The sequence below is a fragment of the Indicator indicator genome, chromosome 3 (assembly GCF_027791375.1).
Source record: "Indicator indicator isolate 239-I01 chromosome 3, UM_Iind_1.1, whole genome shotgun sequence".
In the NCBI taxonomy this organism is placed as follows: Eukaryota; Metazoa; Chordata; class Aves; order Piciformes; family Indicatoridae; genus Indicator; species Indicator indicator.
Genome location: NC_072012.1, coordinates 25144041 through 25216129, shown reverse-complemented (window position 1 = coordinate 25216129; position 72089 = coordinate 25144041). Strand labels below are relative to the sequence as shown.

The following is a 72089-nucleotide window of genomic DNA, read 5'->3' as shown; positions in this document are numbered from 1 at the left end:
AGCGGGAGAGGAGCTGATCACTCTCCTCTGTCCTGTCCTCTGAGACACAGTCTCTTCTCCCTCACCCAAGTTACAGAAGCATATGCTTCTAGCTTTACCCTGGTGTCTATCCTTTTTAAGATGGTGACTTTTCCCAAAGTCCTAATCTTCTTTTCTTGAGAATGAGTAAGGTGAATCTTCATAGCTTTCTGAAAACAAATATCAGTTATAGTATTATCATGGCATTTGAAGAATTTTAAATTTAGAGGTCACTCTAATTTAATAATCAAGTGAGACTGGGATGTCTCTGATTTAATTTGCTCTCCTTTTGCTGCACATTTTAATGGAGGAAGTGTTTTCCCTTCAGAGGAAAATCATGCTTCTGCCTCTGCCAAAATTCAGCCTGGAGCAGAGCTGAATCACTGCACCCTTCTCAGCTCCAGAGGAATGAGAACTTGCACAAAGCCCTTGTTGAGGACCCAGGAACATAACACCTGGGAAAGCCCAGGACGGGTTTGGGGCTCCCACGACTCCACTGTGTCCTCAGGCACAGCCCATTGAAAACCAGCATCCGGGACCAGAAGATCCCAAACACCATATTGGGCACAGCAGTTCAGGTCCTTCGGGCTCCACAGCATCCTCCATTACATCTGAATGTCCAAATATGGTCACATGGTCAATAGCAAGTACCTAAAGCACTAGCCAGTCGTCTCAAGCTGCAGGTTAATTTTACTGCCAAATTTCAACTGTAATTTAAATTTCCTTCGCTATTTAAGTTGAGGAATATGCACTTCAGCTCTCTTGAGCATTAATAAAACACTTATGAGAAGTTTCAGATAAAAGGTTAAGCTTATAAAAATGTACAACTTGTTTATAAAAATAACTCCATCAGGTTTTTTGCAGTCTCTAAAGACAAACATGTTAATTTCTGCAGTTGTAATAACCATAGGAATGCCAGAGATAGCAGTCACAGGAGTAGCCCCTCCTTGGGAATCATCTGCCTCAAACTTTTAAAAATATGGTGGTAGCCCATGGGCTTCACAGCACAGTGTCAATGTGGCATTTTCTCCTTCATAGCCACAGAAGCAGCTTGGAAGGCCAAGAAACATCATTGGCAACCTCAGAGTGGCTTTTTTGGAAATCACTCTCTCCTACAAGGCTTGACACATGACCCTTTCCCCCAGAATGACCACAGACCCTAAATCTCCCAGCAGGGTTGTCCCTCTTAGCAGGATGGACCATTTCAAAGAAGATACTTTCTCAAAGCATCTCAAAGACGCTTTTTTTGCAGGATCACAGACATAATCACCCCATTTTATCTGACCTTGGCAGCGCCACTTGCTTCAGGAAATGCTTCAGGGCATGTCAGATATTTAAAGTACTCACAATAGCTTCTGTTGTGTGGAATGAGTCAGTTAATTTTACCTGTGACCATGACAATCACAGGGGCTAGCTCAGATGCAGCCGCTTGGCATTGTCGACATTCAGAGTATTGTAGGAGGAACATCTTCAAGTTTCTCCTCAAGGCTGCCAGTGTTACAGGGTGAATCTAATTGAACATGGTTAAAATATTCCACAGTCATTTATATTAAGATTTGGGGGTTTTATTAGCAGCTTCTGCTTGGGTTGGGATCACCAAAAATCTGAAGTGTTAGCTTCCCAGCAGATAAAGAAAACCAGTAGGATCTGGAGACATAAACACCATTAAAAACACAGACCTTTTTCTGTTCCTGTAAAATACTATGAAAAATGTTTATGTAGTCCCTCAGAAGCTCAGAAATTATTTTAAAATAAATCAGCTTAAAATAAACCAAATAATTCCTTGTTATATGTGATACCATATTCATCCTCATATAAGCAGCTTTCCTCACTAAGCATTAGCTTGTATTTGCCTATCAATTTTAGAAAGCCAGCTTTCCCCTCCATCTACAGCCTTTAAAGTCTTTTCCTCTGCAGCATTTGCTGCATAGTCAGGTAAGCACAAGACAAGCATCCTCCTGGCTCACTACCACTGCTTACCTGTCTCTGGCCTGGTTTTCAGCCCTGCATTTTCTTCATGCCTGGCCTTTTCTGGGACCTACCATAATTTCTCACGGCAGCACAGCAGTTTAAAAAATGCTTGTTTTCAGAGGGCAAAATCATGCAGAGACAGTACAAGACAGCCCCTGAGCTGGCCTCAAACGTGCAGTCCAGGATCTTTATTTTAAAAAGTAAAATATAATAAATCTAAATAAAACAAATCTATGTTGCTATGGGCAGTGACAATCAGCATTGGGGGTTTCTTGCCTCTTTGATTTCTCAGTCCAGTACTAAAACAGCTTCTCAAGGTGGGTGGTCTGAAGAACTGTTTCTCTGCCTCCTGTTGGTAAAAAAGGGAGCAGTCAATAAACACCAGGTTAATAAAACAGACCTCTGGGTTTGTTTGCTTTTTTGAATACATGAAAAGGACCTGAATACAAGGTGGGGGGGAAATAACTATCACTTGTTTCTATGAGAGGAGCAGAGGATGCTCTCAGAGCCCTTCTTCATTAGTCACTTCAGAAATCACCTACACCTGTGGGGTGTGTAAAGACTGCCAGAAGGGGAGCGGTCCTGCTGCTCTGAGTTTTGTACCTGCCTGTGGGTCTTTCACGTGGACCTGGAACCTCCTGCAAGGTGAGATTCCTTAAAGGTGTTTTGATACAGTTAAAGGCTGGAGGGTCCAACTGTTGCCGATGTTTAAAAGCATTTTAAGCTGAGCTGAGGTACTGAATGGGCAACCAGGAGGAAGCCAAGGAAGATGCATGAAGGTGACTTGGCAGGTGGTTTCAGCTACTTCTAGATGAGGGCACTCTCTTCTCAGACAAAGGTCTTTTAAGCTGTCTCAGGACTGGGCAACCTCATAAATGTGTATTGTGCATCTGCAGAAAACCCTTGGTGTATCAGTGTGGAGGTGTAATCAGCTTTGCAACAGCCTACAAATGAATGCATGGGGCGTGGTTAACCAGTGAAGCACATACATGTGATGTCTGGGATGGAGAGGTGGAAGAAGCCACTAAGGGTTTCTGAATCAGCAGGAAGCTGAGGTGACTGCTAAAACTGTCACAAGAAATTCAGCCTTGTGGGAGGCAAGATGCAGCCCCTGCTCCCTGACAAGGGAAAATGGGCTCTCTGCTTCACTGGAGGGATGACTAGGGAAAGGACCCTCTGCTGCAAGCATCCTCCAGCTTCACATCTCTGCCTGCCACCCAGGACAGAGATCCCTAAGCCCAGCGCTCCACCAAGGCACCATGACCAGTCTGCCACCAGCACCAGAAAAGGATAGTCTTTTATCTATTTGCAAAGAGATGAGGACCTTGTGAATGTCATTTAGGACCAGAAGCGGAGAGAGCAGAAGGGTATACTAGCAACAGACTCCAGGGTGCTGTATGTACATATTATGAGTAAAGAAACTTCAACCCTGAGATTTTTTGGGGCTCAGTGTCCTTTGATCCTCTCAGAGCAGTATATCTGAAACTCATCCCACCTTTCCTGACCACTCAGATCACAGGAGCTTTCCCAAGCCACTGCCTCCTGCTCTCCAGGATCCTCCAGCTGCACAGATCTGTCCCTGTCTCAACTGTCTAATTGCAGATGAAAGATGTCTCACTGTTAATTGTGTGATGGAAGGACAAATACTTTTCTTTCACTGCTCTTAAGACTCCACAGAAAATGAAGAATTCTACATATTTCTAATTAGACAAATGGCCCACCAAAGGCAATCTTCATTAAAATTCCATATACATAAGTATCATTAAAACACAGAGCTGACTTGTCCACACACACAAATTTCCTGCTGTTGAACCATGGCAATTTAAACCTTAATGCTGTTAGAAACAAAAAGATTTAGTACGGCAACAAACCATCAGACAAGTACTGTAGACCTGAAATTCATTGTAAAACTACTGTTTTGTTGCTGGGATATTTTTTTTTCACTCTACCCACAGTGTCTGGAAATTGCAGAGCGAAAATTTTTTATTGTTTTTGTAAGTAAACAGCGTGTGGGAGAGAACAGAAAAGAACAAGAGGTGATATTTGGCATGAGATTTTTGGGAAGGATCAATCTAGACAAGCAGGTCAAGCCAGCAAGAAAAATGAGGCTGTGGGGGGCCCCCTCTCTTCATGGAGTTTAGCCTTTGCCATCTCAGCAGTCAGGAAGTATGACCTTCATAAATTGATCTAGATCCAACTTATAGTTATTTATACAAATACATGTCCTCAGCTAGGACAGTATTCCCTGATTTTACTCTTCTAATAGGATCATAGGATGTTAGGGGTTGGAAGGGACCTTCAAAGGAGACTCCACAACCTCTCTGGGGAGCCGGTTCCAGTGCTCTGTGACCCTCACAGTGAAGAAGTTCCTCCTCATGTTGAGGTGGATCCTCCTGTGCTGTAGTTTATATCCATTGCCTCTTCTCATGGTTGAGATCTTTCTGGTAATTTCTACCCATGTTTGTTCAAGACCAATTTATACCCATAACTAAGTTGTCTTTCAAATTAAATGTCCCTGAGCACCTTTGCCTGAATATAGTATTAACAGTGAGCATATCCCCTCTTAGCCCATGTTTTACCAAGCTAAATACAGACTCTTTGCTGCCTTCTTGAATGACAGCTCCTCCTTTCCACAGACAGTTGTAATAACAACTGCAGTTTGCAGGCACCAGGTGTAGGTGATCAGACCTGCACATTTGCAGTCCATAGGGTGGGTATGGATTTGAAGGTGGTCTAGAAGGTCAATGCTGTCACTGTAAAAGCAGATTTACTGCCTTGTGGGATTTTGATGATTGAGGTAGACAATGATTTACTATCCCGTTTTCTCTGGCAAAAATTTCATGGTGACATTTTCTAAATGTAGCCAAGGGAATGCTTAAATAGGACAACCATCTTTGTGGGCATGGAACAGGGTGGGCTAAAAGCACAAGCCCCATCACACAGCTCTCTACCACTGTCCACAGCTCTTCCATTTCACATCTCCCGGGCTGTTTGCCTTCATGTGAGCTAAGTTTAGATGCATACTTACATCCTATCTCAGTGAAGATTTAGATTCATCATCAAACTAGTTTCAGAGCAAGTGACAGGGGGATTAAAATACAAGCAGAGCATAAACGTACAAGGTTAACATCATCAGAATGAAATTACTTTCTCCTTATTGTTCTTTATAGACTGCATATTGACCATGAAAGTGAACTGTTTTCTGTAACATGTTCAATTGACTTCAGGAAACTTCCTTAAATCAAATTGGAAATGTTTCGAGATTTCTCAGGAGAATAAATGAGAAATAAATAGAAAAGTAGCATTTCACTGAAGTGTCTAGTCACCAGTCATCATTAGATCTGACAGACAGAACAAGATGTTTAGAAAACTTATTGAATATTGTCTGTTATCTAGCTATGTACCAAGGCTTTTATCTGATATATCTCTGAGGTTTTTTTAATAAAAAAACAATAACTGTTGTATTTGGGGAAAAAAATCTGTTTATCATAAGGACCTTGTTGTCTACAGTACATTGTTTCTGAGCAATATACCATTTATTCTATGGCAATATAGTTCTCTTTGTTTAAACACTGCTGTGAAAAATCAGGAACATTGCAGTTTGTCTGGTGAAGGGCAGACAAAAATCTGCTCTTATTTATGCTTGAATAAATCTAAAACAACTGTTGACTTAAGTTGATCATTTAGATGCTCACTGCTGTACCAGAAGAGAAACTCACACACAGAATGATCATTTCTTTCTGTTGCAGCTGTTCCTGCATCACTGAGCTCAGGATTCTGATGGATAATGTGCATTGTCCTCCATCCTAGATCTTCAACCTTGTTCTGACCCTAGCTCCAGTCTTTCTCTGCTGTATTACAGAGACTCAGAAACTTCAGAAGCCTTTTCCATAGCTAAGGACTTACAGGCTATGACCAAGGCACTTAAGCTTCTTCTAGATAAATTATATTGAGCTCTTGGCATTCTCTATGCTTCTCCAGACTTCAAATAATTCGTGCAGTACTTTTCTGAATCCCTTCTAATTTATCAACATACTCTTTAAACCAGGGATCCAAGAAGTGGTCAGTTTTCCAGTAAGGTTCTTGGTAATACCTCACAGAGAGATAAATTCTCTTCCCACCTCTCATCAGTATTTTCTTTCCACACAGTCAAGGATTGCTTTAGCACTTTAGCCACTTGGCAAGACTGGAAGCCCATCAGCAGTTAGCTATCCACCGTGAAACCGTTTCTTGATCATTGCTTCTGAAATACAGTCTTGAGTCCCATTACCCACATGAAAATATTTCAGCAACGTAGTCTGTCTCTTGCAATTCAACTCAGTATTAAAAGGCACTTTATCCAAGTATGCCCAGATCCTCTGCCACCAGATAGCTCTGAAGGACTGCCCTTTACCACCTGCTCACTGTCCCTATTTTTCAGCCAGGGCCAGTGGGGTGTATTAGCACCCAAGTTGTGAAGGCTGCTATGGGAACAGGACGGTAAGTGGGCACTTTTTTGAAATCTTGGAGAGCACACTCTACTGGGAGATTGGTTTCTCACATATAATTGCTTTCTGAATCTGTCCATTAGCCAGTTTCTGAGCTTTTTTGATAGGGGTTGGTATTGTCTTGTGTACAGAAATGGGTTTTTCTTTGTAACAGAATGTCATGAGTTATCAAATGAAATACCTTACAGTGTCACGTTCACCAGTGCTGCTACTTTTATCAGTCAAACTGCATTTCAAAGAAAAAAGCAATATCAAAAGAAATACTGTTCTGTCCTCATTTGCCTATGCATTAAAAGAAAGAAAAAGGGCAATCAATCTGCAAAACCTCAGCAAATAAGAAAATATATTCAGTTATTTAAATTTTCAAAGAAAAATCTTTAGTTCATCCTCTTTGCAATATTCCTGAAAACAGAAAGGTTTTTACTCCTTCCTGATATTCAGCAACTCCCACAACATCTGAGACAGCTAATTTCACTCTCAAGCCATTTACAGCAGATGGATTGTAGTCATGCACAAAACTCTAATGAATAAGTAAAACTACAGTTACTTATTATATTATATAATAGCCATTTGTAAAGAACTGATCATTGAAGCAATTGGAGTTTTCCGTTTCTCTCTGCCTTAACTGCCTTTGTCTGCCACCGTGTGCATTTACTGCCATCCAGTGCTCCTGTGAGATATGACATCCACCAGTAAGAGCTAACCCAAAGCAGTAACATTTGGCTCTTAAGGAATTCACTGCATTTGCACATTTGCAGAATAATGCTGCAGGTATTTTACAGCAATAAGTCAGCACATCGCTCCGCTGTGGGAGCGTTTTGAAATGCTGCGGTATTCAACTGTGCTGACAGCTTCCTAGTGACGGGACTCGGATTTTTCAGCCCTGGGCATAGGGCTCTGTCTGCCCAGGTTTGGAGGGGTCAGATTTGAGCTGCTGTTTTGCAGGTCTCAAAGAGAAGAGGTGTAATGAAAAGTACTCTAATTAATGGCTTGTTTTGTTATTGAGATGTTAATCTTTTGCTTGTTTTATTTTAAATCCGCTGCATACAATTGGATTTTGATTTTGCAGCCTGCAAGTATTCAGAGAGTGTATTGCTTCTGCTTCACTGAAAGATAAAACTCTGTACACTTGAAAAACATCTATCTTACTGGGGTGATTTCTTTTTTCTTTTTCTTTTTTTTCCCCCAAAATTTTTGGGAAAAAAATATCAAGCTTCATAAGATCTGCACACATTTGTACAAAGTCCAAGAAAGTTAAACTAGCAAAGACTGAGGGAAAAAAGGAAAAGAAAAAAAAAAAAAGGTACATCCACATTATACTAAGTTTAGGGCTGTGAGCTGCAGAATCAGGCTCAATCCTAATCCTGACCAAATCATTCACACAACATTTTTTGAAGATCTGTACATACACCTTAGTCTGGGTGGGTGTGAGATACCTAAATAGCTTTATGCACCTATCAATCTTCCTTTGTACTTTCGAGGTTTAGCAGCTAGTAGTGTTTTCCATGTCACAATGAGCTAATACATTGTGGTTAAAATTTACTTAAGAAGAAATGTATATTTGTGTGTATTAACTGGTGCCTATTTTGCCACTGTATGGTTATGGAAGAAGCTGTAATATAGGGCACTCAATTACTTTTTCTGTGTGTGTGAGAGAGAGAGATCAAACAATGGAACAGGCTACCCAGAGAGGTTGTAGGATCTCAGTCCTTAGAGATATTCAAAATATGACTGAACATGGTCCAGAGCAACCTGCTGTGACTGACCCTGCCCTGAGGAGAGGATGGACTAGACAGTACTAATTATGCTCATGAGCTAACTACTTTTTACTTTCTATTATGATAATGAACATCTAACAACTCAGCAACTCAGCAGCATTCAGAAATACCACATAATTTAACTTCCAGAATACTGAAATAGCCAACTATATGCTTAAGTATCAGAACAAGCCTACTGTGATGGTTATTCACATTAGGATAAGCACATGCCAGAGGAATACGTAAACTTTACCTCTTTTAACAAAAGCACTGCTCTGGTATCTGTGATAGAGACCACAAAGTATGTTAAAAAGTGGCAAAATGAAAGCTATATGGATACTACAAGATGCTGTGTGTCCTGGGGAGATAGAAGTGAAAACACCTTTTGGTACATCCATATATTCCCCAAGTAATTCTTCACATGCACGCAGTTCAGCTGCTCCACATGTCCAACGTAAGTTTGGCCTCAAACTGGAAATACAGGGGATTTTCACTTCTACATCTCTGTTTAACCAAGTAGGCTGGCATAAATGAATCCTCTCAGTTATTCTGATCCAGTTTTCCTGACTGTCTGGTCCTTGTCCAGCAGCACCTCAGAGGTCCCCACCATTCCCAGAAGCACACATCCTGGCAGGCAGAGTGCTCCATGAGCACCAAAGTCTTCATCTCCACCCCCACACCTACACTTATACCTACCACAGCCATCCCTTTCTCTTTGAGAAGAAAATAAAAAGCCTCCATAGGTCTCACTTGTGTGATAGGACAAGGGAAAAACTAAAGGAGGGTCGACTCAGACTAGCTACAAGGAAGACTAGGAGGAACTACTGAATGCAATGTTTCAGTGTTAGATTTTGTACTACAGTGTTATATTTTACTTTCAAAATCATGTTCATTAAAAATTTCTGCCTAGCTTAGAGAATTTCAACTGAACCCTTAAAAAACATTTTTTACTTTATTTCTATTCTTTTTTTCTTTTAGAATGGTAAGTCAAAGAGGTTCAATCTGATTCACACTTTGTTTTTCAATTGAGTCTAAATCCAGATGGTTTCACCTCCTTCAGATGCCTCAAACACTGATGACAGAAATGCAGATCCATTCTAATAACGAAAAGCCTGTCCTGAAGACTTCCACCTTCACATAAAGGAAAACACCAAAAACATGTAAAAAAAATCTCTGGTAGGACTTTGCTGAGAACCTATACAGAAGACCCTGGAGAGCAAACAGAAAGCAAGGTAATTTATTACTGGGTTTCTTTTTTAAATTACCTTTCTTTACAGCTTAGGAAATATCACAGGTGCATAAAAGAAATGGGTTGAGGTTTGCAGTTTGTGGGAGTAGGGGGGAGGATGCTTGTTGGTATCACTTTTTGAAAGAAAATATAGAGAATGATCCTATAGCTGGAGTCACCAGTAGCTTTTCCATGCTTTTCATGTATGTCTAAATGATACTCTTAACTCTAGGCTGGCCACAGATTGTCTTGAACTAAGTACTAAGATCCAAATGAACTTTGATACTCTCTCGCTTTGATATGCTCTGCTCACAGCTCAAAATGGAAAACTGGTTATTTAAGCCCATTTAAAAATACTAAAAGGAATATGTAACACAGGGAATGCAGCTGAAGCACAGAAAATGTTTGCTTTTGAAGCAAAAAAAGAAGAGTGGGTTTGTCTTTTTCCACAGATGTCTGTACAAATAGGTAAAGAGAAAGCCCCTTGCATTTTCAGTGAGATCTTTATAGAACCATTTGAAATGACATTTCTTCTGAACTTTTATCTAACCTGTTCTCAGATGTCTGCATTATCTGTGTCTCAGCTTTCTGTTTCATCATGGCTTAATCTGTTAATCATACTGTTAGGTTTGTCACAGTGTGTAACCTACCTGGTTCCATGCTTAGTTTGTCCTCCTAGAGGATCTGAAGAACTCTAGATCTTATACATCACTGACATGGAAAGTATTTACAGGCTATGAGGCTATTCCATCAGCATCACATAAGATTTCTTCAGGAGCTCCTTCGTGTTACCCAGATAAAAAATTATTTTGTTTGTGCTTTTCCCATGCTTTTAGAAAATTTGTGCATCGTGTTAATTTCCCTCTGCATTTTTATTTTTGTTTCTGGATCTGAAACGAGCATTGGCAGCTGAACACCTAGTGGGCATTCCATAGCCTTGGCAGACCTGGGCATTAAAACAAGTAAAGGAAAGGAAAAGAAACCTTGCCTTAACTTTAGCCATGAAGAACGTTTACTTGATTCCTGTGTGGTTATACCCAGGAATTTCTTTAGTCATTCATGGTGTCAGATTAGATATTAATCCCACCAAACCTAAAAATATTCATTGGGCCTTATCTAATGAGAATGGAATCCGAGAGTCAACACAACTCCTGAAAGTAACATAGCACAGGTAAATTCATCATACAGAAATGTGATGGCTTGCATAAATCCTTCTTTTTCAAGTTTGGAGCTGGGTACCATTACCAAAAAAATTGTGAAGCTCACCAGAAGATTTCTATCAAAACCGATTTTTTTTTAAATTATTATTTAGCATGACTATAGGTAAACAATGGGAGACGTAGTCCCACCAAAGAGAGGACCCTTGGGCCCTCATCTTTCATATATTCTCAGGAGGTTGACAAAGACCAACAGAGGTAAATTAGAGAAAGCAAAGTGGGTTGCTGCTTAATCAACATTCCTTCCCCAGGATTTCTTGACTATGAGGTAAAAAATCCTGAAGACTGATATCACAGGGGAAAATGGGAGCAAAAATGACATAAACTCCTAACTCCATGGGTTGCATCTTCAGGAAAAGATACATGCTATAGACTGCAGCTTGAAGCAAAAGCATCTAGATGTTTCCAAATTAGATGGTATTTTTTGACAGTTTGTTCAAATTTTTATGTGTGCTCATGTGAATATTCTGTCTTGCATCAGGAAAAAACAACAAATGTTGAAAAAATAAGTTTTCCCCTGGGATGAAAAACCTAATTTCTACTTGGCTATAGAAAGTAAACAATCTGCAGTAGCTTAGAGGCTTAATTAAAAGCAGACTATACCTGTGGTAAGAACTGGCAAACATTGATATTTTAATGGCTTCTGTGAGCAATAAAAAAAAGCACAAACCGAAACAGAATCAAAAATCCACTTGACTTTGCAGTGTAAGGAGAAAAGTAATTCTGAAGATCAGCAAGGCTTTGGGACTCCAACCTTTGCTGTTGATACCCTTGGAGATAAACAAGACTAAGGCAAGCACTTAAGTGATGCACTGGATAGAAAATACTACCTTAATGAGATATATTTTGTAGAGTTGTGTGATTTTACTACCAGGCCATGATTAAGACCTAATGAAAAACAGAAACAGAAGTGCTTTTGAGATGGGGAAAACAAAGTTTATTACCACCACTGACCAAACAGCAAAGGGGTCCAAGCTGCTTAAACAAGATTTGCTGTGCAAAATGGAGCTGCTGTGAAGCAATGCAGATGGCCACCTTGTGGAAAATGCAGTAACACACAGTTGAGATTACATGGACAAGATCTTAAAGAAAATACACTAACTCCTGCAGAGTTTAGTTTTATTTTAAAGCAATGAACCTCATAAGAAAGGCCCTCACTTGCTTTAAGAGCTGGCTCACAACAGAAAGACATCATTGCAGAGATAAATAGGATTCACATTCCAGTAAGAAGGAATAATTAATAGCCTTTAACAGGAGAGCAGGAATTTCAACAGAAATATGTTTCATGTTGCATGAACAGCAAACATTTCCTATCAAACTCTCATCCTTGCTACTGCTCTAAAACACACTCCAAGACTCATCCTATTAATGTGAATAGTTTCTAAATGGCCCATTTGTTTAGAAGTTCCTTTATGCTCTGCTTAATCTTCCTCCTCGAATGAGAGCTACATTTCACATTAACAGTAGTGCCACAGCTCGTGGACCCTCTGCAAGCGTAGCTCTCCTTGCTGCTGCCTTCCCTTCACCAGCTTGTTACGAAGTTCATTCCACACTGATTCATTATTAGGGAGAAGATGCAATAGCAAATTCTTTCTGTCTTAATGACTTACTCATCTGTTAGTAAAACAAACAGAAGGGGAAGCTGGTTAATCTGGTAACAGGAAAGCTTTCCTCACTGAAACTTCACAAGAAATAAACAACTGTTCTGTGGGCATTCATTTGTTCTTTTGATTATTTTAATCCACTAACAAAGAGAATTCATCTGGGGTTATGTTTAAATGAAACTAGCTAACTAAATAACTAAATAACTAACTAACTAAATAAATATTCATAGTGATTTGCACCCGAGTCATACAGGAGAAACCTAAGATGTTTGTCAAGAAAGATTATAATGGAAAAACAAAACACACACAAATTATAACCAACTCTAATACTTTCTCTCCTCTATTTTAGACAAGCTCATTCCAGGAGAACTGATTTTCTGCAGTAGCTGCCTTCACTCACAGGGCTCTGATGAACAATCAGCACTGTGCACTGAAGCATGTACTTTCAATGTGCACAGAAATTCACAGTTCAACAAATTCCCCAGATCAACCTGGAGATGGAATAACAATGGAACCAGATGTGTTATTACAGATAGTGACCCAACACCTTCATTCTTCATCTTTCATTTACCTTTCCCTTTGCCTGCATCCAAAATGACAAGCTGAGTCTGTCCTCACTCATTCTCTTCAGTGGTGCAGTGTTTGATGACATTTCTGCAAGCCAAGAATATTATTACTCTCCTTTTAATTTAGATGTTTTTCTTCCATTGCTTTTCTCCTAGAAGCTACATATGGATAGAAGTGATAAACAAAAAAAAATCACATTGTACAGACTTTGAATTAAAATAAAGTTCTTGCCTCCCATTTTTTCATATAGGAAAACACAAAAAATAGCCTGCATTTCTTCAGCTTTTTCAAGAGGAATCACTGGGTGGTTTTGGGTTTGGCAGTGAAAGCAGCAACAATTTCAGAACGCAACAGATGGGATAATTTTAGTATCTCTTGTCTACAAAGCAAACTTCTCATCCTAACAAACTTGTGATCCTCATGATCCTGCCACCGCGTCTTTGGTCATCATGCTCTCCAAACAGCAGCTTCACCTCCTCTGTGCTGTACAAGTCACAGTGATGGAAATCTCTGTGACACCAGAAAGAGTGAACCAAAACACTGGTGTCTCTGGGCTGACCCAGCACCTGCAGCCAGCACAGAACACAGCATGCTGGTTTCTGTCAGGGTGGTCAGCAGTCTGCTGGGATAGGAAGATATTCAGATTAAATTACAGGGATTTATTAAGTCCAGCACTTTTAGTGTATCTTCCCTTCTTCAAACTACTCTGCAAGGCATTAACGTTTTTCTGAGGCACTGAGGCAAGGGACATCAATGCTCTTCTGGTTGTGGAAAGTGAACCTGAAATCCACAGAAGCCTATTCATTTAATATATATTTAATCTATTCATTTAATATATGGCAAAGTATGTTACACACAAATATATTCTGAGGCAAAGTAAGGAAAATGTAGCAGTCTCAGTTTGGATTTACTGAAAGCACTTGAAGCATCTTTCCTGCTGAAGATGAACCTGGCAGCAAGTCTTGGGTTAGTAAGGCATTACTGGGCTGTGACAACACTGGAGGGGTTTTCAGGAACATGCTACCTGACACCCAGCTTTTTGAAGTCTGTTTTCTGGTGCGGGACATCCCAATATGCTGCCGTACAGCCTGTCAGCACTATGTGTTCATGAGCAACTAACCACAGGTGAAGGGAGGAAGGTCAATATCTAGCTGCCTTTTTTTTTTTTTTTTTCCCACACACCATTTTTTATAGCCAAAACTAGTGCCAGGCAGAACCTAAAGTCAGGTGCTGGGACAAGAGTATTTTCAGTTGTGCCTCCTGCCATGCAAAGGTTGTTGCAGCAGTAAGCAGCAGCCTCCATAATTATAATTTCCTCACTTGTTGGGTAATCCAGGATGTCACAAGATCCTCATTTCAGAAATAAAAAATAACTTGTCCTTGAATAGCAGGTGATATTTTCATATTCTAGTTCAAACATTTTTCTTAGCAGGCAAATGAGAGGGGCTTTTAGATTTCAGATGCCTCATAAAAATACTCATAGTAACTTTATTGTGATAAACTCCATTTATCACACCTAGGACTTCCAGCTACTCTGACTTCATTCAGGTCTTAAGACAAAGTATTATCAGCCACACCAGAATTTGTCTGCATGGTGCCATCAGCCCCGTGGAGCTCACCAGGCACTGTACACGATGGTATTAGCGATGCCCTTCATTCATTTAAAGTCCTCTAGCAACAGCATATGCCCTAGCACACAACAAATTGTCCTATGGTGAGTGCCAGGGTTGTCTCCATGTCTATTTCTCTTTTGAGCCCTGCAGTTAAGGTCTCCTTCAGCCTCCCTTCAGGTCTTCAATTAGTTTGCCAATTCAAAGCTACTGTCCCACAAGTACAACATTATCTCTGCAGTTCTTCAACTGAAGTTCCAAGGGTGGTGAAACACAGAGTCCCATCACTCAGCTTTATGGCTGTGAGGACATGAGGGACCTAAAGGTTTGGGGAACCAGGTTAACATCTTTAGAGACTTCCCTTCCCTAATACTACCACAGTGGGGACAGATTCCTCACAGAGCACATTTGATTGTGAGCCAGTGACAGAGGATGTCCCTGAGGGTACTTTAATTAGTTCAAGCTGGCTTATTCTACCACAGGAGAGCACAAAGGTCTCATAGATTTATTGTCACAGAGCTCTGAGCTGATGCACCTGACAGTAGCCTGCAACAGATCTGTTTGCCATTAAATCATCAGCAGGCCACAAAAATTGAAAATAAAACCAGCTACTATTCACCAGACTTTGTCCATTTCATAATCTCATGAAACACAAAAATAGCTATGCTAATGATATTGTTATGAATCCAGTTTTATTGCTAGTCATTACCATTTTAAAGTGTCTTAAATGGACTAGTAATCACCATAGCAACAAAGCAGCAGTCAGGAGGAATACTATCAAGAGAAGTCGATGTCTTTAAAGGCAATATGGCTTTTTACATATTTTCAGTGAAATCTGGGTTTCTTCTGATTTTGAGCCTCATAACAGACCAGAAAATATGAACATTCCCATGAAAGCACTGCATATCCCCAGCAGACACCTCATATTTATTGATGCAATGTTTTAGGGGCATAAGTAGAGAGGTAAGTAGGAATTAGTATATCGGGAAGGATCTAAGTATGCATTAGGGTAAAAAACACATTCCAGGAACAAAAAGGAAATCTTGCACCTGGGAAAGCAAATAACTGAAATCTGGAAGAAGACTTCAGTGTCTTGCTGTACCTCAGGCTTCTAGAGGTTTTTTTATAATGACTTTTCCCACTTCTGCGTTCTCCTTCCATAGGTAAACGCTCACACAGCCTTAAAATGACCTGTCATGTTATACACCACAGTCTAAGGTCATTATTTCAGTCGTTCCTCACACATTGGCATCCACAGCTAAATATAGTAATGATGAGATAGAAACATTTTCAAAAATCTGTGCCACTGCCTAGTTTTAAAAGTTTAGATCTGTCTAATATAAATAATGACACTGAAATAGCTATCATCTCTTTCCTAGCTTTTCCTGTTTCTGGAAAACTTGATAGTTCTCATGAAGAAGCAAACTGAGTCAAAGAGACATAACGAAGAGGTTTAATTACCTTTTTTATTAAATTGCCTTTTTTTTTTTAACATACTGTCTCATATCTGCACATATCCCTGAAAAACTCCCAGGATAAAAACTCCTCCTGTGAAATTCATAAAAATCCAAGTTCTTTCCTTGTTATTTTTAAGAGAATGGATTGGCCTGCAGATGACAAAGTTTCTGCTTCTTCAGCATGGGTGCACCTCCCATACCTGCCTCCAGCTTCCAAGGAGGTCCAGCTTGACTCAGTGCAGTGCTTTCCCTGTGCATGGGGTTGGCAGCAGACCTGCAATCCCTGAAGCAGAGTGCTTAAATGTAAGGCCCAGGGCCTTCCCTGGTCGTGCTTCCTACAATGGCTCAAAAATCTAGATGAGCAACTAGCACACTCTCCTCAGCTTCTTTCTGTCAGGTCTGGTTGAAGCTTTGAGAGGAGGGGAGAAAAAGTCAGCACTTGAAGGAGCTGTATGTAGCAGGGCAAGCACAGCTCGAACAGCTCGAACAGCAGCGTACCAGCTCTCTAAACGTTTGTGTAGTGGGATTTTGTGCAGTTAACTTGTACAGACAGACATTTCTTTTCATTTTCTTTAATGCTATAAACTCAGGACTAGCCTTTAATGTTTATTCAATTTCTATTAAAAAATTACCTCTAAAGTTGATAGGCATTCCAAAACTGGAAAAGGGAACATGGAAGCAACTGTATGTATCAGCTGCATTATGGGCACCAAAAATATGCCTGCATATGCCTGCCAGCTGTGGATGCAAGAGGAGCTAAGCCAGCATGTAACAGTTTGCTGTTTGAGAAAGGAAGATGTATATTGCTCTTCTCATTGCCCTCAGCAACTCTTCTGGCCTCCTGCCTTGCCATTGCAGGAGGCAGGGAGCTCTTAGTTTGGTGCAAAACTAGTCAGCTTAAAAAGTTTGAGCAGATGACAGAGTTCAGGCTTTTCAAGGAGGGGTTTACCCAGTTGGACCTGGAGACTGGCACACCTGTAGAAGCAGGCATTAAAAGGCTCCTGTCATCTGTAAGTAAGGGGAAAGCTGTATGGTGCACAGCAAGTCTACATTAAGCAGCCCAGCTTGTCAGCAATATAAAACAATAAACCTACTGAAATAGTAGGAATAAATTTTCAGTATGCTTTAGCAGAGCATTTTTGGTGAGACCATATATGATTTTTTATTTCCCTCAAAGGTCACCAAACACAACTGATACTCACCACACAGTGACATCAAATGAGGCCCACAGTGCTCATATTTCAAAATGGCTGTTAGGACAATATAATAAATCCACATTCTCCCCATAAAAATTCCATATACATTTCTTGGTATCTGAAGATACCATCTCCCCTCCTTTTCCAAAAACCCTTCTGAACCCTGTTTCAGGCACAGATGGTGGAAGAAGCACTAACAGCCATCACCATTCCAATTTTGGACTTGAAGCGGCTTGCCCCCGACATCCCATCTGTCCTCCCTTCCTGCAGACTCCACTTCATTCTTGCACCACTCAGACAAAGTCCAGGATTTAATTCCTCTCTGCTGTGCTCTGCTTTCCTTGGGAAGTGCCCAGAGCCACTCATCTTGCAGAAGGACTTGAGACAGACACAGCTGCCATCACTCCCTGAGCTATGCAGTCAGGGTTACTTATTTTGGGAAGTTTTAGGGGTCAACACACCATGAGAAACAATGTGAAGCTCCACCTGTTAGCAGAAGGTGGCTTTCTGTGGCATCTCCCCTGCCAGGTGAGCACTGTGAGCAATAATGGTGAGCTGTGCAGCTTTGGAAACTTTCCTAGAGCATATCCACTAACCCACAGCAGTCATATGTTTCCTGCAGACATTCAAAACACAGGGTGTTTGCAAAAAAAACCCCTATCTTAATACTGGAAAGCTCTGCATTGATATACTAAGCCCTTCCCGGAGTAAAGGTAAAGGCTACTATTATACATATATTTCAACAAAATGTACTCAACCTTTTTTTGCAAACAGCTTTTGTTCCCAAACGCTTCTCAGACCATATCTCTGCAAATTTATAGACTTGCATGATATTTTTAGGAATCATTTTGTTTAGAAACAGCTCATGTGCATCTTATTCCTTGTTCCTGTTGTGTGACTGATTAGTATCAGTATTAATATCAATACCAACATTAATATTTGTGTCTAATGATGTTTCCAGTCAGACCAGACCATTTTTCAAAAAGCAAAAATAACATTGTATATAGTTGTTTGATTTACAGATTTTATACTAGGAGAAACCCCTCTCAAGTACTTCTCTGACCTAAAAAACTCGAGAGAGGATTTTCAGAAGTTCTTATTGTGAGAGGTTAAAACCTCAACCCTGTGCTCAGGAGTAGCATGGAGATACCTAAGCAAAAACTGGCTAAGGTTCAGTTCTTCTCAAATACCATTTTGCAGTAGGCAGCTATTTCTATGTTTATTCCTCTGCAAACATGTTTTGCTCGACATAGGCTTTCAACAGTAAGAAAACTGGCTTTGTCAAGAAAAGATGGACTGCTTTTTAGTGCTTACTTAATGTTTTCAAGAAGCATCCTCTCCTTTTAGTTGTGCAACTCATCTGGGGCAGACACACAGGAATACTGTGATGAGCAGGACCAGGGAAGTGATTGCCCCCTGTACTCACCACTGGTGAGGCTGCACCTCAAATATTGTGTTCAGTTTTGGGGCCTTCATTACAAGAAAGACATTGAGCTACTGGAGTGGGCCTGGAGATGAAGCTGGTTAAGGGTCTTATGAGGAGCAACTGAGGGAACTGGGGTTGTTTAGTCTGGAGAAAAAGAGGCTGAGGGGACACCTTACCACTCTCTCTGACTACCTGAAAGGACATTGCAGAGAGGTGGGTGTTGGTCTCTTCACCCTAGTAACAAGTGGTAGAACAAGAGGAAAGAGCCTCAAGTTGCACCAGGGGAGGTTTAGATTGGATATTAGAAGCAGCTTCTTCACTGAAACGGTTATCAAATACTGGAAAAAGCTCCCCAGGGAGGTGGTTGAATCACCGTCCCTGGAGGTGTTTAAAATACATACAGATGTGGTGCTGAGGGACATGGGTTAGCACCAGACTTGGTAGAGTTGGATAAATGGTTAGACTATGATCTTAAAGGTCTTTTCCAATCTAAACAATTCTAAAATTCTATAAATTAAAGTCTATAAGAAGCATTAGCACAAAGCATTTTTAGTTTTATTTAAATAAAAATTATAATTTATACAAGACTTTCTAAACAAACAAGATTTTCTTAAAAAATTTACAGGGCAAATTATTTCATTATTTCAATTCTTCATACTGTATAAGTCTTTTGTCAAACAAAAGTTACACTGATAATGAATTATTTACAACTTCAAAATAGAGACTCAAACTTCAGACAAAAATTTTAACATCCATTATACTTCAGTGATTAGTAGAAATTAAACATCTGCGAAAATGTACAGAATTCAATAAAAACTACCAGTCTTTTAATACAAGTTAAAGTAACCAAAAAAAAAAAAAGTACATCCTTTGCATCTTCAGGATTGGGTAAAATCTCTTTTCTCTTTATCTGCAGAAACAGGGGTAGGGATTTGCTGCTGGCATCCAGTGTGATGCTGCTACTAATTAGTAGCTTATTTCATTCAATCTTGCCTCACAAAAGCTACAGAGCATGGGGAGGCATGATCTCATATTTCAGCTTTTTTTTTCTGTTTGAATTTAAATGGTCACCAATAAAGAATTAAAGCAGTCAGTTTTCATCTCCCTTTTTTGTTTTGTGTTTTTAAAAGGGACTCAAACTAACCAAAGTACTTCTTTAGAAGTTAAATCAAATTATGCATGAATGATCCAGGAATGAACCACAGGCATTAAGAGAATTGCAAATATAAACAGCAAACAGACAGACAGAATGACAAGAACGTCACCTGCTCCTATTAGAAAGTAGCACTTCACATTAAGTGGCATGACCCTGCCTGTTCCTAAAGCACGGCAGGTGATACAGCAAAACTAGGTAGGAATATTGGAATTTAAGGTGAGAGCTTCAGTGTAATTCTAAAAGTCAAGTATGTATTTACTCACTGTCCATCCCCTACTGCCCTCCAAACTTGGGAGGGTGCAGCAGTAGGAAAAGCATGAGCAGCTACACCAAGGTTACTGTCTGTGTGTCTAAAGTCATTATGCCACAGGAGCAGTTACTTATCAGGAGGCTGCACAAGCCCACGTAAAGTGAACTTTGCAAGATATGTACATAGATGTTTGTCAGTTATATTACAACTTGTGTGTGTTTGTTTTAATCCAGTCTGTTTTCTACATATTAGAATGGAACAATGCTGCATTGCAGTTTGCACTAGGTTTACTGCTTTAAGAATTGCTAACTATCAAGTCCACATTGTTAAAGTGTGGAGTAATTTCAAACAAACTCATTAGGTTTTGTAAGAAGTTTGCAATTTCTTTGCCTCAGGAAAAAAAGAAAAAAAAACACTTTAGGAACATGTTGTATGCATGAGGCATTTCAGTCTGGTAGAAGGATGACGTTTTCTCTTCTCCTTCTCAGAAGCTTAGGTACAGTTAGTTTTCCTGGCACTATCAGCACAGGACCTATAGCTCCTCCAGGAACTAGAATCTAGGACAGCCTTATGTACTAGTGTCAGTCAGTGAAGGGTGGGAGAAAGCAAAAAGTGCAAGTCAACTGATTTCCTACTTAAACTGCTGTCACAATTAGAGTGAAGGTATAAATTACACTTGAAAAATGATACAAAAATAAGAAAAAGAGCATGCTCTCTGTAAAAAATATAGTTTTCTGTCTCTTCAAAAAAAAAAAAAAAAGGATAACCTTAAACACATCCAAGGGATTTTTTTCTTAAGACAAAACAAATGAATCTGATTAAGATTTGTGTAACATTAAGCAATTTTTAATGCCTATTTGTCAGTCATACTTACTGTTCAGGGAAGCTTCTAGAAAGGAAAGCCAAATGATAATACACAGCAATTACAAAAAGAGATTAATTAAAGTAGGTTTGAAAAAAAAATATTCAAGATCCAGGATTTTTATTTGAACATAAAATCTGCATGTGTAAAGTGAAGAAACCATAAACTGCCAAGCTAGTAGATGGTAGCTGGTTCCCCACCAGCTTCACTTGTATTTTATGTTTTCAGGCCCTTAGTTCTACCATACCCAAGGAAGTTTTAGAAAAACACCCCCTTTTCAGGTCATGTAAAGACACATTCATGTGCTACTCCAAAGGGAGAACTCAAAAATAGGATTTTAGCCATTATGATGGATTTTCCCACATTCTTGTTCACATTCCCATCCAGGACACAGTTTCACCCCATCAGTGTTTCACTATACCATCCCCAAGCAAATCACAGTATTTCCTTATATAACATTCATATTAAGTTCTTCATATTATACCTCTTCATGGCCAGACTGAAATAAGGTTTGTACAGTTTAACTGCCACCTTCTTCATTACTTCTGCATTTGTTGAGAGGCTTTAATTAAAAGCTGTGTTAAGAGTTAAACATCCTTTTGTGTTTGTCTCCCTTCTCCTTTCTTTCATTTTATCCCTTTCACTATAAAGAAAAAAAACTGCTGTTGTAAAGAAAAAAAGAAAGAAAGATCCATCAAGTCCCCTAAGAATTTGCATCTCCATTACTTTCTGGGGAAGACATTCATATAGGTTCTGGAGACATCCATAATATTCAACTCAAAAGATTGCAAAGGACAAGGCATACTGGAAGGCTTGGTGTAACTCCTACTGTGCTTTCATGAAAATGTAAATAAAATTCTAAACCTCTCAGTTGGGTGCTATTATATGAAGTATAAAACCTATCTAATATTAAAGACAAAGGTCAGTATGTGCTTGGCTGCTAAAAAGGCCTGAGAGAGTTTAGAGAAGGAGCACAGCCCTCCTGTATTACCTGGTTGCTTGGTTTAATTGTTACTAACGTTTAATTTTGCAAATGGAAAAAGAGCAACATATTAATGTCTCTCAAATTAAGATTTGAAAATGAAGTTATGCTTTCAGCTGCTACATTTTGATATTTTATTATAAGGTAGCTCAAAAGAAAAGCCACATTAAAAAAAAAAAAGATAAAAAGTCATGTCTCAGTTTCATTATTCCCACCTCCCCTAACACAAAAGGCCTGCAAATTTTTAATGCATTAACATACAAACACATTGTACATATAACATGTACAACAGTTGAGCCCTTCTATGTCAAGTATCTTCAGAAATACAAATATATGATACCTAATATTTTAGGAACAACATTTTGGTGCCTTCTTTTATAAAAAGTATCCACTTGCCTTCCTTCCTCTCACTTTGGTTAATTAAGAAAGGAAGATATAGTTATAAACTTTCTCTTCCAATTCACTGTACAAGAAATTTAAACAGCTATGCAGAAAAAAACTGAACCTAACCAAATGGGGAAAACATCCTTCTGCAATGCAAGAATTAGAAAGGAGTTATTTTAAGTGTGGTTATAAATATGGAAATACTAGGATGATAATACTTCCCTGGTGTTGCTATCAGCTTTAATAAAGAACCTAAGCAGAAACTGAGCCGAAAATAGAGAATTCAAGCTGCTGCAGTCATCATTCTCACATCTTGGGGAAAAGTAACTGATAAATGGTCAAATGTATCCCTAGTGATATGAGTAGAGTTAAAGGGATGAATCCATTTCACTTTAGTTAGTTCTTTAAGTGTCTCCCCACCTTTTAATGTCAGTAAATAAACATTAAAAGTGCTTAATGTGCAAGGCTAATCGTGATGATAGCACTTTCACTGCTTTGTTTCATTTTATTGATTTTGGTTAGGGGTTTTTGTTTTTTCTTGGTTTTTTTTTTTCTTTTAAAATTTTTTTACAAAACCCTTAAAAACAAACATGAAGGCATATATAAAATACACTTGATTTATGTAAGATAGAATATAAACCACCAGACAAGAAAAATTATTGCAAAATAGATGAAGATGTTCATTTTCTTCACTACCAAGTTCTAAAATAAGAAAGTTTCCTTTAGGTCTTCTAGAATAAGATACTAGCTCTCATTACTTGATGATGCAGAGGTTATTTTTACGTATTGGTTGAATATGGTCTCAAAAGCTTCATCTCTGTGTACCATGGCACCAAACACCAAAGGCTAAATGAGAGGAGAAAAAAAAAAAAACAAAAAAAAAGTCAGTCTGGAAATGAAAAATCTTCCTCTAGGTATAGTTTTGAACAGATTAATAGGAACAGGAACAGTACTCAAAGTGCAATAATAAAGACATAAAAATATTTTTTTCCCCACTAAACTAGTTTCTAAGGTTTGGGGTTTTTTTTACTGCTTCTTAAAACAACCACGGCATAAAATGTATCTGCACAGAGTACTAGCAATGGAGAATATTTCACCTCTCTTTCCATACACTCAGTGAATAGCTTTTACCTGATTGACTGCTGCCTCCATTAAAGGTATCTAAAAATCTGTATCAGTGCATCTTTGTTTCAGCTCACAGAATATTTATTTAGGTAGATGAACATTTTCAACTCATAATTAAGTACTTTTCAGTATCAAACAATGATCAGAAAGCCTGGAACAATGGTTGTGTGTCTTGGAGAAAAGCTATTTATAGGTGATGTTGTTGCTGTGCCACTCTCCATCGTTTTCCAAAGATCATGGAGAACCGGAGAAGTGCCTGAGGACTAGAGGAAAAGCAATGTCACTCCAGTCTTCAAAAAGGGCAAGGAGGAGTTACCCAGGAAACTACAGTCCAGTCAGCCTCACCTCCATACCTAGAAAGGTGATGAAGCAGCTCGTTCTGCAGGTCATCACATGGAAGAAACTAAAGTTATCAGGTCTAGTCAGCATGGATTCACCAGAGAAAATCATGCTTGACCAATCTGACGCTCTGGGGTCAGCACTAGCATCAGTGCTGTTCAATATACTCATGAATGACCTGGATGAGGGCACCAAGTGCACTGTCAGCAAGCCATTCTGTGACTCTGTGATTAGTTTAAAACCAGGTTCAGTCACATCTTAAGAAAAGCTTTGTTCACTCAAAGGGTAATTGAGGCTTAAAGAAACTTAAATCTTTAGCACCATAACACTGAAACATAAAAATTGCATCTGATGATCACACCCTTCCATCCCAAAGCCTCCTCACCCAGAAATGCTCTCAAGTCATCAGCTTTTCATTCCAGAGCAGCCCTCATGCTACTGATGAATAGATGCTGGGGAATGGTCAACGAGGGTAGCAAAACAACAAAATCTTTCTGAAGTGTTAAAGAGTTGAGATGTAGCAGAAGAAGCTAAATGTTGAAATTAAAGTTCTGAAGCCAAACACACAGAAAAACAGACAATTTAACTAAGAACAAACAAAACAACCACTGACGAAAGGGGGAAAAAAAAAAAGGAGTCTTTTTCGTTGGTGCTAGCCAGAGAAGACAAAAAGGGCTTGTAGTCTAGCACAGCAAGACAGATATAGAGCCAGCTACTTACTTTTTGTGTAGATGGCGTTGATACAGCAATACCCATCCCTGATCCCGGGAGAACAGAGAGCACTTTATACTAAAAAATAGAGAAACAAAACAAAACAAAAAACAGAACCATAAAACACAGATGAAAGCTATCTTAATATACTGAACAATTGCAGAAGGTGCTGAGAAGGTTACACAACTTGTCACTGGTGTATCCTCCCAGCCATAACTAACAGACTCCTATATACAAACAAGAAGCAGCCAGACACCATCCTTTGGGCATGGAGTCACTGGGCACAGCATCACCTCTACAGTGAGATGCCCAGGGACCATGCCAGCAGCTGGTTGGTGCAGGCAGGTGGTACACCCCAGCCACATGTGCCAGTGAAAAGTATGTGAGAGTGTGCCTGTGAACACCACCTAAATGTTTCCCTTGAAGTAACGTTCATTCACTGGAGCAGTGAGCAGACCAGAAAAAGTTTCTTCTTCAAAGTTACAAAGACAAACAGGGTGTGTATAGGTTTGGTAGTTTCATTTTGTTTGCTTGGGAGTTTTGTTTGGTTTGAGGTTTTTTAGTTGGTGTTTGTTTTTTTCTATTTGTTGTGTTGTGGTTTTTTGGGGGGGGTGGGAGGGTATATCTGTCTTGTTTGTTTGGGTCTGTTGGGTTTTGTTGTTTGTTTCTTTTAAAGAAAGACTGTAATAATAAGGAGGGATACAGTTGGCTGAATTGGAGAATATCCCAAAGAGGAAAAAGACTCCACACATCTGGTCTGTGTTTCCCACCCTCAAATAAAACCAGGTACAATACATTTTTATGCTTGGCTACATGATCCCTATTTTATCATCACTAAAAACCTACACAGCTGAAAAGGACCTTCATGCCACTAAAGGCCTACTAAGCAACAAGCCAGCATTACTTCAAGTATGATGTTTTAAAATCCATAAATAGTGAATTCCAATGGGAATGTTCAAGTTATGCATGTCGATCACTTTAAAAACACATGATATAAATAGAAGGAACTAATTTGAAAATCTAGAGGTACTTTAGTAGGCATTGGGCTGAGGTGTCTCTCTATACAGCATAATTTAACCTGTGACACTCATGGATACAGGATGTAGAAAGCAGCAGTGTCTGTATTTTAGAACAGGACAAGCTCAGAGAAGGTAACAAAATGTGACATTAAACACCACAGAGAGTGATGCAATACCTCAGTAAAGCCATTAGTGACTTCAGGCTGATAAAACTCAACTGGACATTGTAGTTGTCATACTTCCAGTCACCAATTTCTTGCCTCTTGTTAGTGACAAGAATCTCAACTAGATGAAACTCCAGCCTGATCCAGTCCTACCATTCTAATGATTTACTTTTCTCCACTGAAAATAATCTCTCATCCCTCTAAGGCATCTACTTTGAAAACGGTGCATCAACAGCCAAACAAGTTACATTACACAATTCCTGCTAATAATAAATCTTCTTAATGCCTAAACAGCTCTAGTCAATGCAGGAGTTAAGACACAACACAACTTTAATTTAAAAGTAGTACAGGGGTGTAAGAGTTTACTAAACGACTTCATTTTTACGCTTATAGTGAGTTTGCTTGCACTGAGTCCAAATGGCTAAACAAACAGTTCTGGGAAATATTCTTAATCAAAGGATTACATTTTACTTACAAAATAACATAAGCAGAAAAGCAAAACATGACAAACTGAATAGAAAACCAGCTTTCTCCCCTACCTGCAACACAAAACAGACATACCTTTTGAATATCTGTTATATCCGTTAGCTTTATAACTTTATTTCTTTTAGATGAGCCGGATTTGGAGCTTTCAAAACACAAATAACTGGAATCAAGGAAAGAAAATATTCATTTTTATACAGTAATCTTAAAGTTCACAAAGTTCTGTCACTTCAGAGCAAACACTCATAAATTCTAGCAATTGGCTAACCTGCTAGGAAGCCAGAATCGCACAGAGTGAAAAACCCAAACTTGTATTTCTATTACTGCAATGAACGGTTAAACCTGACAAGCATTTTGAAGACACTCAAGCACATATATCCTTAAACAGTTGCAAATCCAAAAAAGAAGATTAATGGAAAACACATTATTGTGATACAGACAAAAGCTCAGATTTCTAAATGCTAGAGTGTTCTCCATCACTAGGTGACATTGCATACAGATGAGTTTTACTTCCATTCATTCACTCCAGGAATTTCAGTGGAAGACCCAAACAGCAGTGATAACAGTGATCCAGCCCTGGGAGGCTGGTGGGTAAGGATTAACAAAAATAAAAATCAAGTACTAGCTTTGAAACCAAGGCTTGATTTTCTATTTTCTTTTGTTTGCACATTGTTTCAAGGAAGCTACGTTCAATTTGGTTTAAAAAAAGAAAATAAGAGTATATGCCAAATAACCACTAATCACAACTCTTCAAATATACTTAGATTTTAGGTTTCTTTTTTAGTATACATATACTTAGCATGTGAACATCAAGAACTACAGCTACTAACAACTACTACTCTTCATTGCTATACAAACCCTTCCACAGCAAGATCACATTTGTTGAATGTTACCACACCCCAGATTCAGCTCTCCCTCTCTTATGGTGATTTTTTTTTTTTTATTTTAAAGGACATGAAAAAATATTTTTGTTTCAAACCATTGTTAAAGGATTACTTCTAGATTCAAACTTTTTAGTGTCTTAGGTATTCCCTCCTAAGAAATGTGTGGAGTGCAACAACTCACTTTTCTGTGACATAAAGAACTCCATTCCTGATGTAGTCTGTAGGCATCTTCCTATCTCTATTTATCAAGCAACAACGCCAGCCATTTTCACACACTGAAAAAGTCGTAAGAAATGTTACTTTAAGAAACAGACAGACGTTACCCCCCAACAGCTTCCTTATAAAACAGCCACAAACATGAAAATTAAACCAGATACCTGAAGATAGAAATGTTTACAAAGGAAACTGTAAATAAGGTGAGTTTAGACATCACAACATGTTTTAACAATGATCTTTAAAAAAACCCAAACAACCAAAACACCACCCACAGAATTATTCCCTTTGCATTACCACAAAAGGCACACCAGGCTGTGCATTCTTTCAAAGAACTAGAAGGACATGGAATGAAAGACACTGTCTCCATTCATCCTAATTTAAAGCAAGTCTTTTCAATCAACAGCTTATAGCTCTACATTGCACAGAATGGGAATTCAACTTTAAACCTCAGAAAATGCTCTACTACTACAGCCTTTCATTGCATAATACCTGCCAAAGGACGCTCATTTTCTGACAGGTTAAAAACTTCATGAAAATTGCCCCTCTTAGTGGTATGGAAACGACTCGTGTCTTCATCTTTGCTTATTCCAGTTGGGGCACTTGAGCCCACGTAACTTCTGGATGCTGCTGTTTGAAGCTGCAGAAAAACAATAAACACAATTCCAAAATTCGAACAGCAACATTAAACCTGTGGTCTTAAAAATAACTTGGCTAACTACTCTTCCTAAAAAAAAAAAAAAAAAAAAATCTGTAATGCAACAGTTTCACTTAATTATTTCAACAAAGTTAGCTTTCAAATATTACTTTAAACCATTGCTACAGCACACAAAATTCTGATGTGCTACCTGAACATAACCTTTCAAATTGTCAGTCTTTGGTGGACACTGTCTGCAGGGGTGAAAGCACATGGTGCTAAATGCACCTATCTTAAAATACAACTTTCTACAGTAAAGGGTATATACGGTTGTAGCTAAGTCACTGCACAAAGCTCCAGTTATGGTAACAGGAAAATAAGTAACAGTTAATACATTATCATTATTGGTCCATCTTCAAGAGACAGACAAAGCACAAAATATTACTGCACAAAGTAAGTGTAGAAAGAAAGAAGAGCAAAGAAAAAGCCACACAAAACTGCATAAGCTCATTATGAACACAAATACTGAAATTGAAAGGAAATGTTCCACACTAAGATCCATACCTTTTCATGCCCTGACAGCTAGCAGGAAAAGAAACAAACAACAGAAATGTGACAGTGACAAAAATAAAAGAAAATAGTCTATTTAACAGTATAATGTATAGAATAAAACATGAACTGAGTGACACTGCCAGAACTTGCTCACAAAACCAGAGACTACACACAACAAAGGCAATTAAAAAAAGAAGAGTTATCAGTGGTTAGAGCACACCAGTTTATTCAGGTTGCATTAGAGCTATTGATCTTTGTTTTGACATTGTACTGAATTTTGGGTGTTGACTTGTGAAATAAAATCAGAATGGTTGTCAGCATCCTTGAGAGGGGGGAAAAAAAGTAGCATGGAGTTCTCAAAAATGAACTACCTGAGTAAAATCTACTTTTAAACAGAGCTTCTGAAACACTGGATACTGCCCTAGCAAACAAGCCTTGCTTGTCAAAGAACAGAAGGCAGTTTCTTTTGGAAAGCTTGCTTCCATTTGCCTTTTCATCTTGGGAGGGGCACCATACGATTCCAAAGGCTGGCTTTTGTCACTGAAGCATTAACAGTTCTGTTCTCAGCCCTACTGTACACATACAGTTAAACAACTGGCAAACTGACAACATGCAGGCTCAGAACTAAGCCCTTCTTCTGAAAAGGCCGGATGCTGTCGGAAGCCAATCAGGCTTTGCTGCATTTTTTTTTTTTTTTTCCACCTAAGTTGGCAGCATTCAACACTTTGCAGGATTTAGCGCTAACAAAAGAAATACAAAGCAAATGAAAAAATGTGCACTGCAATTGCTGACTAGAAACCAGACTGACAACAGGCACAGCAGAGGGTATTCACCATCCAGCTTTTAGGGCAACTGTAATACAATGATGCTTCAGAGTAAAAGAATAAAGAAAATTGACATGGAAAGCAAATAGTTGATGATAACTGTGCTATTGCTTCCGTTACTGCCCTTCTGTGGTGTCATTAGCATCACTGAGCCCCTGGAACCAAGGAAAGTAACAGCTTCTACAACCATTTGTGTGCACGTAAAAATCAGATGAATTTTCTGAAGGCTTTCTTGGGCAGCTTATTTAGCACAGTATGTATGTAACCAGATGAAGCTCCACGGCCTAAAACATAAAAAAAGATCAGGGCAAGAAATCCAATGTTTTTTTGTATTGGAATGTGAAGTATTCCTGCTTTCTGCTACAATGCTTCCTACCTACTCATTTTATAAATCACAGAATGTTAGGGGTTGGAAGGGACCTCAAAAGATCATCTAGTCCAACCTATACCAGATCACACAGGAACGCATCCAGGGAGATTATAAAGAGATGTTTAAGACTTCAGTACCACAAGCATCCAATGGGTGTAGATGTGAGAAAGTTCTGCTCTTTCAGTTCTGGCCCTTCCTAACACAGGTAAATGTTTCCTCTACCTTTAAAAGCAGCAGCTAATTTATCCATAACCACCCAGGCTTAAGACGGTCTATGGTCATTATGGGGGGAGGGGAAAAAGCATTGCATTTGATTTTGATAAGGCTTAATTCGTAGCTGGGAGTGATTTGATTTGTAATGCTGGAAGAGCCCTGACTCTCTAAAATGTCACCAACAACCTGGGCAGAGGAATACCTGGAGGTATTGCTTTCCACTTGAACTGACATCAGCTTTTGATATACTTCCTTTACCCATCAGATACTGTAGTCAGGATGATCCTCCAAGGACATGGGGTCAGAGTGGTGGTACAAGCAATGAATATTCCATTGTGTCTACGTTTATGGCATCCCATACATGTTGTTTCATGATAAGAAGCGAAAGCAAATGCACATATGCTGACACTCATGTCTTTGGGCTCTTCCTTTTCTATGGGAAAAAAAAAAATCCACCAACCAAAAAAGAAAAACCCTAGTAAAAAACCTTATTAGTTTCTAAATTTTTGTACAAAAACCTATTTTTTTTATACTATGAGGGTTCCAGAAATATCTTATGGGGTAAAAAAGTTTGTTACCGAGACACGGTTGTTTCAAAGACTTTTGGACGCAGATAACGCAGTCCTGCAAATACTTTGCAGGCAGATAATTGAAACCTGTCAACTGTGACACAGCAGTACCAAAATTTGTTCTACTTGTAAAAACTTAAGCTGTAAGGGATAATCATTCTGTAAGTTTATGGATTCAAGTTCAGCAATTCAAAGCCTTTCTAATTCTATGGCAGATCAGAGACCCTGCAAGAGGCTGCCATAACTACTACAGTATGTGAATGATAACCTGCAAATTTGAGAGGAAGAGGAACTTTTAAGCCCATCTGAGCAAGAAAAATATGGGCTATGGACAGCTCCATCCAAGTGTCCATTCACCTCTCTTATCCCTTGGAAAACAGGAGCGAGATACTCATTTTCTATTAGAGACTGTCTTTCCCTACCACTTTCTTCCGAAATACCTACATTTTGCAGCAGTTATTTTACCCTTAACTACTCCATCACCTCCAGAACCTCATATTCCTCCTTCACAGGTTAACACTCGAAGGTTCATGTGTCAATCTCTTTTGGTTTCCAGTTGTGTACTCAGGCTGAATTATTGCTATATGCTGCACATTTTAGTCAGGGAACTTATTACAGTACTCAGATACTAAATGAATGCAATTGGACATTATGATAAAAGGCATTAAGCTAATAAACACTGTATTATTAAACTAACACAAATTCAGGAACATGGAAAAGAATAAACTGCTTTTCAGCTATTATGTCAGGCCCAGATAAATTTATAAACACATACAAAACAACAGTTGAAGATTTAACTATGAGATTTTAACAAAACAAAAATTTATTGTTTGAGTACCAACATGATGACAAAGTAATCTATCATTACCTCTGTTAAAAGGTCATCCAATAAAAATAAACAAAACACATACTGTCTAAAATCTGTAAGCTACTCCATGACTTCTGTTAACACTTATCCCATTAGCAGTTTTGTGTTACAGAAATTGATTATGAATATTCAGAGTGTTATTTTAGTGCACGCTTCACACAATTTCCAGTATAATTTATACACACATTTTGATAATAGATTCCTTTCTTCTGAGAAACAATATCCATATAAAAACTGTGGATCATGAAAAAATAAATATAAAAAAAGAACAGAAGTAACATTGACTGTTAGGATTTAATTAACCTTCCCTTTAATGTGCTCTAGTCACTGGGGGAAAGGGAGAAAGGGATCTAATTTTCAGATGTTAGGAATGGAGGGATGAAAAGATTTATTACCCTTACCCGTCTTGACACTGTAGCATTAGATCTATCTTTGAGCTGAGGATCTGTTGGGAGACTTGTCCAGATGATATAAGGAGTATCATACTTAGCTCTTAGTCTGGGGCATCGTTTGAAGATAAAATCAATAAGGAAAAACTTGATTCCAGCATAGAGTCCTGAATAAAAAGCAATCACTTCAGTACACATGTCAAAGGGAAATTAATAACATCACTATTTTGATCATGTTTTAACAAGTTTATGAATGAAACCAAATTTGGTATCTTCTATCATAGCGCTAAACCATTCTCTCAGGTTTAACATCTTCATTCCTCTTCCAAAGGCAGGAAATTATTTCTTTTCCTCCAATGCCCAGAGTCCTTCCACCCCACCCCAAGTTCTTCTAAACCACCTAATGTAGCTTCGTTTTATACAGAACAACGTTAAAACAGTTCAGACATATATGCCTTATTACCAGAAGCATTCCGAAAACTTTCAACTCCACAGCTCCTTGCAAGAATTTAAATGGCAACAGAGGGCTCTCATGTACTTCATTAAACTATCTTCCACTATGTCCTCTTACTTTATGCAGGGCATTTCCTTGAATTCTACCAGATCAAAAAGGACTTGAATCAATCTCTCAAAACTTCACTGAATCCAATTCAGATCTCTTATTTCTAAGAGTCAGAGTAAAGAATATCATTCTTCAAACATTTAATTAAATTGATGTGTGAAGTGAACCTACGCTTACATTCAATCTAACACAGTTTGAAGTTCAGTTACATGAAAAGGAGCACTCATTTTATCATATAACTACTGTAATGAAGAAAAAAAATGCCCAACAAAATTCTTGGTTCACAGGACATGGCTTCATATAAAAACAAGACAGTCTCATGCTGTAGCAAAAGCCTCCTTTTCCCAGTTCCTAGTTAAGAATTTAAATACCTGCAATTTCACCCACAGAAAGCTCTTCATTTCACCCAGCCTATCCTCCAAGTTTTACAGGTAGTCCCATCAGACCTTTAACTTTTTTCCAACCCTGCCATCTTTGTGCCTTCTATGTTGTCCCACGTATTTCGTTTGCAAGGATGCATGAGCAAAAAATAACCAAAATATAGGCTTCCTGGAAGAAGGCTTATAGCTGCCAGTTTGAAGACCTCTGAGCCTTCAAACTGTTTGCTATAAGGATGATGTAACACCTCATCATAAACTCCTGCTCTTCAAGGACTGAATGCATTATCCAGTCTTTTTCTACCCTATTATGTATCCAGAGATGGTTTTTGAAATGCACATGACAAACATCAAACAATCAAAATACTTTAAAACAATGCATTATTTATTAATGCTGGGTGTTTTTTCTTTAACTCTAAAATCCTCCCTCTGTAGAAGACGTTAAGCTTTAACCCATTAAGGCTAGTTTGTAACAGGTCACTTATTTATTGCATTTACCCATTGCAAGCCCAATAATCCTGTAGGGCAAAAAGCAGGATGCAATAAATGCTGCCCATAGGGCAATGTAGAGCTTCTGTGTTATTTCTGGTTGGACCCACATGAACAAGCTGCAGAGAAAAAGAAATATTTTATTACTAGTGTTCCAGACATTGGTCAAATCTTGTTTTAAGATGGGGGAAAAAAAGACTAACATCAGATAACTTACTTTTTAATTTTTTCCAGTATGTCTGCCATCTTGCCAAAAAGGTTCTGCATAAGAAGCATGAGAATTAGAACTGAGTCCTGCATTATCTGAGGTTTTTCTGTCCACACAATAGACACCAGCAGTTACCTTACTCTGCTGCTAACAAGCAATTCCCAGAAGCGATGTTTTTAAACTAATTTTTAGCCATTACAGTACTTCATAATTAAGAAAAAATAGGATAGCAATATGTGATGACTTCCATCTCATTTAACATCTTGTGCTGCAATTCATGATTGATTGCTAGAAGTGAGGAAGCTATTTGACTCCACTGTCACAACTGGAAAGTGTTTACATCACAGCAAATATTTCAAATTAATCTGTCAATCCAAGAGTTAAGAGCTTCTGTCAGTAGGTAAACAAACTGGGAGTTTCTTCTCACATTGAGTACTGAAGCCTCAGGAAGTGTTTACGGAGCTCATCATCTCAGCTTCTTTAGAAACACACCACCAGATGTTTACCAAATACCCTTTGAGTTACTAGATTCCATGTAAATCCAGCAGTTGTTGATGGAGACATATCCCTGCTCAGAACTAAGGTTATTCAGCCATCCTCTCTAACTCATTCTTACTGTCACAGCATCTGCAAACTTCATCTTCCCAATAAATTTCCAAAGGTGTTCATATAAGCATCAGCACCACTAGCAGAAGGAAGATGAGCATATACAGTTGGCAAGATAATGGTAAACTACATTCAACAGTGACACATCATGAGACATGGTACAAGGTTGCAGTTCAACTGGATGGTGGAGTCACTCAGCTCCTAGGGTACTTCAAACTGATGGAGCTGGCAGAAAACCTACCCTCACCCTCTCCCACACAAGCAATAAAGGCTTGTGGGTTGGTAGTGTCTAAAACAGACTCTCTCAAGAATGTTGTGCAAACAAATCTGAATTAATAGGGCCTCTTTACACCAGTTCTGCAACTTGCATATTTGGGATATAGATCCATACTACAGTACACTGGTAAGATTCATCATCTTATCTACATTATCAAAAGCTCATTTGAAAATATTAAGGGAAAAACTGCCAGAAGCTCCTTCATTCTTCTTCAGACCTTGCTCAGAGCCATGACTGGAGAACCTGAAGTAGTTCTCTGAAACATCATGCTGTTCTCAGAAGTTCTAGGCATCTTACTGAGATCCTTATTACTCATAGGTAACGATCCCCACAAAAAGAAAGCATTGCTTTTTAAAGTGTCTGATTTCGCACACTGCATAACAAAGTACTATGAACTTCCTTGTCCAAGTGCAGCACAAGTACCTGTGCCTTCTGAGCCACATCTAGAACAAGCTGGAACTTTTCAGACACCGTCAGGTCCTCTTTTGGAGGTTCCTTGGGCAAGAAAGAGACAATCCATTAACTTTCAACTCAGCTAAAAAATGAAACTTTACAAAATTCCTCATGACAGCACGACCCTTCCGCAATAGTCCTTTCCCTCTAAACAGTCTCCATCTTACATTAACACAGTACTTCTGCCTAAAGCATGACATGCAAGTATTTATTTAAAAAATGTTACAGAATGCAAGGCTTCTTGAAGATCCCACAGGACCTAACTTGTCCCAAGCTGTCACAATAACATTTACTCCAAAAGTGCCACTCAAGATTGGAATATTTTACAGTGAAACACCCCAACCTACTGCTGTTACTGAAGTTTTTCAAATTTTAAGAGACAAAAAAGGAGTAGTGTCTTTATTTCCACTTCACTCTTCCTCCCTTTTACTGCTGCTGACTTAAACACGGAAGGTTTTGAATATGCAATTTTTAATGCAGGCATACAGGTCAAACAATTAAAGACATACCATGGGTTCAGAAACTTCAGGCACAATGCTCCACTGTATCCTCCAACCCCTAGAAGTTATGGAAATAGTTAAAGAGAGCAAGTACTACTTCACCTGCCAACATGGATTACTTGTAAGACATTAAAAAGTAACTTCCTGCAGCAAGCACTTATGGCTTAAAATAAATAAATAAATCCCCGTATCTACAAAGAACCCACAAAATAACATAAGCACAGGTGGCCAAACACAGACAGCTTTAAAGTTACATGCATTTAAAAAAAAATTAGCTGTGTAGATACAGAATCATTGCTTACAGGTTTTGCAATAGAAGTGGATTCTGTGCACAGAGTAAATAACTGGGAATATTTTTTCCTAGGATTTTTTTATGTGATAAAAATTGTATCAACTTTTTCTGGAGCCTATTTGCTACTGGCAATTTCCAAGTAAGAGTATCAGACAGTAAGCATTAAGAAATAAGAAAATTGTTTTAAATTATGCACATCAAGATCCTCCTCACTATTTTAAGCACCTTGAAGGCAAAACACCATCAGCCTAAAAGAGCATTTTTAAATAATAATCACAGTACAGAAAATCTTTTGGGTTTGGTTTGTTGTGTTTTTTCTGCTGTTGTTCTTGTTGCTGGCTTTTTGGGTTTGCTTTTTTTTCTTGTTTTGTTTTAAAGAAAGGCTTATTTTTTAGTAGAGAATGAACGTGTAAATGGAAGATACTTTGCATAAAGTATGCCACGAGCCACTGAAAAAGGCAGAAGTGCTATTTTAGGCTATAGGTGAAAATTCTGTCCAGGAAAAAGGAGTAGGTTTTAATATTTAAGGTGATGTTCAACTAATTTGAATACTGCAGAATATTTTTATTTCAGAATTTTGAAGTGTTGAGGAATATATCTGAGAACATGCACCATCATTTATGATGATCCAAGTCACAGGAAATGAAGATAATTCCTTGGAACAGTCAAAAATTATAGAAATTAAGCAACAACATAAAGTATATTAGACTTTGAATTTCACTGTGTTAAACTGAACTCATAATGTTAGAAAAGGTAACAGCTTACGATTCAGTGCAAGAATAACAAAGCATCTTTCAAGCAAAGCATGACAAAAGAATAATCTAGTGATTAAGCAAATACCTGGCTATGAGGTAATTTAGGGACAACCTCAAAATTGCTAAAAATAAGAACATGGGAATGGCCCAGCCATGCCATACAGCATTCATGTATATCTGCAGATTAAGAAGGAAGAAAAAAAAGAAGAGAGATGTGGATTACAAACTGCAGTACAGTGAGTTATACAAAATACCATTTCCCACTGTACTGTTAGGTTCAGAATCACAAAAGCCAGACCACAAAAGTCACTAAATTTTAGCAAACCCGTGACAGACAATAGCACTGTATTCATGAATGTGAAGTACAAAGTGCAAGACTGAAGTAAATCTCCAGAGATGACAGTTAAATATTCCTCAACTGCTTGAGAGAATTAATACTTTCAACGCTTCAATTACAGGAAGGTATAAATAAATAGTAAACTTTGAAGTCTGTGAACCTGCTACATGACCATGATACGTCAGACCTCACCTAGGTGAGTTGAAATAATGGCATAGTAGAAGAGTTGTAACAATTAGCCCCTTACAAGGCAATGGGGTAAACTCTTGCTCTATTATTTCAAGTTAGTTAATCCCAAATTTATACTAAGCTTAAGAAGATTTCAGAAAAACAGGCCTTATTTTACCAAAAAAGCATAGATGAGAATTGCTTCAAATAGTATTTTGCCCATTTTACAACTTCTAAAGCTACAGAAACTACAGCCTCCCTGCTGAAAGACATTAGGTTTTCCACTGGTAACCCCAAAATGAAGGACTGCTCTGACTCCAGTGTTCCAGAGCTTTCTGAGTAACAGCTGAAGATCCTTCTTTCAGCTTTTATGTGAAGAATGGGTTTGTCAGGAGAGGTGAAAGAAAAAGGAATAGAATAGAATGGAGTGAATACAGGATGTGGAATTCTCCTTTTCAGTATTTTTTGAGCTGTGCTGCATAACAAAGCATTAAATAAAGCTCTGTAACTTACAGAGAGGGATCACTTAATGAAAAGGTGTGTGACATTTTCACCAAACAAGTTGTACTGGGTTTGCCTGGCAGGGACTACAAGGGTGGCTTCTATGAGAAGCTGCTAGAAGATTCCTCTGTGTATGACAGAGCCAGTACCAGCCAGCTCCATGACAGACCCACTGCTGGTCAAGGCTAAGCTCATCAGTTATGGTGGCAGCACCTCTATGATAACATATATTGGAAGGAGGAAACATTGCTGTGCAAGAGCAATTGCAGCTGGAGAGAGGAGAACATGTGAGAGAAACAACTGGGCAGACACCAAGGTCAGCAAAGAACCAAGAGGGAGGAAGCGCTAGAGGCACAAGTGCAAACGTTCCCTTGCAGCCCTTGGTGAAGACTGTCTGTGGCAGGCTGTCCCCCTGCAGCCCACAAGGTTGATGGTGGAGTAGGTATCCACCAGCAGCCCATGGAGAACCCCACACTGGAAGAAGCCCATGCTGGAGCAGGCTCCTGGCAGAATCTGTTATCCCATGGAGGACACATGTTGGAGCAGTCTGTTCCTGAAGGACTGCACTTGATGGAAAGGAAACATACTGGTGAAGTTCATAAAGAACTATAGCCAGTGGGAAGGACTCACACTGGAGAGTTCATGGAGAACTAACACACTGGTACAAGGGAAGAGTGTGAGGAGTCCTCTGGCTGAGGAAGAAGCAGCAGCAGAGAAAACATGATGAACTGACTGCAATCTCCATTCCACATCTCCCTGCACTGCTTGGGTGGAGCAGCACAGAAACTAGGAGTAAAATTGAGTCAAGAAATAAGGAAGGAACAGGGATTTTATTTCTCATTATCCTACCTCAATTTGACTTATTTCGCCAAGCCAAGTCTGTTTTGCCTGTGACAGTAATTGCCAAATGATTTCCCCTTGTCCTTATCTCAACCTACTAGCTTTTCATTATATTTTATCTCTCTCTAGATGATGAAGGCAGTGATAGAGCAGTTTTGGTGGGCACTTGGCTTCCAGCCAGGGTCAACCCATACCACACAGATTCAGCTACAACTGCTGATAATAATTTCCTTTGATATAAAAATATTTCATGATCAAAAGAATTTATATCATTTAATTAACAATTAGGAGGAAAACAAATCAAAATTCCATTAATAGTTATGCTACTTTGTGGTAGGCAAACCTCCTTACATAGCATGGGAATGCTTGAATTTAGCTCACAGACCAATGTTTAAAAGATACTCAAATCAGGGCATAAGTATGATCCTAATGAATGGCAAAAAATGGTGAATTTTAGCCTCTTATCAAACATGGCCACTATCAGCATTACAGCCCTAGATAACAAGAGGTTTGGCAGAGGCTGAAATAACGTTCTGGTTACAGAACTGGGAGACAGGAGACAAGAAACAAGAGAACAATGCCCAGATCATTCTAAGTTATTTTAACAGTTACAAAACTATGCTACAACCCATAATGGGCAATTAAAGTGGCTTTAAAATATAATGCAAGTGGTATTTTGTGTTAAATGAAATGACACTATTTGCTATGACTTAACTGCAGCACAATCCCTACTCAGATATAGCAGTTTCAGTGGATTTCAGCAAATAATACATTTTTTTAAAGTTCTTATTACCCCAGGAGGAACGGGATAACTTACAATAAAGGCAATAGCAGAAGTGTAGATAGAATACCAGTCTGATAAGGCAGAAAGATTCTTCACAAAATTAGTAACAGGTTTGGCACCTCTCTCTAAATAGAAACCAAGAAAAAACACAACTGTTAGAATTAGCTGGCAGTGTTAAAATTGTTTGTAGATGAAAAACAACCAAATTAGAGAATTAATAGAAATATTCAAGACAAGTAATGATAAAAACACTTATCCAAATTAAGAAAAATTAAACCTATCAACATAACTGAACAATTAGTTAAGTAATGGATTTCCAAAAACTAAAGTGTTATTTAAGACAAAGGTTATGTTTAAACACTTGAAGTACAGACAAAAGTAAACATTACCCTCTACAAGGGTACCTTGGATGCTGATATCAGTCTCTTCTGAGTCCTGTTCATACTACCCTGAAAACCAGTTCATCCCATGTAAACCACTGAGGAACAACTTGCTGCTTCTTGACCAAGCTAGCCTTCTAGCAGGCTAGATACCTCTTGGCTACATTTCTGCAGAAGTCTATTGGTAGCACTTCATTGCTTACTATTCCTAAAGCAACAAACACAGGACCTTCCTGCCCAAAGAAATTTGTCTCTTGCCTCTGCAGACCTTTGGTCTCACAGTAACTGCATGGGATACTAATCTGTGCTGGAAGAAGCACCTCGCCCGTGCGCAGATGCACGCAGCCAGCCAGTGACAGCAAGAGGAGACTATCTTCAGTTCCCTAAAAATCACTTGATCTATACCCTAGTCCTCTAAGCTATTCTGCTTGGTCAAACTAGCTAGGGGACACAAGAAAACACGAGAGGGCTGCTGCAAGACCACCTTTTGCTTCCTCTGCTGGAGCACAGCAAGCCCTAGAAGCATTCACCTTCACTTTCATTACAGCTAACAATTTTGGAAGGCTTTCCTCAAGACAGCTTGCATCTTGCTGTCCTAGTTTGTTTGACTTGAAATTCACAGCTATTCTCAACACATTTCCTATGCGAAGTAATTAAACAACCAGAACTAGATTTACTTGCGCATCAGCAACACAGCCAAAGCAGATGAGGAAGTGAGAGGAGGAGAACATGTAAGGCACTGGAGGAGATAATGGACACAAGCACTGCTTCCATCTGCTCTGTTCCATTAAGCTATGCTGAACCTGCTGGGAAGGTATTTGGAATCTGCTGGCCACAAGGTTCTTGAGAACTCCAGGCAGTGATCAGGCACCCTTGGACAACAGAGATCTAGATTTTGTGGCTCACCTAGGAAGTTAAGAGCTGCTCAAATCTTAAACTTAATGCCTTTTTTAAAAGCTATGCACATCCACCACAGAGAACAGATCATAAGTATCCTCCCAAATGAAACTAGAATGAATACCAGTACTAGAATAAGGAGACCTTACACAGAGATTACAGACCCTTATTTCAACTTCACCTTTCCCTCTACAATTATTTAACAATTTGGAGCACAAATCAGCCTTTTGTTTTGTTTTGCTGAGGCATCAGCATACAAACACTGTTACTTGTGCCACTGCTTACAAATTGACAGAAGTATTTCAAACCACTGGATTTTAAAACACAGCAATCCTCCCAATTACTAAGAACTATGTTTAGTTCCAGAAAATAAAATATTTCAAAGTACTTACTTAATCTTCTCATATTTTCAGTCAATCTGAAAAATAATACATAAAAGCAACTTGTTACATAGGTAAGCAGTGCGCAGCTGTGTACATTCAATCCCTGAAATACTGCTCAGAGTTATAGATTAGATATTTGTGCATAAAGCTTCATTCTTGCCTGTTATGAAATGTGTTTCCAGTAACTACTAAAGCCTACCTTGCACCAGACCGCAGTTTTTGAGAGTCATATGACAGAACATAGTAAATAATACCACTCTTATTCTACGTCAGACAGCATATAAACTTTAAATTTCATGTCTGGCCAAAGCATTCACAAACTTCTTGAAATAGTTCTGTACTTTCAGTTTAATTACTTGTTTTGATCATGAGTTTGCATAACATGTAAATAATTGTAAAACACAACGGAAAAACGTTAAAAACAATACAAAACACAAGAACAATCTGTAAAGAAGCCAACAGTTTCTCACAATCATGCTAGCCATTTACCTTCTCGCACTAAGTGGTTCTTCTGTCTCCACTGTATTCTCTTCTGGCTGAAATCTGAAGTCCTCAACATACTCCCCAAATTTGTCAAAAAACCATTTCTGGAGTCTTGAACTGACTGTGTGACTACGCTTATCTATAAAAAAGAAGCGCTATGTATCAAGATAATATTAGAAGGCATCTTTATCCAAAGCCTGCCCCTATTCCAGTAACACCATGCTGCATTGGGAAGCAGACTTCATACAGCTTTCCTGTCCTTTGCCAACACTCCTCATGGAAATGCACTTCTGCCACTGCACAGAAATCCTGACTGCACTAAACTAAAGGTGATTCCTGCTTTGCTCTAAATATGGGACATGGAAGCATCTTATTACCAGAAATACAGAGCTTACTTCAACATCCTAACAAGTAAGAATTTTCAGCAAACACTGTAGAAACATTTTCCAGTTAGGAGGTTCCTGTAAACAGAATATTGTTGTAAATCTCAGTGCTCCTACTGTGCTGAAGGGTCAGCTCAAGAAAAGTGAATGTAAAGCAGAACACTTCTGAGCAGACAGCAGGACAACCACCTTGCAGCCACACGAATTTGACAGGAAAGGCAGGTGGAAATTTAAGCAAGATTCTGTAAGAGAACTTTTACTACAACTTTTGAACAATTTACAAGCTAGAACGATTGTATATGTGTGATTCTGTATATATATACACATCATAAAACATGCCCTTTTTTTTCTAATGCCAGGTTACAGAAATTATGCTGTATATGCTACCTTCTATATATGGAATATATACTCATACTACTGTCTGAGAAGTCTTAAGTATAGCAAAACAATGAAGTAATGCACACTTTCCATATGCCAGTTTCAGAGGAAAAATATAAGCATATATATATACGGAAATATATATGGAAATAATATAAAATGGAATACATAATGGAGTACATGGCAATAATATAAGGCTAAAATCCTTAATGTAATACAAGTGAGATCAATTCTTCTTTACAATCACTTCCTGCTTTACCTATAGCTCACAAAATCACTGCCTAGAAGGAACAGATGGATCATTCTTTGGAAAGGAAGGTCAATACAGCAATGTCTCAAAGAGGGCACTGGTCACAACTATTCTAGGACCAAACTTCATACAGAACTCTATAAAAACTGAGATGATTAAATAGAGGCATGAAATATTAACCAGTCAACTATAACAGCCAAAACTATACTTTTAAACACGTGACAAAAATCAACTGGTGCCCAGAAAAATAAAGTCAAACTATTTATTAATGAAGGACAGTGGCATCTAGAAAAACAAAGATTTTAGTGACAGTTTACAACTGACACAACACTTCTGTTTGAAAACATATTTATGAAGTAGTTTCCCACATCCAAGCACTTCACAAAGTAGCAAGAAATAAAGAAACAACAACAAGAAAAAAAAATATTTGGAGTATTTAAGACGGAAAAAAATGGCAGGTGGTAGTTTATATAAGAAAGTATTGACAACATGGCAGTAGTGACTTCAAATTTACTCTGCACATTTAAAAGTCTAAGTCTCAAGAGAAGAAAGCTTAAGTGTACTGAACGATTGAGAATCTGCCTCTTGCCTTACTTCTTTCAGAAATGACTATGTTACTGAATTCATTGTAAGCAGCACCTTGAGAAATGTAGATGATGGTGTAGTGTCCAAAAAATGAGTAACTCTTAAACTTGTTCCTTCTCCAAAATATATTTTGTTTTAGAAAAAGGAAGAATAGGGTTAATGGCTTATAAGAGCTTTTTCAGCTGAGAACAAAACAGAATTGAGAGTGGTGAGACACCGGAACAGGTTGCCCAGGGAGGTGGTAGACAGCCCATCCCTGGAAGTTTTTAAGGCTAGGCTGGAGGTGGCTCTGAGCAACCTGGTCTAGTGTGAGATGTCCCTGCCCATGGCAGTGGGGGGTTGGAACTAGATGATCCTTGAGGTCCCTTTCCAACCCTGACAATTCTATGATTCTCTAATATACATTACACCTGTTTTCTTGCAAGACAAGGATCAGAAAGGCATGCAAGAATGAAGTTTTTAGGCAATAGGTTTCATTACATTCTTAAACACTTTACAGTACATAATTCCTTGCTTGCATGTGCCAAGTCAACTACAAAAAGAAATGCAGAAACCTGTTTAGAGAGATAAGAAGCTGTTCAAATTATCTTTTATATTCAGCTTCTTCAGAAACCTGCTTAAGGATCCAGCAAGTTTATGGGGAAGGTTTGGTGTTCTAAAGATCAAAAGAAAGGGGTGAAGAAAATCCATCTGAATCAAAGTGCTAGTAGAGATCTGACCAAGATTACCTGTTCCATTGGCTTGCGCCTGTGGCTTTGCAGGTTGCTGAGCTGCAGTCACCTCTTCTGTCCTACAAATAAAATAAACAACGTGAAATGCTACAGATGAAGAATTTTTTCCCTTTTAGGTGAAGGGAGTACCACAACCTCCATGGTATCCATAGCTGAGGTCATGTAACTATGACAAGAGAAAACCAAACTATCACAAAATTCAAAATACTAATCAAGTCAGGGAAACTCCATTCACTGGAAGGAGAGGTGTGGCTTAGTCATTTCCTGTCACTGACAGCTCAACTTCGCCTTACAACTACTACATAATTTAGTATAAAATTTCACAGAATCACACAGATTCATAGAATGTTAAGGGCTGAAAGTGCCCTAAAGAGATTAGGTCTAATCCCTGTGCCAGAGCAGGGCTACCTAGAGCAGGTTACACAGGAATGCACACAGGTGGGTTTTGAACGTCTCCAAGTGAAGGAGACTCCACTACCTCCCTGGGTAGCCTGCTACAGTGCTTTGTCACACTCACAGTGAAATAGTTTTTTCCTTATGCTTACGTGGAACCTCCTATGTTCCATCTTGTACCCGTTGCCCTTTGTCCTATCATGGGACATCACTGAGAAGACCCCAGGTCCGTCCTCCCACTTGCCCTTCCTGTGTTTATGAGCATGAATGAGGTCATCCCTCAGTCTCCTCCAAGCTAAAGAGATGCAGCTCCCTCAGCCTTTCCTCATGAGGGAGATGTCCCACTCCCCTAGTCATCTTCGTGGCTCTGCGCTGGACTCTCTCAAGCAGTTCCCTGTCCTTCTTGAACTGAGGGCGCCCAGAACTGGACACAATATTCCAGATGTGGCCTCACCAGGGCAAAGTACTACTAGCCACACCCCTTGGAATACACCCCAGGATGCCATTAGCCTCTTTGGCCACAAGAACACATGCTGGTGCATGGTCATCCTGTTGTCCACCAGGACCTCCCAGGTCCTTTTCCCCAGAGCTGTTGTCCAACTGATCAGCCCCCAACTATACTGGTACATGAAGCTGTATTTTCCCAGATGCAAGAATCTACATTTGTCCTTGTTGCATGCCATTAAATTTCTCCCCATCCAACTCTCCAGCCTCTCAAGGTCTCACTGACATAGCCTTCAGGTGTGTCAACCACTGCTCCAATTTACTGCATGACTCATGCATTTGATTTCTACATACACTGCAATGCCTGTCAGGAAAACTCTTCAGGAACCCAAACTTTTCCTTCAATAGCAAATAAAAAGAGATTCCATAACACAAGATAATAACCACAGTGCTGGAACAAACCCCCAGTTTAAAAACATGGACCTTGAATTCTGCCATTGTTACTAGAGTCAAACACCAGTCACCTTCACAATGAGAGAAACAAGTTTTAAGAATTATTTAAAATGCTATGTTTTAAGCTCTTGAAATGCAGCAATAGCAACCAATATTAAAAATACCTTTTTCAAAATTTGTAAAATTGAAATAATGGTCTGAAAACCAAAAATATTCTAAAAACATATGGCAAGTATCAGGCATCATTGATCTCATCTTCCAAAATGAATCAAGAATAATATTCTCATCCATTAAAAGTGAATAGATTTTGGAATGACAAATGCTTTTGTCATTCTACACACGTGCAAGGCCTTAAATTACATTTGCCCTATCCACAGCCTCCAACTGCCAACTTCTCCTGAGAATACTTCATGCTTCAGTCCAAAAGTTGTCAGTTACTCATGTAAATAGCCTACAGATTTTTTTTTTTAAATGAAGCAGCAGTTTGACAACATAACACCAGCTGCAGCAAGCTTTACTTGACAGGGATTTGTATGACTGAAAGAATTACTGCTTGAAACAAAACCATGTTGGTTATGCAATTTCATTATCACTCATTTATCAGACAATATAGGTGCTTTCAAACATTCCCTAATCTTTTGCCCCTCAGGAAGGCAACCAAGTAAGATGTCAGTATATGGAGAGTGAGAAGAGGGATCCCACTGTATTGTGCAGACTGCAGCAACAAGGACAGATAGGTACTTTCCTCTCCTGACAGCCCTCTGAAGTACATTAAGGAAAGATCTCGCTGTTACTGCCTGCACACAGGAAAGGCTACAGAAAAGAACACACTAATGTGTTCTGTCTTGACATCAGCATACATCAATGAATAATGATTGAGAAACTACAGAACTAATTACCTCTCCCTTCCTAAGGACTCCCCATATTTAATGAGCTTTCCACATCCTTGTTCATTTCTGAAAGGAACATTAAGAAATAATTTACTGATTTATAAATTATAACTGGACATCTATCAGTGTTAAGAAGCTGAATTTGACAGTTTCTGCTTTCAAAGCTATTTTTATTCATGCCTCTAAAGGATTTTTTCCACAATGGCTTCTCTATTTGAGCAACTCTTTTCGAAAGCCATTCAAAATTTCCTCAGTTTACTTTTTCTAGTTAAGCTTTAACTTTGTTTTCTGTGCCTTTTCCCCAGTTTTTATACAAACCATGGGTTCCTCAACCAAAAACTTCCTTTGCTTGTTATTTCCCCAACACACTTGCATGTCCTCTATTTCCAGCTCTGTCTCTCTAAAGACAAAAATTAGTGCAATTAACCTTGCACAAATTATTATATAGCAACGCCTTCATTATCAAGCTTGTTACACTATATAGGTGAACATTTTCATCTGCATTCTGTTACTGAAACCATCTTTCACTGAAGCTGAAGACACGTTTAAGTGGAAAGGAGATAGCCATTCACAAACAGGTTCACACAGGCAGAAGCCAGTTATTCAATCTGTTCTAGTCATGTAAAGGCACTTCAGCGGTATTACACCTGAATGGTTCCAGTGACAAAGCTGAGATGGCATCCCACCACTGCCAGCCTTGAGAGCCTTCACGCTGGGTCTTCCTTTGACATGCTGGGATATATTTTCAGAAAGAGCAAAGCGTCATTACTCCCCATGTTTCTTGAGGAAAAAAAAATAATCCAAGAATCTCATCCAGAAGTAGTTGTGGATAGCACCTCACTGGGCTCCATCAGGAGTGTGTGATGGCTTGGTACTCTTATTTTCTTTTTTGGCAATGTCCTACTTGCCATCTGCCTTTTACTCCTTCCCCATGAAGGACCTAACCTTTACGAATCATCAGGTTAATGACAGCTCATTACTGCACCTGTGAATCAGGTTATAATTAGCCACTTCAGACAAATATGGGCCAGGAAGCTCAGAATTCATTGTTTAGGCTTGCACACCCACTGGGAAACTCCATCTCAAAACCAGGTCATGTCAAGACCACTGACAGAGGGGACAAATTACCTTTCTTGCAGTTTCTGAACCACCCTTCATGCCAGAGATCAGTTAAAAGGATGGAAAACATAAATGGTCCCCAGAACAAGGCAAAAGACAGTGTTTCTATGAAGGCTTTCTAACCATGGCCTGCACTGAAGAAAACAAGCTGCACTGATTCCTCTGGGACCACGCTCTCAATCCAGAAAAGAGGTGTGCATGGTAACATCAACAGACCTCCTACCTGAGGCTAGGTCATGTTTATGCAACCAGAGCATTTAAAATCACAGGTTAAAACAGTTAAGAGCCATCTCAGTCAATGAAGAAGACAAACACAAATGTCCTTTTTAAAAAATATCCTGAAGTCAGAGAGGCATGAATGTTAGAGCAGTTCACACTCAGCACACGCCGGTATACTCAACGCTGCCCCACACAATAGCACCAAAGCATTTTTTAGCCACAAGTATGACACAAAAGTTAAGGGAACCTGGAGCCATTTACCTTTAATAAATATTTTGGTTTGTGCATATTAGGCCTTGAATACAGTTGCAATTTGAGGTGTATGCAAATGAAGACCGTATCTCAACAACTGGTATTGCCTCCAGAGCAATCTCAAACTGAGGCATCTTCTCAATGAACAAAATCAGCCATGCTCTCAACATCACATGTGTGGAAGACAACATTGTTTAACAAGAGGCCAGGATAAGCAGTGCAGAAGGAATAGTGGCTTATGCAGAAGCATTGTCTACTTGCTCCTTTTAAAAAGAGATCACAATGATACTAATAAAAAGACCTGCTTGAGTCAGAGCTTCTTGGTAGGTGGTGTTGCAAAACTTGTTTTTGTTTTGTTTGTGGATTTTTTTTTTCTGTGTGATGGAGCTAGCTCACAATTTGTAAAATAAAGCAGCAACACCCCACAATTTAGACTGAACAAGCATTGCTCACACAGGCTATTCCAAATTACTTCTGCATTGTTCCACTAGCAAAATGTCACAAGCTTCTATTGTCATACCAAATGTTGGGATATCCTGAAGTGGGTCTATGGAAAATTCAGTTGAGACCACCATGTTTCTGAATACTCATACAAACAAAATATCTAAAAATGCTTCTTGTACTCCTCTATGAACACACTCAATGAAAGAAACCCACATTCTTCAGGAAGAAAAAAAAAAAAACTAGACTAGTAGCTCAATGTTTTCTCCTTGCTGAACACTTTTGAAGCATATATTTATATAGCTACATGTACTGATCTACTTCAAATATCTTTGAATATTGCAACTGCTAAAATAATTTCTTCCTTCTTACACCCCAGCATAGTTTGGTTTTCATTAGTAGCTCATTTCTGTAAGCAGAGTACATGCAAACATGTTTATATGCATATCTATTTAAAGATAGTATGAAAATCTACTTGAAAAGTCAGACTGAATTTGGTTTTGTTGACATAAGCAGAGACAACTTTCTGCTGTTACTTTGCTTAATGAAATTAAGTTTCCATCGGGTGTAAATTTGCCTTCTGATGTATTTGACTGTGTCAGCCAACGCTTTGCCTGTAGTCCTAATTACATTTTTAAATACTTTTAAGTGCAAAAAGACAAAAAGCAGTGAAGACAACTTTCACACAATGGAGTGTAAGTACTAAGCTGAAAAATAGCCTTATTTTTACTCTTCTGGGTAGAAACTGTAAATTTTTTGAAATCTTATTTTGTTTTCATATGATGTGTATCTGCCTGTCCCCAGAAAGGTCAGATCACCTTCCCAGTGAATGCTCACAGGGCTGACTTGGGAACCAGACTCCTCCACAACAACCTTGTAGAGTCTCTGCTAAGTGTGTAACTTGGCACATTAGGTCAAGTCTACACAGACTGATTTTGCATGGAACCAGTGACTTTGGAAAACCAGTGAGAAATACTAGTTAAAAAATCCCACTGTACTGGGAACTAAGGATAAGAGGGAAGGCCAAATTTATCTTGTCTAAAGCCTTGGTGACCCCACACTGAACACCGCATGAATTCAGCCTCGGTCTTCAGACAAAACAGTTACAGAACAGCAACTGAACTGATGAAAGGGATAGAGTACTCTTGAGGAGGCACTGGAAAAGGTGGAACTTTTTAGTCTGGATAGGAGAAGAGAGAAAAAGAGTGGTCGAGGGCAGTAAATAAGCTGAATGCTGAGCAATTATTCACTAAATCTCAGAATTCTGTAGTTATGGGACATTTCTTGAAACTACTTAGAAATCTGTTAAAAAGGGAAGAAAAGAGATTGCCTTTTTAGGTCTTTTGTAATGTATTGCCTCCATAACTTCCAGTGGTAGATAGCTCCAGCACTCTCAAGAGGCTGTTAAATATATTCATGGATAATAGGTCTGAAAACATATACTGAAAAGGCAGCAACATACCTTCTGATACTCCTAGACTGTTTGTGGATGCTTATGAGGAGCAGCTGAGGGAAATGGGGTTCTTCAGTCAGAGAAGAGGAGGCTCGGAGGAGACCTTATTGCTCTCTACAACTATCTGAAAAGAGGTTGTGTGGGGTGAGAGGCAGTCTCTTCTCCCAAGTTACCAGTAATAGGACAAGAGAAAATGACCTCAAGCTACACCAGGGGAGGTTTAGACTGCATATTAGGAAAAATTTCTTCTCCGAAAGGGTTGTCAAGCATTGGACCAGTCTGCCCAGGGAAGTATTGGAATACTATCCCTGGAGGTATTTAAAAGATATATGGCTATGGCACTTAAGCACATGGTTTAGTGGTGGACTTGGCAGTTTAACATTTATGGTTGGACTTAGCAATCTTAAAGGTCCTTTCCAAACTAAACAATCCTATGATTCTACAGGAGTAGGAGGTAAACAGGCCACAGAACTCCACTAGTCTCATATTTTTCTTATCAATGGTTCCTGTTTCCATTGCTACAGAACACAGACTGCTGGCTTGACAATAAAAGCATTTTTATACTTGGAATGAGTACAAAATGAAGCAGCAGGCTGGGAAAAGTTTGTATGGCTTTGGGAAGCCTCCTACCAAAGCAAAATGTTTTGCCTATTTGTTCTTGTTTGTCACCTGTAAGTAAATGGCAGCGCTTATTGCATTCAATTACCAACTCAGCCTGCACTATCTCCTGATGACAGTAGCTGATAGTGATCCTACTGCTTAGACAAGTCATCTTAGCTTCTATTGAGAAAGGTAACACAGGCAACTATGTAGGCAACTGGTCTAAATCAACAATGTCACCAACCTGCTGCTACGGTCTTAAGATCTAAAGCCCATGCAGCTGGGCAGGTTTAGAAGACAACATCATGAAATGTGATGCTTTGCATCATGAAGGTGAGTGCCCTGAAAGCTGAAAGGACTGAGGGGTATAGGGAGGCATGTTTCCATTTGTCATTGCAGTGGCAAAGAAGACTCAAACTCCAGTCTCTCACATTTAGGGTTCTGCTGTGGTACTGGGGTGTCCTTGCTGCTTCTACAATAGGAGTAACAAGGATTGTGCTGTGTGGAGATGACACAGATTTTTAAAAGGCAAAGCATAAGCAATGGCATGGCAAAGGTTCTGGCATTCAGTAACACGTAACTGATGCTGATAACTCCAAGTAGGTGAGATCTCAAGAGGAAGATTATCAGAGAAGGTGAAGTGAAGAATATCCCAAGCATCAGGACACATATGTGGCTAGGGCAGTATGTGTAGTCAAGCAATTCAAGTGTAAGTGGGTGTACAAGATGTACTTTTGCAAGAAAATATAGACAGCTCCTCTCTCTGTGAGAATTTTATGAGAATCTAGGCTGGAAATGAATGCTTTCACCAGAGCTCCTCAGAGCCAGATGAAGATCTCAAGTGGCTTTCAGCTTTACCTTGCTTTAGATATTTCTCTTACCTTGCTTTAAGTACTTCGTTGACTTTTTGTTCTAGTTCTAATCTCCTCTGTCGCTCCTTTTCTAGCTCCTGCCTTAACGTTTCAGCATTTGTTTCTTCTCTCAGCTTCCTGAGCTCCTCCTCTGTTAATTAAGGGAGAAGAAAAAGACTTAGTTACTCTGAAATATTTCTGTAAGAAAATTAAAACCTAACTATAACAGATTACGTAGTGGATTTTTTATCTGTGCTATACTAAATATATTCACCAGAAAGAAAAAGAAACAAGTAATCAAATGCTACAAAGAGTTCACATAAAGTACACAGCTCTACCATGTACAAAATATTTAGTTACAATTCTTAAAGCAAGGAGGAAAACAACTTTAAAGCTCTCAAGATACAATGTATTAAAAACAAGACTTTGGCACAAGTTTTCTTTATCAAAATAAAAGGTGACATTCTCCAAAGAAATAATCATCAGAAAAGGCTGTCTATAGCTAAATCCAGTGGTCATAACAAGAACTAGACAACAAATCAAACCAAAAAAACAACTAAATAAAAACCCCCAAACCAACCAAAACATTTTTCTACCCATGTCAATGGGTAGAAAAGAAAATAAACACATATATTCATACAGAATTATACAATGCCATATAACCCCCTATCCCTTGATTTCAGGCACCTCTGAATGATCTGAATCAGATGGCCCCATTATGGAATTGAGTATCTTACAGTTTTGTTGTTATAAGACTAGGAACTTTCCCTTTTCTGAGGTTAGTGTGCCCTAATAACTTATACACATGCACACACACATATCCACATACATATATGCTTTTACCACAAAATATATGCATTATCAAAACTTTTAAAATGAGAAATTGGTATCATCCATAAATCCGGCTTTTTTGTGGCTGATTAGTCTTTTTTCTTCCCACCCCTCCCTCCCCCCCAGCAGTATTCTTATTTATGACCGGATTTTATTCCAGAGCTATAATAGGGTCACTTATCACTGATCAGTTTCCCCAGACAGGTATACAAGAGACAAACTGAAGACTGAATCATTTTCTTTTTTTTCTTTTAAACAAATAAACAAAAAATTCCTCTACATTTTGGTTCCGCTGCTGTTTTTTTAAGCTCAACATCAACAATAAATAGTAGAAAAGCATGTGTATTTCAAGATTAATAATTCTACTATGAATGCAGACACAGGAGTTGTTTTACAAGATTCATATATTATGCTCCACCCTCTAGCAGCCTCTTCTATTTCTTTTTACATATGGCCATGTAAATCTTTGATAATCAGATGATTTTGGTATCTGAGCCTTTCTGACTCCAATGATGTTTTGAGAACATCTGTAGCCCAGAACAAATATTCAGAAGAACTGACAAATTCTCTCCCCTGTGTAGGAGGCAGTACCTCAAATAATATTATCTGCTGTGAGAGTTACGTGGTGGTAGATCATATGTATTCCTACAGCACTAAGAGGTTTAGAGCACAAAATTAGGAGAGATGGGAAAAAGACACTAGTCAAGAGGACAGTATGACAGTTTGCACCACGAGGCTACAGGTTGAATTTCACCAAACAGAAAGACATTCTGTCATATCCCCACTGATACTTTGCTAGTGACACTAGAAAAAGGAGCTGGAGCACAGAAAGTTATCCTCCAGCAAGTAAAACTAAAATTTATTCCCCAAGGTTAGGGTAGAGAACTTTCACTGTTGCTGCAGGCATTGTCTCTCCTGTAAATAAATGGAAAGATATGGACATGCGTACATCTATACACGGACCTGTTCCTAAGTACATATCCACAAAGAGTTTTAAATACAAAAAGAAAACTGCATTTGTAATTAGTTTATCTACCTTCAAGGGATCGCCTTGTTGCAGAACAGAAGCACGCATGTAGCTGAGGGGAAACATCTGTTGCACTCCAAATGCACTGGAGCTTGTGCAGTACCATGAAGATACCACAAAAATTTCTCCAGACCATTAAAGGAAAAAATTCTACATTAAGCACTTTTTGTTTAAAAAACAAGGAAGTGACTATGTATTGTGTATACATAAGGAAACCACAAGTCATGTAAATTAACCTCAATACCCTTGAAAATCTACTCAGATATTCCAGCTTCCTTAATTCCAGTTGTTCTGATTATGCTACATCATGTTCTATTAAAACCAAAACAAAACTCCCAGAAACTTGATCACTAGGAGGACAAGCAGTGTCAGAAATGTAGAATTTCTTTATGCAGAGTTATAAGGTACACAATGAATGAAGCAGAACTCCTATAAAACAAAACAAAATGCATCATCTCATCAAGGATTTTTACAGGTTCACATTTCATGGCATTTCCTAACTTTCATTACGTTGCTGCAATTCAAATCCACCCCACTCTGGCCCCTTCAACCCTTTAAAGCAGCATTTGCTGCTCCTTTGGCAGAAGCGTGGCCTCGCATTGCAAAACTTCCGTGTTTGGTCAACTAAATGCTCTAAAGTCTGCTAAGCAACAGAAAGCACGAAAAGAAGGGGAAAAAAGTAAATAGAAAAAGATAGTTCTTCCTTGCTCTGTCCCCTGAAATAATCTAAAATTTGCCCAAGCTGAAATGAACTTACAAGAACACTTCTCCAGCCCTGAGAGTTCCTCCTGTAGAACAACTGAAGCTGACTACAAAGAGCAAAGGTCATAGACCCTTGAGAAGAACTCACAGGAACATTTCAACATGGTCTCCATCTACTTGGCTTTACAGATGAGTATTCCCCCCCCCACCATGATGAGAATAGAGTGCCCCTTGGATTTCATCTTCAGACAGTGAAAATTCAAATACCGTCCCCCTTCCACACACACAAGAGTAAACCACAACATGTCAAGACTCAGCTCCAAGATCAATCAGATCCCGTAATTTCCCTTCCAGGCACATCAGCAACAGCTCCCTGTCTCCTTCTGGGCAAGAAACGTTAAAATATTACAAGAGGCTCAGGGCATGTCTTAGCTGGACATGCAAGTGATGTGAGCAGTCACTGAGTTGACCTGGTTAGAAGGGGAGGAGTCCTAACAGCTGAAAAGTCTCCTGAAATACTGACAGAGAAAATGCTACCTAGCCTGGGAAACTAGGCCTGGGAAGCAGAAGTATCCTTGAGAAGTGCATCCGGCAGCATCTTTGAAGTGCACAGCTGTGTCTGGAGACATCCCAAGGCACAAAATTAAGAAACTGTAACAGCAACTTATCAACCAAAAGGTGAGGAAAAGGGAAAAATGTCCTAAGAAAGTACAAACTGCTACTGTATGTTCTATCTGCAAGAATAGGAAAATGGTCTGGGGGAAAAAAAAAAAAAAAAAGAAAATGGCGTGACAGAACAGAAAATATCAGCATCTACTGGCTATTCTGGATGAAAACCAGAAAAATAACAGCATCTATTGACTGCTGAAGTAGTGGTGTCCTACACCTCCCTGTTTCTCTAAGATAACAAAGATGACTTAAGTCTTTATTTAAAATGCAGATTCCTTCCGAGAGAAAGAGCTTCCTGTGCTGCACATTCTTTTCCTTTCCTATATAAGCTGAACTCTCTGCAGAAACTTTCCAAGAGACCTTGGACCCTCGCTGAAGAGAGGAGGGTTTATCCTCCCACTTCTGGGATGGCTGAGTCCACTCTGTGGGATGATTTGGCACCTTCCAAGATCTGTTTAATAAACCTGATACTGATGTTATTGTGAACATACATACATGTCTATATATACACACATACATACACACACACATGTATATAATCTATTGTAACTACTTCTGCTGCTATATTGTTGATAAGTTTGCTTCACTACTGGTAAGTTTGTAGCAACCTGTAGTAGTATAAACCTCCTTGGCTGCTGCCATACTATTGACCGCTGCCAATAAATTTTAATGGCCTTATTTTTATATATATATATGCATACATATATACACACACACACCTGTGCTTCTGTTCTGTTTTCATATACACGTATATATTTTCACTTTAGCAATTGAGAGTTGCTAGTGCTGAGTTTTATGGTATTAGTGTAAACCAGTAAGAAAGAGAAATTTAGAGTAAAGAATCTTCAGTATCCTTGTATGTTACACAATCCTATCAAAGCACAGTCACAATCTCTACATACCTGCAGCAACCATGCTGGGCAACCCTTTTAGGTCATTACAGCAGGTGTGACTCTGAACAAACACTTTAAAGTATTTCTAATAAATTCAATTTGTGTTGAAAAGCAAGACTATATCTGGATAATACTGCACTTTTAAAATAAGATAAAAACATGAGAAAAGGCAAGAATAGTGTTTCAACTACATTAACTTGCAGATTATTGCACTATTAAGCCTAAAACAGTTGACCCTATAGGAAAAAACAGCATCATCTCACAAGTTACCAAAACCAACTTTATCCATTTCAGGTTTTCTGCACATTCTATCCTCTATTAGGTGTAATACAACTGTTGAACCTGCACTCTAAGGATTTGATCATTTAGATTCAAAAGCTTAACAACTGAAAGTGTTTCTTTGATACCAGGTAATTGTCCAAAGACAAGTTCTACCCAGCATTTCACTGAATCATATGTCATCGGCCACTAGGGCAAATGAAAGCATTTCAGTTTGCTCCCCAGAATACACAAGCTTGTAAGAAATGTGTTTAGTTTGGGCAAGAACAGTATCTGAGTAGTATTTAGAAACAAAGGCTGATCCATCAGGCTGGGAAGGCGTGGCAGCAGGTTGGATTTCTAATTCCTCACTGCATGTGCAGTAAAGCGGATGTTTCCCTTAATGCAGGGATTGGAGGTGGATTACAGAATCTCTTAGTAGCCGTTTTACATAACAGCATTCCTGTGCAGGCCTACAGGTACACTGCAAAATCCTCTCCAGGGACAAAGTGACAACAACAACAACAAAAATTTAAAAAAATCTCTCAGAACACAGGTAGAGACTGTAGACCATTGTTTCTAGCTACCAAGTAAGTTCACCATTGAATCCAAGAAGATAAAGTTAAAAACTAGAAATGCCAAAAGAGCATACATGCACCCTGTCATATTTACATGGGGAAACACCAATACTTAACAATACAAAAATAACCCTTCCACGTCTATGTTAATTATTGCAAATCTCCCAACAACCCTTTGAACATTAACAGAGCTCACATACGTTGTTTAATAGGTACTAAATCCCAACCACACACTGCCAAATTAGGTCTTGCTAGCTGCACCAATGGAGCCAGATGGAGTTTTCTTGTACAGAAAGCTAGTATTTTAACTTTGTCCTAACTAAACCAACTATATGCTATTATTAGCAAGTTGTTAGGAGTCTGAAAACATGTCTATTTTCATCATCACAGACGCTGAAGAACTTCCAGTCTTTATCTTAAAGTCTTTATCTTATTTACAGCAAATGGCAGTGCTGCAAAAGACATGGAATGGCTTTACCACTTGTAATAAAGCCAATAGTCAAAGAACGCTGTCTGACCAACAAGCAGTCATAGAAGAAGAACTCACAATAGAAATCCCTAGTTTTTATCCTGTTTATAGTTTTCCACAACTCATATAGTACCCTGGACACAAGTTCACAATTCATAGCTGTAACTGTGTACTATTTGTTACACATTCTTCTGATCTGACTCTCCCTCCCCAGGGCTTATGTCCTTTCCACCAGTGAACCACAGAGACTGCCGAAGACTTAGGACAAATCTATCCAAAAGACTTTAGATAAACATTGGCCTTTGATCCTAGACATTGTACTTCTTTGCATGACAGATGCTTGGGAAAGGAAAGGGCCTGCCTGAGCCACTGCTCTAGCAGGTCCACTTTATTAGCTGTTCTTTCTTCTTTAAGTCACATCTTAAATGCATGTCCTCTTTCATGGTTGGACTTCTACACTTCACACAGGAAGCCTAAAGCTCACCTCCTTAGGACTATTTTTAGTATTTTAAGAAAGAAGAACCTAATACGCTGCTTTCTCAAGCCCCAAAATCCAGGTTGGCTAACTCTTCTTTTGTCTTTGGTAGGTAGTTGCCTCAAACAGATACCAACCTTCTTCACAGATCTTCCAGAGATGGACCACAAGTGGTCTGGAGAGTAATCACAGCAGACACACAGTAGCAATACTGGGAAGAGGATAAGAGATGCAGCTCAACTGTGGCATTATTGGATCCCAGTTTCAGACATTCCTTTCTACTATAACAATACAAGATACCATCACCAAGATGGTTCAGTTGTAACACCGTAACTGACCATATTTTAAGCAAGAGTTCTAAATGCTGGTTTCTGTAAAACACTGTCCTAACATTATTTTGACAAAATCTAGCAACTGTTTTACATCAACAGACTAAAGCCCACCTACATTCCTACTCTAGGTTTTTATTCTTCTATTCCTTTTAATTCAGAAAAGCCATTGTCATTGCAAGAACAGTGTTCACTCTCAATTTCTGGCGTCAAACAGGCTTTAAACGTTTCAGTGCGAACCAGATAGGGGAGCAGGAGGCTCCTCCAAAGCTTTCATGTCACTAAGCTGAGCAGGGAAGGGCAGGATCCACATGAGGCTCCTGCAATCTCCAGGAGGCTATACAAAAGGGACAGGCACAGCAGGGCTGACTGCTGCCCTGCCTGAGTTGTCGCACTGACTCTGCAGTTCATGAAGCCAAGTTGGGCATGCAAAAAAAGCAGAAGCAAGAGCACAACCCACCTACAGAGGATGATGTGTAGGTGGCATGTGTTTGAGCTGGTGGAGAAACTAGAACAACACAACTCTGTCACCACCATACTGTGCTTTGGTTAGTGAGCCCCACAGAAAGCCAGTGTGATGGGCATATGATCCTCCTGGGTTGAGCCCTCCAGCATTCTGGCATCTTCATGCCACCATCGTTCACATGCTTTATATGATGACAACAAATTGCACAAGCCAGGCTCAGAACAGGGACCAGCTCAGGACTCCAACCAAGGGTGTTCTGACACAGCTGGTAACTGGACTCAATTTGTGGCCTACAATTATTGTGGCTGTTTGAACAGATATTAGCACTTCCATACAAAAGAGGACTTCATAGCATAAGTTTTTTGCTGGTCACAACCAACACCATACACTTTGCCTCTACAGTTTATCACTTCCTAATACCCTAGAGCTGCCCAAGAACTATGTATGGTTTTCTAGAGCTCTGCTTTCATGAGATCAATGTTCTGTTAGGTCACTTTTCTTACAAAGAATCATTGGGTCATTTATACCAAAAAGTGGAAGCCAGAGAAAACACTGTGAAGACAGTCACATGCAAGTTTTTAAAAGGCATGAGAATGAAGAGTGTGGGGAAGCAGAAATGTCAATGGGACAGAAGTGCAACACCAGCTTCTTTTGTAATGTTGGTATAAAACCCATAATTGAAATTAGAAGTTCCTTCTGTCTGTAGAGACTCCTGTCACAGCCTGCTGTACAAACTGGAATGCCAAACCCTTGTGAGACAGGACTGTATTTCTTTCTAAAACTTTTCAACCTCACACAGCACATCTTCAATTTACCATTCCATGACTAACCCTTCTCTCTAACAGTCACCTGGTTTTGGTTAATCTTAGCTGCTGCTACCACCACCTCCTCTTCCCCAAGTTGATAAAATTAGCACTGCAAAAGGCTTCAACATCCTTGAATGAGAGTTAAATAATACCTCATGTAGTAACCATAGGGTGCATGCACACTTAGAAAGCACCTTGCAGCACAGAGACCAAAACGCTGTTATAAGCAAACAAGGCACAAACAGTAACAGGAAGGTGCAAACTCAAAAAGATATTACCTGTCATTTTGTCTTTTAAATGCCAGAGCAGAAAGCAAGTTTTTCTTTCTTGTTTAGATACAGCCAGATCTTGGAAGCACAAAATAAACACAACTAACCTTACCATATTAACCTAGCTGTCCCATTTCAGCAGTTGCCTTCCCCACCTGAACCCTCAGCCAGCACTAAGGCAGCATTCAAATGTGTTAAGAACAAATTATGGCAATACACAAAGTCCATTAGAAAAAGATGATACTGATGGTGATAGCTCCAAGACAAAGCTTTTTCCATCCTCATGTATTCAGAGGTCCAAACTAAGCACTCTGTACTTTTCACTCAATAGGCTTTCAAGTCTTGTTCTGCAGAAACCCACCTCAACAGGCATGTTCTCACTAGACCCAGCAAGCACGATTTCAGCCTTCTTGTAGTACCGCTCAGAAGAAGTCACTGTATTACAGAGATTAAGACCATCCTCACACAGACAGGAAGAGCAACTTTAGCCCTTTCAACTGGAAGAGTCAGATGATCTCTCCCTTGCTTAAGACATCATTATCCACAATCCCCTCCTCCACCTCCCTTATCCTCCTGTTAGTCTGCAGCTTAAACCCCTTGCATTTCCAGTCACATTTTATTTGCATTTACAGCTACGCAACACTGAGCATTCCTCTCATTTTCACTTCTCCAGATGTTTAGATTATCTCTCCACTAAGGAAGAGATTCTTCTGACATCTTAGATCAACATATTTTCCATTTACAGACAACTATTTCTCTCTAGTAACTGCTTGCTCCAGATCTCCCCTTAGAAAATACATGGCAAGCTCCGAACACTAAAACAACCTTCATATTTTGAAGTCCAAAAATAACTCTTTAAAATTACCATTTTGGGTAGAAGCTCAGTAAGGATTCTCTTTGACTTAGAGAGATCTCTACTACTATCAAGTTAAAGGAATGCCTGTCCCCTTTTTTTCCTTTGGTTTTAATTAACTATCCTGTCTTACAAGCCAACAGTACAGATCTGATGAGATAAAATCCCCAGCATTACAAGTGCCTCTAGCCATGCATGAAAACTTTGTCTCATATATTCACATACAGAAATCACAGAAACTCAAACAAGTAACACTTGAAATCTAAAGATACTCTTAGGTTTATTTCTCACTTATGAGTAATTCCTGTGCTGTTGAGACATGCTTTAAGACCTATCACTTGTTGAAACAGCAGACAAAGAAATACATTGGTCACCACTTCAGAAATCACTTTCTTCTTATAATTACTACTAGACAAAAAACACTACTGCAACCACATTAAGGCTGAGTTGATTCTAAGATGTCAACACCAAGACATCAACTACACAGCTTTTGCCATGTACTGAGGTATATTCTGAGAAATGCAATGAGGAATAAATAAATAATCTAGGTGACCCAGAAACCTGGGGAATGCTTTTACATTCCTCATAGAGAAGTGTCAGCCATGTGCTATCTATGCATCAGCCTATGCACTATGTGCACACCAGCACACTTCAAAGTTCTAATGCATTATTTCAGAAGGCTTAAGCCATTCATTTCTGCAGACCATTAAGTTTATACTTACGTAAAAAGTGTTTTTCCAGTAAGGCTATTTCCAGGTGACCTTTGATCTCATTCAGTCTGTCAGACTCCGTTCTGTTAAAATCCTGGACTCCTGCAGCCATGATGATGGTCCCTGGACCAGCCTATAAGAAAGTCAGAACACACTGACAGCTCAGAGGCACATGTCTTTTTATTATTTATATACATCAGCTTCTGAGGCAGTAAAGAGTCAGTCACCTGAGAAAGGTGCAAGTATCGACAACTTAGCATGCCCCTTGTCCAGCATTAAATTAACAAAATAAATGAGTGAAAGCCAATCAAATGCACAGCATCCACGTGAGTTTACAGAATGCACTTTTGAGATCTCAGGGAGTTACAGAAAACAAAGATTCCTTCCCTCCCCCCTGCCACTGCTGCCTCTGCTGTATCTTCATTTAGTCTTTCTTCTCCTGATTTAAAGGGTGTATTTATATTATCCCTCTCCTCTTCCCATGAAATGAATAGTCAATGCAACATACAAAATTCTGAAGTTACCAAAAGACTTTTCTACGTATTTACTAAGCTTCTAGAAAACACATCGCACATTTTCTTTTCACGGAATGTGCAATTCTGAAGACCATGGTCTTTCTGCAAGGAGGGTTCCATCCAGCACAGACAAGTTACTGCTGAAGGATGTCCCTGGTGCCAGAAGCTCATCCTGGCAGGCCATGAGAGGGGGAAGTCTGGAGATTGTGTCTTGACAGATTTAACAACACCCCTCAAATGAACTTAGTGCTGGAAATGCTGCATAATGAAGGAATTAAAGAGCTATTTGATTAGTTAGGAAGAGCAGTGACAACTGCCACCTCCACAAAGTGAGCACAGAAAAACCTCAAGCCCACATGGCAAAAGTCAGGTGATGCTGTCTTTCTCTCATCAAGTGAGCGTTTTTAGACCAAGGAAGAGGGTGGGTGAGGGCATCTCCTGGGTAATGGTTGTTCAGGCACTGAGTGTCAACCTCATTAGATACAAGAAGTTTTTCAAAGAGAATTACAGGAGCTCCTCCAACATCTTATACTCAAAATCAAAGTGCTAGGCTATAGAAGCCTACATCTAAGAAATGATCTCAAAACAATTTATTTACCTGTCATAATTATTCCCTCCCCTTTATTCCTGAAAACATTCACGAACTGTATTGCTTTCAGAAGTCAGCTTGCATACATTTAACCACGACAGCTTAAATTACATACATATATAAATTCAACTAATCTACAAGAGAGCTACTTAAAAGACTTTCTGTGTTTTGGGAAAGAGGTGCAGAAAACTCACTGAGAGTATTTTCCCTGCTGGGAACAATTTGCGTTTTTAACAGTGTGGAGATACCTATTAAACATGTTTCCTTGCTTGACATGAACAGATGCTGAGTTTAAGCCTCAACATTTGTCTATACAGGCAAACTAGAGCTCTGTAGCCATTTTACTGCACAGTGTTCACCTGGCACTAACTCCTTACCTGGGCTTACTCAATACAGTGCCAAGCTGAGATGCTATTTCCAGTCCTGAAAGCAACACACACCCACATAGCACTCTGCCAACACCACTGGTCCCAACGAGAAGCAGAAATCCTTGGCTCAGCAGCATCTCTTTGCTGCTTCCCATTTAGGAGATAGCACGAATTATGCCATAGAGGAGACTGACACATTCCAGGGCACTCCTCACACAGGAGCTGCAGCGCAGCACCCCCCTCCCATTCTCCACATTTCTCATTCACACCTGCCAGAGAGGTGCAGAAAGACACACCATTTGCAACCACCCTAGCCACTGCTGAAGAGTAACAGCTGTCTGTTTGCAGATGAGTATGGGATCACAATTAACTTCTGTGTTGATTTCTTATCTACAGAGCTCAGTCATATTTATTTATGCTGCAAGATTTAGCGTTATCACTTGCCAGACACTTGAAGAGTCCCAAAGAGGATGGTGTGGCTGAAGGCAAACAGCAGCACCCCTACAACACGCTCCAGGCAGGAACAAGGGAAGTGTTATTAGTTTCTAAACTGCAGATTGCTGCCCAGGCATTAAAGCATGGCTTTCTGCATTGCGTATCCACATTTGGTACAAAGAGACAATCTCTGATTCCAGCACGCAGGTGGTCATATGGAGCCATCTAAAGAAACAGGGCCACTGCTTCAAAGTGAATAGATAAATAAATAAAATCACATATGGATTAAAGTGCAAGACGCTGTACCCATCAAGAATGTGCCTGTGCATCAGTCCAGTGATTAGACAGTACCAGGCTCCTGCCCAACCAGACCTGTCCCCAAATCCATGTGCTGAGGAGGGGACAGGAGCACAGAGACTGAGATGAGGGAGAAGAAATGGGCTAGTAGACATCTACACATATTCAAGTTTTCATTCTCTTTGATGATACTAAAGATATTTCTAACATAGAGGAGCTACACTTCAGAACATCTAGAGAATGTCTACATTTCCATCTAAGAACCAGCTCTACTTTTGCTGCTCCTTAGATATCACGTCTTTAATTAATCATCCCAGGATACCCTGACTATCTCTTAAGAAGAAGAAAAAACCAAGAGTTGTCAGTTCTATACTGACAACAACTGGATCCAAGGACAACATCATTTGACAGATTAAAAATCATGAGGTACACATCATTAAACTAACACAAAAGGTTACAATGATCTTCTAAGTTAGGGGGGGAAAAAGGATTTAAAAAAATCCACTAAGTCAAAATATAAGGTTGCTTGCTAAGTATACTAGGATAATGTCATTATAGTATTTGAGTAAAATAGTTTAATCAGAGTACTAATATACAAAATGATCCAAGTTTGGTGGAAAATAAAGCACTCCAAATTACTGACACTATAATCTATTAATGAATACAATTTAGAAGAGTTCAGAAAATTGAGCGTGTCTAAGATGGCTGTACAGGAGACATGCAAGTGTATGGTTCTTTTGTCCCAGAAGTTTTTTTCTCCACACCATCACAGCTGACAAGAGGAGATAAAAGGCTAAAAAGATAAGAAATAAAGACTATAAAGTTGCTGAAGATCAGCTGTCTAACTCTGAAATAAAACTGTCTCTGTCTGAAGTTAGCATAACTGACAACTCGTAAGTTAACAAAAAAATTATCTTTTGTAAATTCCAGTGTTAACCAGGTAAAGATTTCTCCTTTCCACTGCCTCCATAGGCTAGTGCTGGAACTCGGGTGGGATTAACTACATGGTACTGTACAGATGCTTTTTCTTGCTTCTGACTCACAGTAAAGGCTCTGAAGGCTTCTAAAGATTTCTGCTTTTCCTTTTGCTCTAGCTTTGACAGTATTTGGCATAGGGGACCTCTTAAAATGTTGGCAATCACTATTACTTAGTGAAGACCATGCACAAGGCTTGGCAATGCCTAGGAAGCCAGCAAAATACCAGCTGAACAGGGAGTCAGAGAGAGAGGGGTTAAAGACAGATTTCTGATGATGACAGATGGCCTCTAACCCACTATCAGAGTTCAGATATGCTGTTCCAAGTCACATCCAGCTCCGGATATGAAAAACCACATCTACCACAAACATGTTTTTTAAGCTATCTGCAGTTCATGCTTTTTGTAACAGCATTTCCCAACTTGAGAGGTTTCTGCCTTCCCTCTCCAAATCCCCTTCATCCTGTGAGCCCTGGTATTTTGGTTTGTGTGCTAAGCACTGACTGCACTCTCGCTGTACCGCCACAGATAAGGTCTAAGTAATTTCTTAATCAAGCAAATGTGGATCTGTCCTCTCCATCTACAGCACAACACATCATCAGCATCAGACAGAAAAATAACTGGCCAATTCTCTCTTTTTACTTCACTTACCCAGTCATCATATGTGGATGACTTTTCTCTAGGAATATCTAACAAAACACTGGTGTCATTTCAAGTCTGTAATTCACTTAGAGAGGAGCAGTTCTCAAACACTGAGGATGGAGAGCAGCAAGGACACAGCATATCAAGCCTAGGGACATAACCATCCACTGAAGTCACTTCTCAGGGCCCAGCAGTGGCCATGACACAGGGTAGAAGTAGCTTAAACACAAAATTTTAACTTGCATTCACTTGAGCAGCAAGAACAGCAAGAAAGCAGCAAGAAAGTCAGCAAACTACAACACTTATCTAGGGATCTGGCAGGCTCCAGAATTTCTCAGCTGATCCTTCATACATGCATTTTCTTATTGGAAGTTATGAAAGGGTTTCCTGTGCATGCTGCATTTACTTGCTGCAAGGAAAGTGAGAACTAAGCAACACTGCTCAAGAATGAAAGCATGTGCATCAATAGTTCATCCCTAGTAGTTATTCTTGAAAGCATACCCACATTGGCAAGCTCCTAGATAAATTTAAAATAAATCTAGTGCCAGCTAGGTTCTGAGACTTTAATGTCTTAATTGTAATGTCTGCATCATGTTTTATACCTTCCCATCATGTTTTTATTGACATGTTTCAGCAAAAGTTAAACTGTACTGGACCAGCAATAAATGTTTTCTGTACCACAATAACTTAGGTTTAATCCCTGCACACCAGTATAGGACTTGCATAAGTAGATTAGACTGCTTTCAGTATAATATGCCACATACAAGAACGCTTTTGACTTACAATTCTCACTGTCAGGTTAGTGCAGAACCTCTGTGGGTTTAAACACAAATTTGTTCTTTCCCTGCTCTGCCGAAGGGGATGCAATCCCCCTCTGTACCAAGTTCACTCATATAACTGCAGAAAACGGAACATTTTCTTCTCTTAAAAAAAAAAAATGGAAAATTAACAGTGTACATAATTAATATCTAGCACAAAATGACAAGACATAAGTTAAAACGAGGCAATTCAAGCCAGAACTGGCAAATACTGGGATTACTGAATAGCTTTAAAAAAGACAACAAACCATCTACAGTAAATAGAGAAGGAAGAAATCTGGGAAGCAGTTCAGAAATTGAAAGCATCACTTAGCAAAGAGTTAATTTGTTAACCAGCATAGCTGTCTTGGCAATGATCTGACAGTGCCCAAGTACCCACAGAGACCTAAGCAAGTACCAACTATCTAAGACGTATCTGATAGTCAGGGAACTTAAATGGGATGAGGGGGAAAAATAACCCCCCACATACATGCAAGCAGACAGCCTGTAAATTGAGATCAAGATAGTTCGAATTCTCCTCAGTGGTTTCTGAGAATTTATATGAAAACAACCCATCTTTCCAATCTCAGGACCCTCCTACCAGGAGCTATCTGTGTTTATTATTGAAATAAATAGGTAAAACTCGTAGTTTAAGATAAAGAATGAAATTATCTTATCTGACCATCCTTTCTGTCCTTCTATTGGGTGTAATTTTGCATATGCTACTTCAGTAAGACGTGAAGTATTGAGATTAAGACCCATCTGGGACCGAACATTCACCTCACTTGTAGGAGGTGTGCAACAGAGGATGCTCTTCATTGCAGATGGTCAGAGTTCCACAATCACAAGCTTTCCTGACTTTTTGAAACCTCCATTTGTGGCAAGTTTTTGCATACCCTTGCCAAGTTCAGGCACATACGTAAAGAAGAGGCATCTAATGTGCACATTTGTAAGTGTACTACATACTATTGAGGCACACTACAGAAGGGCCTTTCATTCATATGACCGTGCTGTACTGTTCTAATAAGAGAGAATTCTTTAATGGCTCTGTAATGATTACTAAACCAGACTGAAAAAGAAAAAAAAAGAAAAAAGAAGAGAGAGGTAGAGATGAAGCCTTTGCCAAGGGAATGGCTGACAGTGGAGTCATCTACATACTGAAGGGGACCAGGATTCAAATTCTGCATGACTATGCTGTTACAAGCCACCAGTCTTGCGCTTTCAAGTCCATGAGTTCTGTACTCAGATTTTAATAGAAGCAGTGAAGCAGCTATAGTGGAAGCACAGTACAGCTCACACCTATCTGGAAAAGACATGCAGCCTAACTTCAGTTTGTGCACAAGACTTGAACTGATTTTTCTATGCTTTCAACAGTTCCAAAGATATTGAACAGAAAGAAACCAACAAGAGTTACCTTCTTATGGTCACTGTTGCTTACGGAACCTATAAAGGAAAGTCACTCTGCCTAAGCAATTAAGATTTGAGTTTTAGTGACTGAATTAAAAACAATTCATTCACAATTCAACCACACGATCTCAGTGAAGAACACAGGGATAATTCAGGATTGCCCTGTTCACACAATCTCAGCCACTATTTTATACTGACTTAAATGTAAAAGCGTTACTTTTACTGCCGCCACCTCTGCAGCACACAGGATTATTTGTTCTCCCTTCATGTAGTGGATGGGCAGCAGTGGTCTCTGAGGAGCAAGTGCTAATCCCCCAAACTTCCTGTCTGAAATTTAGCCCTTATAAGTCGGCCTTTTTCTTTGCATACAAGTTTGCTTATTTTGCTTGTAACTCTAACACAGCTGCTGCTCTCTGGCTGTTGCAGCATCACACTGGTTTGGAGTACCCAAACACGAGGAACAGGACAAAACAGCCTGATGCTGCTGCTGCTTTCCTCTCCCCTGCTCTCTGCTTTTAAAGAGCTACACTCAACTGGACTTATCCCATGACAGCCTACTATCACAGAATCAAAGAAGCACTCAGGTTGGAAAAGACCCTTGGGATCATCAAGTCCAATCATTAACTGTACTCTACAAAGCTCACCCCTAAACCAGAAAGTTTTAGCACCTGAAGAGTTTTGATCACCTCCTGCATAGATATGATCTACCTCTATAGCATGAAGTATTACCGGATGCAACACTGAAGTGAAGACCAAGGTGGTGTGACTCTAATGAAGCCAGCGTAAGTCTTAACCCTACAATACTAGACAGTGTCACCTGAGCAGATCTGAGCTTTTCAGACTGCAAAGTCTTTCCTTCAGATGTGCCCATTAGTAATTCAACAACAAAACAAAAACAAACAAAAACCCCCCAAAAAACAGGAAGCATTCAGAAGCACATACTAGGTTAACAAACCTGCCAACTCACAAGTTCTGAAATCAATAGCAGGGACAAGGAATCCTAATACTGTAACATTAATTGATCTTTCCACAAAATGGATGCTTATTACCAGAAACTTACTTTTTCATCCACAAATCTTCAAGCGTTAAATCCAAAATATAGTAACAAAGAATTATTAATTCTTGTTATTTTTATGTCTGGCAACCATGCAACATAATGATACTTAAATACTTACAGGGTCTCTCAGCTCTTCATTGTCTCGAGTTGATGTTCGAGGTATTTTCACCGGGATTTCATCTCCACATTCAGTGTCTGAAGCATTTGGAGACTCTGCTAAATCAAGGAACTCATCTCTCTTGTGACCTCTGAACCTTATTTTGTCCAACTTCTTTAGCATGTTCAGCACTGCACTTTTCTGCTTTACCTTAACATGACGGTTGGAGTCTCTGCAAGAAATGAGACAAGAGTACATTACAAATCTTGTGATAAACCTAAATACACATATTCTGACCACTAACTGCCTCTAACCATCTTTCAAGGGCCTTCCTGGCATTAGAGGAAAACCATGCTGCAGCTTACCTTTTTAACAGACATTTTTTCCACAATTTAACAAATGCATGAATTGTTATTCAGTAGTTGGTAATTTACCACCTTGCCTCACTATTATAGCCTCCATCTCAAGGACACAATCTGCACTCCAAAGGTTGAAAGGTCAGTTCCTAGCAGGTTACTTGAAACAATAAAGTCTGAGCTTTGTGGTTGGCAAGTCCACATGCTTCAACTTGCTGATGCTTCTTGTCAAAGACAAAAAAATCCACTAAGCTTTACAACCAATCCTTCAACTCCCATAAAGACCAAAGCAAAAGTGTAAAGAGGCTATTATATCTGCTTACTGCTTCAGGCTAAGAGAGCAAAGTACCAAGGGTTTATAGAAAAAGCCACCAAAGAGACCCATGCAGAAGATCCAACCAAAAACTAAAGATTGTTGAAACAGACCATAAGCCACATTCAAATGCACTGTCAAAATCCTTAAAAATCCACTACTGACAATTTGTATACCCTTTGCTAGATTTCTATTACTCCCTTTGAGATGCAAAGAAGAATCATTTTATATTAGTAATTATTTCACAATTTTTTAAAACTATCATGACCAAGATTTTACTGCAAAAGAAACAGGGCAGTCAGTATTTTTGCAGACTGTGCAGGTGCCATGCCATCTGGAAGAGCAAGAACTGCCCAGGGCATTTCACTTCAGAGACAGCATTTGACATGAGCAATACATAAATTCTAAATCATAAATTGTACTGGGAGAAGCATTTTGGTTCTTAAAAGACAATTTTAAAAAGTGTAATTCAAGTATATAAACTCATTGTAATGGTAGCTTTTCAAGACACTGCACTGTATAATTTATGATGTAAACCAGACCTGCCAAATTAATCCAATTCAATGCTCTGTGTGTATCATACTGTATCAATAGGCCCCAAAATCCATTTATTGCCAGTTGCTATAAACTGCCAGAGCAGTAGTTTGCTGGAGCAGCAGAATTGAAGAACCAATTTAAATAATAAAATAAATAGTTTTCTCTCCCACAAACTCTGTTCCTTAGCTCTGAGCATTCGATTTATAGGGTGCCACAATGCTCTCACAAATGAGCTGCTGCAGCAGTGAAAAATGGAAGCACTCACTCCTGTACTATGGTTTTTCCCCCTATGGCAAACACTGCCCTCCTCCATTAAAAAAACATGCTTAGCTTTATGGCACATCATCCTAGGCACTGGTGGGAGATGAAAAATTGAAAGCAGATCTAGACATGTATCATCAAGATTATAAATAAAAAACAAGAAAAAAGATCCTTTTGCTACTGGCTCCCACAGCCTTTACACTTGGGGCAAATCTCACCTCCTAACACAAACCTCTTTTCCACAGAGTTCTTCATGTCTCCCTGCAGATTCTCTACTTACCCTAACAGTCTGGCAGGGACTGTTCATACCAAGTTCAGATCAGATAATTTCCTTCAAAATCCACCTTAGCCCACATCTCAGCCAAGGTTTATTGAGCACCCTTTACTTATACACAGAAGTTTGAAACTCATATAAAGCCCCTTTAGTGCAGTGGGAAGAGAAAAAAAAAATCCAAACAAACCTCTTCCTTTATTAGAGACACTTAAGAGTTGCAGCCCTGTGTTTAATCCTTCACTTGAGTCATTTGCAGTAACTCACACCAAGGTTATTTTCTATGAACAGCTTTTCATTTAAGTTCTATTACTTGTCAAATCTAAGCTATAAATAGAAACACTTCTTGCTCATTCATTGACTATTTGATGAAAAAAGTTGTCAGCTATCACAACCAGAAATATCTCTAGGCCCTACTATTAATAGCAACTACAGCACAAATGGTATCAGGGAAGTTTAAACCTCCGATAAGCACCAGCACAACTGTGCTCCCTTCCATATCAAAGATCTCCATCTATGTTCAAGCACTTTTACATAACATGCAAGTCAAATTCACAGCAAAGCAGTTGTAAATCAAACCCTTTTGTTCACCATCCATGCTGTCACTGCTAATGATACAGCTATTTGAAAAAATAATGATTATCACTCCTGAGTCCATATCAATGGTGGACAAGCATGCTTCCAAGCCTCCTCCGTGGCTCTTTTGGATTGAGCAGTTAACTTAATGTTGCATAAGAACATTGATGTCCTGAGCAGAATCAGGAGTCCTCAGCTTCTCTTGTTAAAGACATATTTATCCACTACTCCCCAAAGACCAGGGCTGCTTCTTGGACTCTTTTTATAGTCTGGCATATACAGGACTTTGATGGATGTTTCAAAGTCTGAATTCAGATTTCCTCTTAGAGTGGATTCAGATTTACAGATCACATGTAAGTAGGGAGAGGCAACAAAAACCTCTCCAGACAGAGCAGTCTCTAACTTTTCTCTTCAAAGCTCTGCCTTCAGGCAACAAAGAATGAAAGACCCACAAGGCCAGTGAAAAGTCCCAGCAGTGTAACTGCCTGGGTTGGACATAGTTTCAAGACACAAAGTTCTAAATTCCAGTCTTCTCCTAAAATGGTTCATGCATTTCAGCCCAAGGTCACACAATAACCTGGCCAGCAAACTCTCTTTTTTTTTTTTTAACCAGTAAAACTGTTATCACCTAGTCTTTTAAAAATACAGACCTTTCTTTAAAGTATTAACAGATAACTCACTGAAGAGAGTCAGCTTAAATTCTGTAATACAAAGGCTGAAAAAATAAGGCGATGTCAGTGTCAATATTCTTAAGGTATTATTTAGCAGGTTGGTGCTTAGAAGAAGAAATAGTAAAGTATGTTCCTAGACATTTAAATGCTTTAAGAAGCTGTTATATAAAAAGATCTGCTCGGTTATAAAATAAAAATAATATAATTTTTTCTAAAAATTATTTGGAATGTACTAGGCTCCCAGATTACTTGCAGTTACATTAGATTACCTAAGCAAAAACCTAAGCTTGCCAACAAGCTCCTACAGAAACTCATTATCTGGCCTCCAGCCAAATGCACCAAGACAGGCTTTTTATATCAGCAGCTTCTTCTTGCAACTACTTTTTTTTTTTAATAAAGATCAATAAATGTGGAGACATTTTGGCAGTTTCATGATCACCAGGAAAAAATGACTTCTCAAGAAGTTTTGTATTTTAAGAGACTTAAGTCAAATTTAGATCAATTTTGAGGAAGCTTTTCTAAAATGTAAGACCAGAATCTGATCTAGAATTAAATTTCTTGTAAAATACAGTAATTAAATATCAAAATATTTTGTCTACCATCACAGCTATTCATTTCCTCACCCTCTCCTAACTACACATCCACATCCTGGACTCAGCCTGGAACTTACAGCTGAACCAGCTGTTTCTAGTAATTTCCCATACCAGCAGTGGCCAACTAACATGCAGTTTTGCACATGCAGAACTCAAGAGTGAAAATACAGACCTACATCTTCTGTTGCTTTCAAACTAACCATTAAAGAAAATGCGAAATAACAAAAATAAAACATTGTTAATCCTGTGTGTTGTAAACGCTCATTTCACAACACTGTCATACATGTTGCAATACTATTCTCACTACTATACAACAAACACACTATGAGTAAGAATTAAGACTTGTATCATACTTGAAAATTACTAACTTGAGCAAAGTAAAATCAAATGCAAGCCCAAAATCAAGACCCAAAATCCACACCAACAAAAACACACACTCCATACTTATGCTAAACAGAGAAAAATGGAGTTTTCCCCAACTTTCACACAAAAATCACAGGGAGATCTAGCTTCAGAAAGGAAAAAACCAGCTGCTGGGCAATGACAGCCTGCCTGGTGCAGTCTGAAAGGTCTCAGTTACAGGGGTTGTTCCTAAGCACATCCTCCCTACCCCCTCAAACCACTGCTGCCCCCATGCTCTGCTCTTGCACAAGTGTTGAAGAGGTTGGAATGCAGAAGAGAGGAGAGAAATCAGAGAAGGGCAGCAGTCAGTTTACCACTGCTGTCTGAAATCCACCTTAACTTGACCCAGGTTCTCCTACAAGTGGTTTATAGGTTTTGGTTTCTGTTGATGCATTTAGTTTTTATACAAGAATACACTGAATCTGAGTACATGGTTTGGTAGACCAGGCAGAAATTGAACAGCTGAACCTTCATGTGCACTTTATTAGAGAAAGGATTCTGCTTTGCAATGCAACATTTCAGTTTTCATCAGCTCTCAGCAAAATGCAAACCTGCTGGACAAAGTCAAACAACATAACCTCAGCAAGTGTTTATTTGGAGCCTTGGGGGAAAAAACAACAGCAACAACAAAATGTCACATCATGGACAAATTTCATCTCAGGTCAAAATGGCCATAGAAGACTACAACACAGCAAAGTAACCTTCAAAGCACCTGTGTTCCTTTTGCTAGAAAAACAGCATTTCAGAAAGCTGAAGATGACATTGGAGTTGAAGCAAATCTAGCTTAGCATTATTTATCTTCACACTCCATCTCCTTCACATGCTCCTTTCAATCTCAAAATGTCTTTCCGCAGGAGCCCAAGGTAAGAGCTCTGTCTGGTACCCAAGAAAAGCCAGGCTCTGTGTGGATACTGACATGGTGTCAACACTGGGATGTTTCAGTCTCATTCTGAGCAAGGTATGGTACAGACAGAGAGAGGAAAGTATCAAGATCACTTTATTACTTCTTCACTGAAATGCTCCTCTGTACTATTATACAGGAGTTGACAGGAGAGCAAGAAAACAGCAAGATACATTCAGGCCATCAACATACCAGCTGATACTGAAAATGAAGCCTGGCATGTGTGGGGTTTGTTTTATTTTGTTTTTCTTTCCTCTGAATATGTCTAACTAAAACTGAAAGCCTCAGTGAGTATATCTAAGCCTACAATAGATTTACAGTCCAGCTCTACATACTGCTCTGTGGAAAGTTCTCTCTTGCTACATGATTTTTTTTTTCACCCCAATTTCTTGTTTTAATAGACAGATTCTCATCTCATGTCACTGTATG

At 39.1% G+C, this 72089-nt stretch overlaps 1 protein-coding gene across 1 annotated transcript; it reads right to left on the bottom strand.

Annotated features, from left to right (window-relative positions):
• Window positions 1-22916: 22916 nt before the first annotated feature.
• On the bottom strand, window positions 22917-66995 carry GRAMD4 (GRAM domain containing 4). Its single transcript, XM_054399689.1, has 18 exons — window positions 66801-66995; window positions 59614-59734; window positions 50297-50417; window positions 43149-43210; window positions 40831-40963; window positions 40351-40376; window positions 38715-38806; window positions 36137-36228; window positions 35014-35062; window positions 34475-34546; window positions 33178-33221; window positions 32970-33079; window positions 31545-31699; window positions 27603-27750; window positions 27079-27172; window positions 26092-26176; window positions 24357-24425; window positions 22917-23018 (listed from the first exon to the last, which is right to left on the bottom strand). Exons 1-18 carry the CDS (start codon window positions 66960-66962, stop codon window positions 22917-22919), a joined length of 1737 nt encoding a protein of 578 aa, XP_054255664.1. The 5' UTR covers window positions 66963-66995.
• Window positions 66996-72089: the final 5094 nt, after the last annotated feature.

Bases quoted from the DNA above. Each gene is read 5' to 3' on its own strand.
- GRAMD4 (XM_054399689.1), bottom strand. From the start codon at position 66,962: ATGCTAAAGAAGTTGGACAAAATAAGGTTCAGAGGTCACAAGAGAGAT. The intron at 40,377-40,830 runs GTAAATGGCTAG...ATTATTTTTCAG, and splicing joins GAACCACTTAGTGCGAGAAG to ATTGACTGAAAATATGAGAA. The intron at 38,807-40,350 runs GTAAGTACTTTG...GTTTCTATTTAG, and splicing joins TGAAAATATGAGAAGATTAA to AGAGAGGTGCCAAACCTGTT.